This window comes from Monodon monoceros, unplaced genomic scaffold (assembly GCF_005190385.1).
Source record: "Monodon monoceros isolate NGI ecotype Baffin Bay Population unplaced genomic scaffold, NGI_Narwhal_1 Super_Scaffold_7, whole genome shotgun sequence".
Taxonomy (NCBI): domain Eukaryota; kingdom Metazoa; phylum Chordata; class Mammalia; order Artiodactyla; family Monodontidae; genus Monodon; species Monodon monoceros.
In genome coordinates this window covers 54,325,782-54,397,870 of record NW_021703784.1, presented here as the reverse complement: position 1 = coordinate 54,397,870, position 72,089 = coordinate 54,325,782, and the positions used below count along the sequence as shown (strand labels likewise).

The 72,089-nt window shown below is 44.5% G+C and overlaps 2 protein-coding genes across 3 annotated transcripts; one reads left to right on the top strand and one right to left on the bottom strand.

Moving 5' to 3' along the window:
* Window positions 1-36,777: 36,777 nt before the first annotated feature.
* On the bottom strand, window positions 36,778-69,029 carry THAP12 (THAP domain containing 12). Of its 2 annotated transcripts, none has more exons than XM_029208506.1 (5): window positions 62,421-62,628; window positions 49,045-49,165; window positions 45,532-45,639; window positions 41,178-41,214; window positions 36,778-39,669 (listed from the first exon to the last, which is right to left on the bottom strand). In XM_029208506.1, the coding sequence occupies exons 1-5, from the start codon at window positions 62,507-62,509 to the stop codon at window positions 37,736-37,738; spliced, it is 2,289 nt and encodes a 762-aa protein (XP_029064339.1). In that variant the 5' UTR covers window positions 62,510-62,628; the 3' UTR covers window positions 36,778-37,735. The 2 variants fall into 2 exon arrangements, with proteins under 2 accessions (XP_029064339.1, XP_029064338.1); XM_029208505.1 differs by lacking the exon at window positions 62,421-62,628 and adding an exon at window positions 64,267-69,029 and having other exon boundaries at window positions 36,804-39,669.
* Window positions 63,249-64,286, top strand: GVQW3 (GVQW motif containing 3). The gene has a single exon (XM_029208507.1). It carries the CDS (start codon window positions 63,512-63,514, stop codon window positions 64,139-64,141), a length of 630 nt encoding a protein of 209 aa, XP_029064340.1. The 5' UTR covers window positions 63,249-63,511; the 3' UTR covers window positions 64,142-64,286.
* Window positions 69,030-72,089: the final 3,060 nt, after the last annotated feature.

The following is a 72,089-nucleotide window of genomic DNA, read 5'->3' as shown; positions in this document are numbered from 1 at the left end:
TGGTGGTGAATGGGGTTAACCTGGAAGCCTCGCAAATAGGGTGAGCCAGCTGTCAGCCCCAGGTCAGGGGCCACCTGCACTTACATCATCCAATGTGGTCCTCACCACCTGCCTGAATCGCCTTGCATCAGGGACTCACTGAGTGACTCTAGGAAACCTTGCCAGCCTCCCTCTATCCGGCCTTGGTTTCACCATCTGTATGATGAGGAGGTTGAACTGGACCCTCTGTAGAGGCCCCTCAGTGCTGACAATCTGTGAGTCCATAAGTCTTTTAAGCCTGCTCTTCCATCCCCCAAAGAGGGGTATTGTGAAGACAGCAACCAGCAGGGTGGGGTGATCATGAATGGGGAGACAGGAAGCATTTTGAGCTCCCAAGGAAAGCCTGCAACACAGCCCCCAGCTGCAGGCATCCTTCTGCACCCCCTAATTCTCTGGATTTCCCTCCTGAGGGCTGGCCTGAGCCAAAAGTCAGACACCTCATTCATTCATCCCACAAGGATTTATCACTTCCCTGGAATGCTCTGCGCTTCTACAAATCTTGAGATGTCTGAGAGCATCTAGCCAAAGTGGGTGGGTCTCCCTGCTGCACCTGAGTGAAAGGCAGGTTGCCAAATAACCACTGACTTCTTTGGCCATATCAGTAGAGATGGTGCCAAATCCAAGGAGGTGATTTTCTCAATCTACTCCGTACTGACAACATTCCTAGAGAGTGATGACCAGTGTGGGAGTAGAACTTTGTGACCAGAGGAGGTGATCAGGGAGGTGAGAGTTCTAGAACCTGGAGAAAAGAAAACTCAGGGGACAAAGGTACTAGTCCCACACCTCTACGAGGATGTGGGGGATAGATGGCCGTACGTGTTTGGTGGCATTACAGACCTGAGAACTAGACAACTTCAGAGATTTCTGGTTCAAGCTCTCTTCCCGTAGCCTCCCTGACTGATGATAAACTGATAAACCCTAATGCAGGGCACACACCTCCTGTGACACGGAGTTTAATCCCCACCTGGCAGCTGTTTCCATGGTAAGAAGACTCTGGAGGATAGAAAGCTCTGCTTACTGGTGGTGCCCCCTCTGGTTACCTCTGCGCTGACCTCTGCCAGACCCCGGGTGGCATGCTTTACCTACCTTCTTTTATTTAATTCCCACAGCCCCGAGAAGTTAGAATTATATCCCTTTCTCTACAAACTCCTAGGCTCAGACAAATCAAACAACCCTGTAAGTCTCACAGCTAGTAAGAGCAGAGCTGGGATCTGATCTTGGGTCCCTCTGGTTCCAGAGCTATTTACACCAGAAAGCAGTCACCTCTTTCCTGATTCAGCCGCACAGAACTTTGTGTCCCTGTCCAAACCCATGATGTTCTTTCATGAGTCACTGTCTTTGCCTTGTGCTCCTTCTGCCAGGAGTGCCCTCCCTCCACATGCATTTGAAAACTTCTGTTCTCAGGGTTATGTCTCTCTTCATCTCTGTTTAACACACACACACACACACATCATCGTCATCATCATCTAGTGTGTTTTAAGACATATAGTAGGCACTCCATGTTTATCTAATCAATACACAAATGCACAAATAAGTCCAGTCCTTGGGACTTCCCTGGTGGCGCAGTGGTTAAGAATCCACCCGCCAATGCAGGGCACACCCGTTCGAGCCCTGGTCTGGGAAGATCCCACATGCCACGGAGCAACTAAGCCGGTGAGCCACAACTATTGAACTTGCGCTCTAGAGCCCGCGAGCCACAACTACTGAAGCCTGTGCACCTAGAGCCCGTGCTCCGCAACAAGAGAAGCCACTGCAATGAGAAGCCTACACACCACAATGAAGAGTAGCCCCTGCTCACCACAACTAGAGAAAGCCCACGCGCAGCAACGAAGACCCAACGCAGCCAGAAATAAATAAATACATAAATTTATTTTTAAAAATAACAATAATATTGAAAAAATAATAATAATTCCAGTCCTCAACAAAACTCTTCATCCGCTGTAAAAAGTCTTCCTTGCCTCCTGCCTCCAGCTGAGCCAGCTAGTTCTGGGTTCCCTCAGCCCCATTCCCTGGCCCCCCGCCTCCCCTCGATACACTAACAGGCCCCTGGCATCTCTCTAGACCCCAGCATCGGCAGAGGAGGGAGTCAGAAAGGAATGTGCAATGCAATGGAACGCGAGATCCCTAATAATAATACAGATGACCTTTCTGATCTAACCTCCTATTGGTACAGAAAAGGAACCTGAGGCCCGGAGAAGGCAGAGTGGGGAAGGTGGGATTCCAGGCTCTGAGTCCCCGTCCATTGGCTGTCCTGACCAGAGAAACGTGGAGAGGAGGCCTGTAGAGGCAGAGGGCCGGAGCTGGCCCCAGGCATCCCCACACATCAGCCCAGCCCGCAGCTCAGCTAGCCAGGCCTGGGTGAGCCGAGGGTCAGGGGAGTTACTCAGGCTCTGGCCTCCCCACAGATGCCTTTCATTTTCCAGGCCAAGGGCCTGCTCCCGCTGGCTGGAGGAAAGACCCCCGCCATGGGTGCTGAGTGTGAAGCCGAGGTTCAGAGGCTGCCTGCGGCAGGCGCCGACCCTCAGCTTCCCCCGCAAATTCACAACCCCCAAAAGGCCCAGCGTTTTCGGACGGGAGTGGGGTGGGGAGGGCGAGTTTTTCCGTGGTTGGCCCCATGGCCCTACAGAGTCAATGACTTGTTGGAAAGCCTGAGGGAGATAAAGAGCTTTGTCCATGCTGGGCCTGGGGGGTGGGGTTGGCCCCAGGGACCCCATGTGGAGGAGTTGTAAAGCAGGCTTATCGCCTGAGCCCCCATCTGACCAAGCCATTTCCTGCCTGGCATGGACTCCCACATTTCTTAGGTGACATTCAAGCTCTTTTATCTGGATTCAAAAAACAGAGGGTTGGGCTGGAGGAGAGGGGAAGTTGACTCCTTACCCCCGGGCTCTTTGGTGGGCTCTCTGGGGCTCAGAGCCCTGCAGGCCTGGCCAAAGCTCCCAGTCCTGCAGATGGCAGCCAGGACCCCAAAGTGGAGTGTCCCTGGCAGTAGCGGTGCCAGGGACCAAACGCACTGAGCAATTTGAGAAACATCTGTGGAGAGAGCCCTGCCTCCGCAGGAGAAGACAGGAAGTAGGCCCAGGTCCTGGGAAATCCCTCATGCTGCCTGTGGGCTGGGACTCAGCCCCAAGGACCCACCTCTGCCACGCTCAGCTGCAAAGCATCCGCACTGGCCTCTACTTGGTGCAGTAAGACCTACACCAGAAACTGCTGCAATCCCCGATCACCAGATACAGGACACTGAGTCCCACTTTTTGCAGAATGGGAAACCAAAAGGGGCAGGAAGTAACTTGTCTCAGGCCAGTGGCTAAGCTGAGTCATGAATGAGGCACTTGGTTCTTCACCCCATGTGGCCCGTGCAGCTCAGTGATCTCCTTGTGCCTGGACTAGAACCATGACAAGAGTCATAGTGTTAGCGCTGCAGGAGAGAGTCAAGACTATCTAACCTTCCTCGATGCTACCTCTGTGCCAGGCCTTTCCTGGCCCTGGGGCCACGGGGGTGATCAGATCTGCCCCTGCCTTCCATTTCCCGGAGAGACAGATCACCACATCCAGGGTGTTGGGAAAGGATCAGGTGCTGTCTAGGGAAAGTGGGGGGAAAAGACATCCTGGACCAGGAAACCACAAGTACAAAGGCCCAGGGGGTGTTGGGAAAGCTCACCAGCCAGAGGACCACAGGTGGATTCAGGGCATCTACAGTGTCTGGTGGGGTGGAAGGATGAGGGTCAGGGGCTGGATCTGGAGGGCTCTGTGAGCCTGTTAAGGAGGTGGGCTTCATCCTGAGCCCAAAGGGGTTCAAATATGCTTGACCTTCACACAGCAAGTTGCCTACAGAGCCCAGACTGAGGCCCAGGTGCCCAACCCTCTCTTGCACCCACCCACTTACCACAGAGAGCCACATGTCCCCTTGCCTGGTGTAGTGAGGACAGAGGCCTGGCCATGGGTGAGGATCTCTCCAAGTGACCCCTTCAAGGTTTCCCCCTTAGACCTTGGGAATCGGGCCTTAGCCAGACCTGCCAGTCCTTACCTTCTCTAACCAGGAATTCGCTTCCTGAAGTCTTTGTTTAATGAGGGTCATTTTCTCCCGACCTGCACATAAGACTGAAAACAAAAACAAAACCACAATCCTGGCCTCTCCCTCTGCAGCTCCAGCACTGCTTTCCCACCAAGGAAGGAGCAGCCCTCACACCCATCTGCCCGCTGCCTTCCAGATCTACCAGCGTGGGCTGGGCCCAGGGGAGGAGGTGCGGTGCCTCAGGCCTGCCCCTCCACCGAGGGAGGGGCCCAGAGCATAGAGTCCATATAAATTAATTTAATTGGGCCCTATTATCACTTTGTTCCAAGCCTGCAAGTATAATCTAGCATTGAAGTAATTCATCGAGTGTGAATGTTCTGGAGCCAAGACTTCCCTCTGTTCTCGGAACAAAACTCTCCATGCTTGGCCCAGGCTCCGGGCCACTGCAGCCTGGCTCAGCAGAGGGGCTGTGTGGGGAGCAGGGCGAGCAGGGGAGGCCTTAAAATAGCTCTTTGCTTTGGCTGCGTCCCCTGACTTTCCCAGGACGAGGCCCCGGTCCACACCTCCAACACACACACAGTCAGCCACACAGGCACACATTGGGGTGACACTCGGGCCTTGCAGATCCCAAAGATGGCTGAAGAGGTCCCAGGAGACCTGGGTGAACCCCCAATGACTACAAGAGCTTGGACAAGTCTTTCTCTCCCTTCTGTGCCTTAGTTTCCCATCCTACCAAATTTCCTGACTTCTCACTTTAGCAGCTGTGTGACCTCAGGCAAGTTATTAAACCCCTCTGAGACTCAACTTCCTCATCTGTGAAATCCAGTAATGCTTATCTCATTGGGTTATTAGGGGGATTAAATGAGTTAACATATGTAAAATGATTAGAACTCTGCCTGACAAACTGTGCACGCTCCATCAATGTTCTCCCATTCGAGTTGTGAGATTCCGATGGGATAGGGGCAGGGAGCCCTTTGTGCTACTGTAATTGCTGAGGCCAAGGTACGCATCATAGTTATAATTTCAGAAAAGTAGGAGGGAGCTGGGTGGTGCAGTTCCCACGAAAGTTTTATCCCAGGAGCAGGGCACCCCGAGAGCTGAGAGAATGCGAGTTGCCCAGTTCAGTGTTGTTATGATTAGATTTACATAATTTATGGTGCAATTATTCATACCCTGATGCCAAGCTCATTAAGCAATCAGGCACCATGAACAGAGTGAGCCCCAATCTAAAGGAGAGACATGGCCTTGGGGGCCCCTGGGGACCCTGGTCTGAGGGCAGAAGCAGCATACTCATGCATGAATGCAAGTGCGCATACCATACACTCACAGGGGGCCCAAGCCCTGCAAAGGAACCTCTCAGGAAGAGGCAAGGGACACAGGCCCTAAAGGGGGTGGGGTAGCTGAGGATTTACGGATGTGCCTGCTCCTTCCCTTAACCACCCTGAAATACCAACCAACCTTTGTAGGGCCCCCCTGTGCTCCGGGCCCTGGGCCTGCGCTAACCCCTGAGCCATACAGCATCCAGAAAGCAGAGTTTATTAGTGCTACTCCTAGTATTAATACTGATTTAACAGATGGGGAAAATAATGGTTGGCAGGTCCAACCAAAATCTCTCCCCAGCAAAAACAAAGTCAAACCAAAGGTTCCTGCCCACTGATATTTGCTCCCTAATTCAGGGATTATACGAGATGGGAGTTGTGTTTTGGAGCAGTAACTAGTAGAAGAGAGAATCTTGGGCTGGGAGTTAGGTCATCCGAGTAAATCCCTTCACGTCTCTGTACGTCAATCTCTCCATCAGAGCAATGGCGGTGATAATCTCTCTCCCACTGGGCCCTTGTGTGGATTGGATGAGACCACCGATTACAAACCTCCACGCAGGGCTCAGCACACGTTAAGTACATGCAAGATAAAGCAGCATGTGAGCACAGCCCCAGAGCTGCCAAGTTAGGACAACACTCAGGTCGTCCTGACAAGTTCCAGCCTCTGGTAAGAAGAGGTTTCTTGATAATAAATCCCTGCCTCCTACATCTAGCCCTAGAAGGAGAATCTCCACCCAGGGCTGGGACGTGGGAAATCAGGCCCCCAGCCTCCTTACCCAGGATGGAACTTTCCTTGTTCTGTAGCTAATGGCCCTGCTGGTGGGGGGGAGGGGGTCTACTCCCCCTTAGTCTCTTCCCCCAACACCCAGGGCTCAGCAGAAGCAGAAGAAAGTTCAGACAAGATTCATCTAGGGCTCTGTGGCTGAGGCAGCTTTAACCTGTCCCACCTCAACACACCTCCAGGCATGGACTCAAGATGGCCTGGCCAGGCCTGGCCTTGTGGGGCTTCTTCTCCACCCTCCCAGAGGGCTGCCAGGGCTCCAGGAAAGTGGCAGTGGCTCAAGTCAGGGACTCCCTCCTGGCTCCCACTCCTACTCTCCATTCTGAATTCTCTTCCTCCCGTCCGGGTTCCTACTGCCCACCATTTATTCACTGGATACCGCTGTGCAAGTCACTGCAGCTCTCCAAGCCTCAGTTTCTTCATCTTTAAAATGGGCTAATAAATCGTACCTCCTCACAGAGTTGTGAGAACTACCTGCAGTGTATACAGGGCTCAGGTAAAGCACTTGACAAATACTTCTAGATGGCTGGTGAGTTGGGTGTTTTGTTTGTTTTGCTTTGTTGTTTATCCTGTCTAACCCATGATCCTGGGAATGGCAGGGCCCAGCTCTGGCTCACCTGTCTTTCCGCTAAAACATATACTTATCTCACCTGCTGGCTCTCAGCCGGTACCCAGGTACAGACAAGTTGCTGAGGCCCAGAGAGAGGAAGAGCCAGGCCTGGCTCCCGGTCTAGAGTTTTTTTTCCACAAGCAGCTTCTCCATTTCTACAGGCAACTTCAGGAATACTGGGCAACAGTTATCTTCCTGAAACAGATAAAGAAATGGGCCCCAGAAGAAATCACTCACTTGCCCAAATTCACACCTTCAGGCAGATCTGGGTATTGAAGTAAACCAGTTTGGAGTTTAAGACTTGATTTCAGATTCCCAGCTGGGCCACTGGTCACTCAGTGCTAAGGGCCAGTCTGGCCCCTCCCTCTGCAGGTCCCACCTTCCTCACAGAGAGGCTGGCCCCCAGGTTGCAGGGAGGGGCACAGGCCTGGTGACCTGCAGAGCATTGCAGACACCATCCGATCCTGGGAGTGGATTTCAGGACCTGTCCCCAGCAAGCCCTGGCTGCTGTCAATGGGTCCGCTGACCAAGCAGGCTTGTTCAGGGTGGAGCATTTCTGAGATGAGGCGAGGTGAAGCAGCATGGGGCTAAAGCAACTTGATGGGTCCTTCCCGCACCCTGCCTCGTGGAGCTCAGGGCTGAGGGGACGAGGAGGGGGCAGGGAGTAGGGGGCAGCTTCATGCTGAGCATGCACCTGTGCACGCAGCCCTGCCCTCACTCCCAGTTCCTGAGGGGTGGCTGGAGGGTCCCATCACCCCAGTGGACAGATGGGAGATTTGAAACCGGAGTGGAACAGGGCTCTGCCCCACATCACCCGGCAGCTGGTGGTAGAACTGAGGCCCAAGGCTTGCCAACTGGGGAGACTTTCGCTGCCTGTTTCTTTTATCCATTCATTCTTTCGTTCATTCATTCATTTATTCACTCATTCAACAACCTTCCTTCCTGGCTGTGTCACGGGAGCTGCAGACTCAGAGAGGAATCAGTCAAGGCCTGCCCTCAGGGAACTCCCAGTCTGATGGGCAAACAACCACATAACTAGTCAATGACAACATGGAACTTTTGTGACAACAATTCACAAGGCTGGGGAGCAGAGAGCAAAGCCCAGTCCAGGCTTGGGAACAAAGAGGCTTCCTGGAGTAGGTCGAGACTATGGGAGAGGAGGGGCCCCCAGGGGTATATTCCCAGCTGAGTGAGGGCACCGAGGTAGGAGAGCCACACGAGAGGGCAAGATACGGGAGCCCACAGAGGGGAAACCCCACTGTTAATTCAGTCCCCACTCAAATCCTGGTTCTCGGACTTGCTTTGCTTACCCCTCAATGCTGGAGGGCGAGAGAGAGGAAATGACACCCCAGCCAGATGTGAGGGACAAAGGTGGTTCTGCTCTCAGGGTCCCAAGGGGCAGCCCCCTCCCTGAGTGGGGACTGAACACCATTAAGGGCAGGTCCTCTCATCCAGCCCCCCATCCCTGAGAGCTAGTTCATTCACTCACTCCTTCCTTCAACAAATATTTCTTGAGCCCCTACTAGGTGCTAGCTGAAATATATATTTATTCTCACTAGTTCCAATCATTTTAAGAAACAGCAATAATGGTCTTTCCCTGTACACGAATGGAGACAGCTTCTGATTCTGTAAGGATTTGGAGAGACTTAATTCAAGTCCTGGTTCCCCACTTAGTGGCTTGGAAATTTGGGGTCTCAGCTGGTCATTGGGAGTGGTGACACCCATACCACATAGAGTGGCTGCAAGGACTACCAGAGAAGGCCTTCACACCAAGCACGAGCAGGAGCTCGGTAACTGCTTGTCCCCTCTCCGCTGACCATCAGGGCAAGCACCTTCAGTGCGCCCTTCCCCAGGAAGGGAGAGGATGTTTCAGGGATGAGGCAGGGCCTGAGGAAGAGCCAGGAGGCCAGAAGCAGAGGCTCTGGGGTGTGTTGAGACTCACCTGATTTCCTCACTTGAGGGGGGATGATGCTTTTCCCCTCAAGTCCCCCAAGGGGAGCTGGTGGCATCATCCCAGTGGCTGATCAGACATTCCCCCCCAGGAAACCAGCAAGGATTCTCTCTGCAGCCCACAGCTGGGGAGCAGTGACCAGAAACCCTGTCATCTAGAACTGGATGGCTGGAAGAGGTGCCCCACCCTGAGATTGATGACCCAGGGGAAGAGTTGCCTTCTAGAAGTGGCAGGGCCCCTTGCTGAGCCTGGGAGAAGACTTGAGTGGGACCCCATGGGAGGCCCCGGGAGCAAATTTCCCAGAGAGCGGATGACCTCACCAAGCTGAGTGATGCCATCGGGTGGGCATGTGTCAGCCTGAGCTAGGCAGACACCCCTCTCCTCACCAGCAACTGCTCAAACACATCCCCAAGCAGCCTGACTGCAGCTAGAAAGGGCAGGGGTAGCCTCAAGGAAGTTCTCCAGCACTGTCTGGAGTGGATTTAGGCCAGGAAGGCATTCTGAACACTATCTCCTAGAGAGTAAGGATTAAGTCCAGCCACAGGGGCTGTACCAAATGACCCCCAGAAGGTTCCCCCAAAGAATCTGAGCACAAGTCTTAGAAGAACAGGAGGGAATGTGCTTAGAGTCATCACCAAACCAGACTGGGAATCGGGAGACCTGGGTTCTGGGCCTGCCTTGTGGGACTGGGCAGGCACAGTCCCTCTCTACACCTCAGTTTCTCCTTCAGACAACACAGGGCCCAGGATTAGACACCGAGGGCCCTTCTATCTCCGACTTCTGCATGGCTTCAAGACTGGGCACCAGACACAGGGGTCCCCGGGCGGACTCCAGGCTAGAATTTTCCTCACTGGTACCTAGACCAAGCCAAGGTCGCACAGCAAGCTGAGGACACTCCCATCATTGATACTGTGACCCAGAAGCCTGAGACACTCTGTGGGCCCCTCCTTTTGCCCATCCCCAGCCCTGGGATTCTCTGCAGCAAATATTTGCAGCTCGTTACCACGTCCTGCCCATCCTGCCCGCCTGTCTTCTGTGGGCAGCCTTACCTCCGGCTTCCTGGCATCTGGCCTTCTCACCACAGGGCTCCTTGGAAAATCTTGGTATTTTGGCCTGGCCTGATCTCAGACCATGAGCTGCCTGCCCCTCCCTGGATCACCAGGTCAGCCTCTTCCCCGGCCTTGGCCACTGATCTCTGCCTCATAGCCGCCACGTGAACACGTCTGGTACTCAGGCCTTAGGTCCTTGCCTGACTCAGAACGGCAGGGGGCTCCCCAAGCGCCAAGACAGGAAGGGAGCTCACTTTTGAGTACCGTCCACCCCAGGCACCCTGAGTGGCCGCCTGATAGCCCCACACTAGCCTTACTCAGACCACTGGGTACTTGTGGCTCCCGCTACCCTTCAGCTGTGGCCCGAGGCCTTGCCCTGCCCGCAGCCTGCTGAGCCCTGTTCCACTTACTCACTGCCTGACCTTCTGCACTTCTGTTTCCTGTTCTGCAAAACCGGGATAATAACTGCAGCCTCTGACCCATCCGGCTTGTGGTGTGGACACAAAGGCTGTGAGCGTGCAAAAGCGCCTAGCATGGCGCCTGGCTCGCAGCGCGCGCTGACCTGGTAACGCTCCTCCCAGAGCGTTCCTATTGGTCGTTCGGTCACCCGGAGAGGCTGCACTGAACTCCAGCTGGGGGTCCCCGCCCGGAGGCCCTCTGGGTCACCCGGCAGAGGAGCCGGGCACAGGGGCGCCAAGTCACACGGTGCAGTCACAGCCACGGGAGCCCAGGAGGGGTACCTAAACCTCCACGTCTCAGAAGCCCCACGAGACAGGGTGGGTGAAGGTTGATCTGTGTATGAGAAGAATCCTTGGATGGGTGCGGGCTGCGTGGGGTGGGGAGGGGCACAGGCAGGCACGGAAGAGACCACCGTGCAGGGACCTGTGAGGAGACTGGGACAGTGATCCAGGCCAGGCAGATGGTCGAGGACTGAGTGGAAAAGAGGCAGTGGGGATGGCAAGGCGGAGGCGAACTGGTGAGAGATGCAGGAAGAGGAAGGGACAGGAATACTTCCCGCGGCTGGCACACAGGAACAACCCCGGAGCTACTAACCCACTCAGGGGCTCCAGCAAGCCCCTCCCTCTCTGGACCTTAGTTACCCTACCTGTGAAATGGACCAGAGGGCCCTGGAGGCCCTCCCTGCTCACAGGTCCTGTGGTTCTGTAAAGCAAAGCAAGTGGCCCTCTTTACTCTTGGAGGAGGGGGAGTAAAGCCCAGCCCCACCCCACCCTTTCACGGGGCCTCATCAGCAGAAATAGGGCCCAAGCAGGGCTAGGGGGTCTCACCGCCTAGGTGAGGAGCAGGTAGCACCGCCCATGAGGCTGGATGCACAGGGATGCAGCGCCACCTACCGTCCATGTGGGAAGAGGCCACCAGTCCCAGGAGCCTGGCTCTGACCTAAACAAGTCCCAGGGGACTGAAGCATAGGCAGGGGTTCCTAATGGGCCCTCTGCCCCAGTTCCCCTTCCCCCAGGCCTCTCCAGGTGTCTTACCAAACACAGAATGTTCCCTTCTCTAATGGATTCTGACCACATCGTTCTCTTGCTCAGAAACATTTCATGGCTCCCCATTGCCCTGGGGTTCCGTGCACACTCAGCCTAACATTCAAGGCCCTTCCCATTCCCGCCCCTCCTGACTACTACAGCCTCATTTCCTAAACAGCAAAACACTCACCAGCTCCCTAAACACTTCATATTTTCCCCTCCCCCATGGCTTTGCATACGTTCTTGCCTTTGCTTAAAATATACTTCTCTGACTTCTTGGCTTAGAAAACTCGTGCATAGCCATCAAAGACCACTGCAGATGTCACTGCCTCGGTGAAGCCTTCCTTAACATGCCTTTTATCCCAAGTTCACCACTGAGCCCCAAGCCTGCCCCACAGCAGAGATTCAAGCCTGTCTTCTTCTGGGTACCCCCTGCCAGTCCCTGGGCTTCCCTTTATCTCTGCATAAGCCAGGAATGTTTCTGTGTACATCTTTTGGTCTTCCCAGGCTCTGAGCTCCTTGATGAAACAGAGAGTGGGTGTGACCCATTGCTTCCCAGCATAGGGTCTGGTGTTCAATTAAGTAGCATTTATTAAGCATCTACTCAGTGCCATTGGACTAGATGCTTTCCCATGCCTTATCCCATTACAGTGACTCAGTTCACCTGTGCTGAACACAGAAGGCTTTACCACTTTGTTCCTGCCAGTAGCCTGCTGCATGACCACGGTGGCTCACTTAATTTTCATTTGGGCAAAGAGAAGGGTGTGATAACACCACTGCTATGGCTCCTTCAGCTGGGACCTACCCAAATCCCATGGCTTTGCTCACATATGTCTCATCCTGCTGTTCCCAAGATGCCTACCTCCCATGCCCTGATACCTGCTGCAGCTGCTCCAAGCCAGGCCCTTGCTAGTTTGTCCTCTTGGAACTGCAGCTCTGGGCTTGTGTTCCAGGTGCCTTGGTCTCCCAAGGAAACCCAGGCCCAATCCCACTAGACCCCAAACCCTGCTGGAGGACCAGCCCCAGCTCTGGTCTCTAGAGGTCTGTAGGAGGGGGATGCTTTTGCTTCCCCATTAGGATGGCTGTAGAGGGAAGCCAGACCCACAGGCTGGGGGGAGGTCATGGCAGCCTGGGAATGAGCACCGCTAAGCCCTCAGTGCTCAGGGCTTTCTGGGAGCTATGGAACTCCACTGGAAACTGGATGACCGAGGGGCAGCAGCGGGGACTCCAGGTGCCATCTTATCCACTCCCTGTTGTCCAAGGTGGGTAAGGGGGCCCTGACTTGCCTGAAGTCACATGGGAAGTCCAAGCAGGGCCTCGTGCCTTCCAATCCCAGCCTTAAAATCTTTCTATTACCCCACTCTGTCACTTCTATCCAAAAGCTCCAGAAAAGAAGTTTCAGGAGATACTCTAGAGACCTTTGTTTGGTTTTCCAGGCTGACCAACTTTAGTGGAAAGAAAAGCTCGCTCACTGAGCACACACCATATGCCTGGCACATAGAATCCTTCAAGGGAGGGATGTATGGATGAAGTGGGCAGGGACTGCCCACTGTATGGATGAAGAAAGCAAGGCTCAGAGAGAATAAATGACTTTCCCAGGTTACAGAGCAGGACTGCTAGGATTCTAATGTGATCTTAACCACTATGCTGAGCTCCCTTGAAGGCTGATGCACGCAAATTAGTTCTAGAACAATGCAAGACAGCATTTAACCAAACACAAGTTTTGACGTTCTGAAATCCATAAAGGAGCAGGGAATGCTTCCTGGAGGTGGAGGGGTCAGGCACTGAATGAGGCCTTGGATCCAAGCTGGATGGATAGAGAAGGAGGGACACACTGTGGGAGGAGGAACCCTGCTCCCCCCTGCTTCCTACTTGGGAAAGGCTGGGCCATCCACCCATCATCTCATCCAGTCCATCACTGAGTCCTACCCATAACACTCAGAATTCTCCATCCCCTTTTTTCCATTCCCACTGTAGCTACTTTGGCCAGGCACCATGACCTCTGTCTACAGATTCCTCACTCATGTCCTGCAACCCCTCTATTCCACCTCCCACACCAAGCCAGAGTGGTCTTTCTTTCCTTTTTTTTTTTTTTTCCTCAGTACGCGGGCCTCTCACTGCTGTGGCCTCTCCCGTTGCGGAGCACAGGCTCCGGACGCGCAGGCTCAGCAGCCATGGCTCACGGGCCTAACCGCTCCGTGGCATGTGGGATCTTCCCGGACCGGGGCACGAACCCGTGTCCCCTGCATCGGCAGGCGGACTCTCAACCACTGCACCACCAGGGAAGCCCCAGAGTGGTCTTTCTTAAAAGCAAATAAGCTGGCCGAAGCACAGGTCCTGCTTAGAATCCTACAGTGCTTGCCCAGCACTGCTTACAAGGCCCTGCTTGGATTGGTCCCTGCCACTCTCTCCAGCCCTGCCTTGTGACATTTCACCTTAACTCAATACTTCATGAACACAATATACCTGTAATTTCCCCAACTGCCGCCCTCTTGGCCTTTGCATATTCTATTCCCTCTGTCCATCGCATGCGTTCATCTTTCAGAGCTTATCTTAAATATCCCCAGGAAGCCTGTCGAGTGCAGAGCCCTCCTGCAGATTCCCATGGTGCGTCTGTTTGCCTCCGCTGCCCAGGTCCCGCACTTGGGCAGCACCGGCGAGCTGGGGCGCGGGAGCTAATCCGCTGCCCAGTCCCAGGTCGCACATGCGCCCCTCAGGCTTCGCGGGCCGGAGAGGCGAAGACTCGAGTCCAGGCTTCTCCTCCCATGGTTCACGCGGGGGAAGGTGGGCCAGGGCCAGAAGGGGAGTTGGAAAGTCCGTTTCCGCCCCCTCCGGACCCACGGAATATTTATGGGCTGCTGCAGGGGTGGACGGAGGGAGGCGGCCTCGGCTGCCCGGGCCGGCGGGGAGCGCCGTGCCCTCGGGTCCCGGCGGGGGGCCGGCGCATGCAGAATGGGGACCCCGAGACCCCAACCTCAGGGCGCGTCAGTAGTCGATTAGAGGCGACCGCAGCCTGGAAGCAAAGAGCCCCCAGCTGTTTCCTTCCACTTGGGGCGGGGTGAAGCGGATGAAGGCGGGAAGGAGCCTGGGGAGGGAGGGAGGTGTGGAGTGTGCCTGTGCTACTGGGGCGGGCAGCCCGCGGCACGTCGGCCCTCGGAGTCTCGCGTGACTCGCCCACTTAGAAGGCGGGAAACAGAGGTGGTCCCTAGACAGAGACAAGAAGGGCAGTGCTGATTCCAGGGTCCCCGCTCTGCCCACTGCGCTGTTCAGCATCACTGTGGGCCCAGGGCGGTTCACTCTTAGGTGAGCACAAGAATCACAGGGACAGTTGTTAAAATGCGGGTTCCAGGGCCCCATCTTCTACTGATTAGGTATGTCTAGGGTGGGACCCAATAACCGGCTTTTAAAAACAGTCAGGCGGGTCATACACACACATTGTGAAACAATGGTGAAGAGATATTTCGGAATAGGAAGGCTCCCCTCAACTGATGGCCAGGATGAAGCAAGAGTGAACAGGGTGGGAGAAGCAGGGAACCTAGAATTGGAAGGGATGGATTTGAATCCTGAAACCAACATTTTCTGCTGGGTTACCAGGAGCTGGTGATTAACCTCTCTGTGCCTTCATTTTCCTCTTGCCGAAAATGGAAATAACATTCAGCCCACAGAGTTCTGTAATATCAAAGAGATCTGTGTAAAAATGCTTTGCACGCTAAACCACCACCATCATTATTATTCGCTGTCGCTGCCAATCCTCTAGGCAAGGAGAGAAGCCAGCCTGAGGTGGTGGTGGTGATGAGCTCAGATGCCACCTCCTATGTAAAGCCCACCCTGATTCAGTCACTTGGGATGAAGCCCTCCTTCCTCTGGACTGCACACCACTCAACTTCTTTATCCCTATTCAGTACTCCTTTTCTGTGCCTGGGGCTGACTTTGCAGTACATGTGCCAATTTTTTTTTCACCAGAATGTGAGCCCCTCCTTTGAGGAGCCCCTGAGTTAGGGATAATGTCAGAGGGCCTGGGTAGTGGAGACAGGAGTTCAGTCCTGTCACTCATTAGTCATGGGATCTTGATCTATGGATCCACCTCTCTGAGCCTCTATAGCTATAAAGTATAAAGGTTTAAGTGGAAAAATGGCTGTAAGGTTCTGTAATGTCTATCACTCAGTAAGTCCAACTTGGGTAAAACAGGATACAAGCTTGGGAGACTGAGAAAGGCATCACAAAGAGTGGCTTTTGACCTGGGCTTTTAAAGCCAGGAAAGATCTTTTTTTTTTTTTTTAAGCCGGGAAAGATCTTAACAGGTAAAGAACTGGTGGGGAAGGCCCCTGCAGGCCCTCTTCCATATTCTGGTTACACTCTATTTACTGCTGTAAATTGGAAGCAGAGAATTCCTGCTTTGAAATATGTTGCTGTTCATTTAAAAATTGAAATGGGATAAAGATAACAAGTTGAACACACACTGTGGTCTTTCCTGAAACCAACTAAAACAACAGTAAAGGGATTTATCAAAATATTGGAAGCCAGACACAGCCAACAAAGAATGGTAACTGACTGAATCCTAAACAGGCAATAAAGAAAGTTGAGGAACAGCCCAGTTTACACTGTGAAGCCCCCATATAGTTTAGGAATTGGCTGTCCCAGGTATTTCTGGAAATTGGGTGGGTAGGGAGGCTTAAAAACAGGAAAATTGTTTGAAAATATATTTAAGAAGCAATCAGACTCCAGATACCCTCCCCACCTGGTCGAATACTGAAGGTCTATTCTCAGAAGGGTTAACAGAGGATCTCTATTCTGGGGGCACTCTGACAACAGGAATAAAGTGAACACTTTGTACTCAATATTGAGGCCTCTAGCCTTCTTTCTCCATTAGGCTACCCAAACTCTGGCTGCCAGGAGAGTACCCTCCAGGCAGGAGATTGGAAGAGATTTTCTCTTGACCAGCTCAACAAAAAAAGACATGGAATGGCCCAACAGATCCCTGTACACAGCCCCAGTCATGATCATCATGTATCAAGTCTTTTAGTGTCTCATTCTTAAATATAAGAAGACAGCAAAGGATGAATAAACATTTGAGGGAAGCCTCTAATAAGAAAGAGGTTAAGGGACTTCCCACGTGGTGCAGCGGTTAAGAATCCGCCTGCCAATGTAGGGGACACAGGTTCGAGCCCTGGTCCGGGAGGATCCCACATGCCACGGAGCAACTAAACCCATGTGCCACAACTACTGAGCCTGTGCTCTAGAGCCCGCAAGCCACAACTGCTGAAGCCCTCATGCCTAGAGCCTGTGCTCTGCAACAGGAGAAGCCACCGCAGTGAGAGGCCCATGCACCGCAGCAAAGAGTGGCCCCCGCTGACCGCAACTAGAGAAAGCCCGCGCAAGCAACAATGACCCAACGCAGCCAAAAATAAATAAATAAATTTATAAGAAAACGAATGAGGTTAAAACAAACATCGGGGGGAAAAAAAGGAACGTGAAAGATAGGGACTACGCAAAAAGCAGAAGACTTAAAAGAGAAAACTGTCATTAACGTCCTAAGAGATAAGATACTGCATCCATGAACAAGAATGGGATGCTACAGGGAAAAAAAAAAGAAGAACTCTTGGAAAACTTCAACAGCAGAAAATGAAAAACTAAAAAAATACAAAGTGGTTGGAATATAAATTTGAGAAAATAGAGCAAAAAGGCTAAGAGATGGAAAACAGAAAAGACATGATAGTTTGAGGGCTAGTCAAGGGAACTCAATATCTGAATAACAGGAATTTTAGAAAGATGGATTAGAGAAAATGTCCTAGAATTGAAATACATCAGTTTCAGATTGAAATGCCCCGTTGAGGATTTAGCACAATTGATGAAAGTAGACTGACACCAAGACATCAAAATTACAGAACCCTGAGAACAAAAACATCACAAAAGCTTCCAGATAGAAGAAAAAATAAGCAGGCTTCAAACAAAGCTTTAAGAATCACACTGACATTGGATTTCTCAATAGTAAGGTGGGAACTAGGAGACAATATGCCTTCAAAATTCTGAGGGAAATTATTTCCATCCCAGCCAAATAATCATCAAGGGTGCAGATAAAGACATATTTAGTCATGTAAGGTCTCTTTGCACATTTTGTCAGGAAGCTACTGGAGAATGTGCTTCAACAGAAATGAGTGAGTAAACCAAGAAACAGGAGGACATGGCATCGAAGGAAGAGAAGATGCCACAAAGCAGGAGGCAGAGGAATCCCCAGGCCAATGGTAGTGAGGTAGAAAGTAACTAATCCTGACTGGAGCAGGTTGAAAGACTCCAGAAGATGAAATTGGTAGACTATCCAAAGAATTTAAGCATATCGAGAGGAGATTACATAACTGTAATTGTTATGCAGGAAAGGAAAAGTAATCAGCGTGTATTACATGGCTCACTTGTCAACAGCATTCATATTGCCTAATAATGCGAACAGTGAATACCGTTCCAACCACACTTGTGATGTAATTATACTGGGAGGATGACAGGGAACACAAAATGGACATGTGGGTGTGGAGGGAGCAAGGAGAAAGGTGGTGGGTGGGTGGGAGAAAGGTACTTAAAACTAAAAAGAAATCAAGAAGTAGCATTATGAGGAAATAATTCAGAACTGAAAGCAATTGCCTCTGCAGAGTGAGAAGTGGTCTGTCTGTGTGTGTGTATGTGTTCAATGGGGGACTACTATTTTCCATTACAAGCCTTATAGACTTTCTAAACTCTGTGCATGTACAACTAAAGTTTTTAAACATTGAGTGAGTTACAAAAAGCCCCTAAGCCAAGGTCACTAGTGGCAGGAGGGCAGTCATTTTCAGCAGAAGGCTTAGGCTAACACTGACCAACTCTGAAATGCGAGCAGGAGAGGAACATTCTGGGGGACTCAGGGGAGCTAAGCTGAGTAGGTGGAATACAATTCATCTGTCGAGGGCAAATTCAAATACCACGCCTTCCTGAAGCCTCCTGTGGCCCCTGCAACCTCATGGATTCTTCCTTCTCCCTCAGTCCCTTAACCCATTGTCATTACTGTGATCACTGCCTGTCTTCAGCTGTAGATATTTTGTCTGTCCCACCAGGCTGTGAACTCCCTAAGGACAGTGACTTCAGCCAAGTGACACAGAGAAGCTGCTCAATACATACTTGCTGTGTGCATGAATGGTCAGCACCTAGTGGGGCCTGGGGACATACTTATTGAACAGAATAATAATTAATTGAACAGAAAGGATCTTCTTCCTTAGAATCACTTTCACCTGTGTTTTTAGTACAAAGCAAGTCCTTGATAAATGTGCTCAGTGGAGCGAATATGGCCTCCTGGACTCCCAGCCTGCTGTATGATTTTAACAAATTTCTTAACCTTTCAGAAAGATGCCAGGATTTCCCCATAGATCAATAAGGAGAAAAAAAGAGGTAGAGAATGATTTTCTGGGTCTGGGGAGAGAGGATGTGGCAATGATGGTGCACAAAAGAGCCCCTGGGGATTCTTAGGTGTCCAGGAGGGCGGGTGGGTGGAAGGGAAGAGTTATAGCTAATGAAAAGCAGCTAGAGAGAGGCCTGGATGGGAGGAATGATTCATCCCCAGCATCTCCTGCCCAAAGCCACTCCTCCTCACCGTCCCCTGGCCCTGGCTTCCAGCAGCCAGCGGTGCTGAGTCCCGCATCTGGAGGGACATTTGTCCAGATCCTCCCTATCCCCTAGGACTGGGCGGTGGAACCCCTGGCCAGGCCTGCTTCCCTCTGGTTGGAGCATCTCCAAAGATGCCAGTTCTAGGGACTCAAGTAGAACCACAGAGTGCTCACACTGCACGGGACATGAGATCATCTAGCCAAATTTTAAGTCTTACAGATGAGTAAATTTTAAATAAAGAGGGGGGAGACCAGGGTAAAGTTGCCAACATTTTATTTTGCTCGGTAAAGAAAATTAAAAAAAAGAATTACCACAACCTTCTGTTTCTTAATCTGGGTGGTGGTTACAGAGTTTGTTCACTTAGTGGAAATGCATCAGTCTGGACACTTGTGAGTGTGACTACTCTATATGTTAGAATTTGTAAAAAGTTTACTCAAAGGACTATCATGGGGACTTCCCTGGTGGTCCAGTGTTTAACAATCCACCTTCCAATGCAGGGGACGCGGATTCGATCTATGGTTGGGGAAGTAAGATCCCACATGCCGCCGGGCAACTAAGCCCACGTGCCAAAACTACAGAGCCTGCGTGCCACGACTAGAGAGAAGCCTGTGCACCGCAATGAAGACCTGATGCAGCCATAAATAAATATTAACCAAAACAATAAATAAAAATAAAAATATCATGTACTATCACACCATTGTTCATCTTAAAAGACATTTTAATGCTATAAAGTGAGAAAGGCATAATCTCAATAAAGGTCAGTCCTTCTAAAAAGGGGCAGTGGTAAATTTACAATAGCATAGTTTGCATGTATGACAGTAAAACAAATTCCAGGGGAGAAACAAAACTTTATATTACTGTATTACTCATTCATCGGTTTTGTCAATTTAGGAGTCTATATCTAGCTTGTTCTTAAGCTTTATCACGGTTCTTGAGAAAAACCCTGTTTCATTTTGGTTATCTTGTGGGAAAGGGAAGCCACACCCAACGTAGTTCCACTGAATTTGGAATGTTCCACCAGAGCTGAGAGAGGCTGAGGACCAAGAGAGCAACCACCAGCCCCTCCTCCCCCTACTGCTTGAGGGGGCAGGTGGCCAGGTGGTGGGACTCAGAGCCAGCGGGCACCCTGATCACCCAGCACAGCGTAGCAAGATGTTTACCTGAAAGGGATGCTGCAGACCAAGGAGACTTTTGTTAGAGACCCTGGCCCATCAGTGCATCTGCAGGCTTTTGGAAACCACCCTTCTATCAGACTCCTTTATGTGAACACTGAGGCCCAGAGAGAGGAGGTGGTTTACCCAAAGTCACACAGAAAATCAGTGAAGAGCTGGGGCTAGAACCTGGGTCTCTGGCCTGTCAGCTCCATATTCTCGCCACCCCTCTGGGCTCTGGGGCTCCTGGTAGTCTCCTTTCCTGACCCTGAAAGAGGCTCACAGGTCCTGCCATGTTGCCATAAACTCTTCAGGGTTCCAGCTCTGGAGGCCAGAGATAGGCTGCTGCTGGGCTGCAGAGGATCAAGTTACCTGCTTGGAGTGGGTCCCTCCCAGGAGCCAGCCGCTCTCCAGCTTGGCAGGAGGACAGTTAGGTGAGGCTGGGCTCATGGAAGATGCCAGAGCTTCTACAATGGAGGGCTTCAGCGATCCAACACCTCCTTTGGGGCTACTGTCACCAAATCCAAGCTGACACTCTGGCTCTGGGCAGAGGATGGCGGGGGTGGGTAGGGGGGTGGGGGCCTGGCTGTTCAGAAGGCTCTGCCAGGTATGGGAGGGAAGGGGGTGGGAGGGCTTGGCCTCTGCAAGACGGCTTCTTTCCCTCCAACTCGAGGGCTTTGCTTAGGCTATGCCTTTTTCCTGCTTCTGTTTCCTCTTAGACACGCCTGCCTCCACAAAGCCTCTTTGACTGGGGACCTGAGGTCTGGTCTACATTTTGGGCCTCCGTCACCTAATCTGTGAAATGGACAGTTGTGAGCATGGGAATATCTCTAAGGGTCCTGTCAGCACAGACATTGAGCCTCTCAGGTCAGTTCTGTGGTGGGTGCGCTCCCAGATGAGGACGTGGACCCTTGGCAGCCCAGATGGCTGATTCCTACCCTGAGCGGAGGAGTAGCTACCCTTAATTTTTCTACCTTAGGTCAGTGCCTCAAATCAGGAAGAAAATCCTGTTAACCATATGTTCCAGGCACCTGGAAGGTCTCAATAAATATTTGTCGAATGGATGAAAGAATATTAAGGTTTAGCATAAGGTTATTTTTAAGAAAGGTGCCACTTTAAAAAAGAGAATCAGGGCTTCCCTGGTGGCGCAGTGGTTGAGAGTCCACCTGCCGATGCAGGGAGCACGGGTTTGTGCCCCGGTCTGGGAGGATCCCACATGCCGCGGAGCAGCTAGGCCCGTGAGCCATGGCCACTGAGCCTGCGCACCCGGAGCCTGTGCTCCGCAACGGGAGAGGCCACAACAGTGAGAGGCCCGCGTACAGCAAAAAAAAAAAAAGAGAAAGAATCAAAGACCTAGTCCAGCTGTGCTCATCTGACAAAAAGGAAATAGTCCTGATGAAGGTCCTTTCTTGTTAAAGGTCACGCAGGGAATACATGGGGCCAGGCAGGTGCCCTGAGCCCAGCTCTTTGAGTGCTGCTCTTCTGATGGGTAAGAGCCCATCGAGGGTCAGGGCTGAATGAACAACCCCACTACTCCACCCTCAAATCTGTAGCTTCCAGGGACACTCTCAGTCTTCAGTGGGCACCCTGAGCTTCTTGAAAATTCCCTGTCATTCCTTGGGCTAGCTTGCTCCACTCTACACCCCCTTCTTTTGAATTTCCCCCAAGTTCCCCATCTTCTGCTGTAAGCTGTGTGACCTTGAGGAAGTTGCTCAGCTTCTCTGAGCTTGCATCATTAAATTGAGAGAAATATTACTGATCCTGAAGGGTTGCTGTGAGGTTCACAAGCTCTAGCAGAGAGAGTGCATGATAAAGTCAACATTTATGGGACACCCCCCCTTACTCTTTGCCAGACACATGTGAGACACAGGATCATTTCTTGCACAAAGCAGGGTAGGGGTTAAGCGGAAATTAGATTCACAGGCAGGCAGGGCCGACCTGAGTTAGAATTCTGGCCCTACCACTGACTCACTATGTGACCCTGGCAAGTCACGTAGCCTTTCTAGGACTCTCTTTTCTCATCTGTAAAATGGAGATATTAATAACTACCTTGCTGGGTAGTTGAGAGGATTAAATATGAACACTATAAACACCCAGTGTTTGGCATATGGTGCTCAGAGAAGGGCAGCCTTCATGCATTTCTTTCTCCATGAAGTGCCCACTGGGCCAGTGCTGTACTCCTACCCTTCCCCCACGCCCTGCACACCCCCGCCTCCCAGGTCCTCAGGTAAGCACTTGCTCCTTGTGTTTAGTAAGTCCTCAGTTCAAGGCTGTGGAATCCTACTTGGGTCTAATAAGGAGCACCAAAGTAAAGGGAAATGAGGAGGCCCCAAGATGCGGAGCTTGGAGTAAGGGTGCTGTGCTTGGCTGGCAGCCAGCAGGCCTGGCCCTGAGCCCCCGGCAATCACCTTTCTAAATCATATCCTTCCCTCCAAGCAAGCAAGCAAGCAAGCCGGCCCTGGTGGAGGCCCTGGCCAAGCACAGCAGAACCTTTGTGAGCTCTTGGCTCTCCCCACAGCTCCCCGCCTCATCCTGTCATCACCTGCAAGGAGCCCTGGGGCAGGGCTCCAGGCAGGGGAGCAGAGCAGTTCCCAGGCTCCCTGGGCCCCATCACCTCCAACAATCGCTAACTGCCTGAGCCTGGCATTCAAGGCTCGAGGGTCTGGTCTCAGCCCGCCCTCCAGTCACATCTCCCTTCAGGGCCCCTCCTCCCCTCCCAGGCTGCCACCTGGTCTTTGATTCTCTGGAGAGGTGTTCACAGGGCCAGGGCTGTGGAGAGGCAGGAAGAGGCCGTCACTCCAGGAGAGGTCAGCACTGTGTCCCCATCCTCTGCTGCTCTTAGAACAACACACTTCATCGCCACCCTGGCCAGTCCTAACCACTCAGACCTCAGTTGAAGTCTCCACTGGCTGGATGGCTTCAGGCCCGAGAGTCTCTTTCTTCCCTTGTACAGAGAGAGGAAATCCCTGCCCAGAGCAGGGCCTAGTGGAGCAGCTTTCTGTCCACTCAGGGACTCGAGGAGACCCCTTAGACTCTATCCTTGCCCCCCCCACCCCAACCCAGGAATGGCTGTGCCAGGTGCCTCATCACCACCCAAGGACAGCTTGGGCTCCAGAAACCTGACTCTGAAACCTCCATCTCTCTGAGGTTTAGGCTTGTTATGAGTCACTGCTCAGAACTCTCCCCCTGCAGCTTGGACCCTGGGTAGTCCCTCCTCATTCATCAGGTCCAGCTGCGGAGGTGCCCCTGTGACATTCTCGCTGAACACTGCCCTACTGCCCATCACTGCCACCATGGCAGAACCTCTGCCTATCTCCTTCACCACTGGATTCCCAGGGCCTAGAAGAAGGTAGGGGCTCAAAAACAAGAACAGCCTGCCTGGCCCAGGACCTCCACTCCCTTTGTTGTCAGCATCCAAACCCACCTTCACGTCACTGATGAGTAAGCATTTCAACATGAAAAAAAATCATAAAGTCAGACAAATGACAAATGGAGAAAACATACACAAGCCAGAATGCTAATTCCCTTAACATTTTATAAAGTGATAGGAAAAATACCTTTGTTCATATTTTTTTATCCAATTGGAAAGAAGTAAAACCTACAAAAAAGAGAAAAGTAAACATTTATACCTGTGAAAAGATGCTTAACCTCACTCAAAACAAAAGAAAAATCAACTAAAAATAACAGTGAAATGTGCTTTTTGAGCTATGGCCCTCAGATTGGCTTAGATGAAATAGGATGCTATTTATGAGATCTACTTGCATGTGTTTGCAATAATGGATAAGGATATTCGTTGCAGTATTTTTTAGAACAATAATGGACTAGATAGTAACCATTTTAGGTTTGAGGACCATACGGGCTCATTGCTACAAGAATAGGCAGTGGGCCAGATTTAGTCAGCAGGCCACAGTTTGCCAACCCCTGGTTCAGATTAATAAAAGATTAGAAATGATCTCCATGTCCATCAGTAGAAGAATGGCTAAACACACATGACATATCCCTAGGATGGAACATGCCTGCAGAAGAAATGTGCTCATCAGTTGTCTCCAGCTACATTTTGAAAGGAACACATCCTGTGTAACCTAGAATTCCCTAGGAAAATACAGAAGAGCCACAGATAGCTTCCTCTGGAAGGAGGAAACTGGGAGTCCAAGGGAGAAAGTGTGGGAGGAAAGCTTTGCAAAGCATACCCCATTGCTCAGTTTGAAAATGTATGCATACTGTAAGCACACATTAACTTAAAAACAGAATTAGTCCCCTAGTCCCCCAAACAAAAATGTTCCCTGAAATAAACGGACCTGTGGTGAAATAAGTTCGGTCCATACAGGGTTAAGCAAAGTTAAAGTGTCTTTGCGCAGGACTTGGGGCAGGGGTGTGGGGGGGTGTGTGGCCTTTAATATGCTGCTGTGCCTTGTGACTCCCAAGGAAGACACTATATGTGGCACTTCCTACGCTTATTGTGGTACCATGTCTCCACAGAGCATCTCTGGGGTCTACTATTCTGTGACTAGACCTCTAAGAGCAAGCACAAATGCCTTCACCCTCACTATATTCTCTCTCCCTCCCTCCTCCCTCCCCCTCTCTCCCTCTCTCCCTCTCTCTCTCTCTCTCTCTCTCACACACACACACACACACACACACACTCACACACACATAAGGTACCAAAGAACTTCCTTAAGGGCATTCCTCAGGTGACTGATCTCATGAGATGCTCTGTGGTCACATATTCTTGGGAAACGCTGTTCTGCCAATGTGGATGATAAATTATTGCTTACACTTCTCACAGATTTTACAGCTTCTCTGCCTTTGCTCACACCATCCCCTCCATCTGGACTGCTCTTTGTTTTAACCCACTTCTTCCTGCCAAAGTTCCAGCTCATCTTTCGAGGCTTGGGTCTCATGCTTTCTGCACCATGACGAAGACTTCTTGGATCCTGGCAAAATCCTAGAGATGCCTGACAAGTGTCCCAGACCCTTGCTGAAAGAAAGAAAGAAATTACTGAGTGCAATAGAGGAATGCCTGAAGGAGGGAGGAGAAAGGGACAGAGGGCTGGATGGGTGGAGGGTTAGATTGCTGTGGGTGACTGTGATTGGGTTAATGAGTGGGGATGCAGTAGCTTGTTATACCTGTGTCCACAAATCTGTTCATCATGGATGGCGCCGGCAGAACTTCAGCTCTGTAGATCTGACTGATTGCCCCAAAGCAGCTTGTTGGCCTGTTCTTGGGCAGTCCCAGGAAGAGGGGAGAGGTCCCTCTCTCCCAAGCCTCTCCTCTGGGCCCTCATCCCTATCCAAAGCCCCACCAAGAAAAATGCCCACCTTTGGATGTGGATCTGGGGATGTCTTGCCACATTATGTGTTCCTGCCCTTGTCTGCATGGGCACTCCCTAGGAGGTGGGCATCCCCTGAGTTGTTTTGAACAGAGAACCTGTGGGGGTCTGTAGAAACTGAGCTTTCCTCACTCCCCACCCGACTCTGCAGCCTGCTAGACACCCCAACACTGTGCCTCTAGGGGGCCCTATGAGAGTAGACCGGCACAGGGATCCAAAATGGAGAGGCCAATTCACCTGCTGATCTTTAAGCAAGCTTCCTCATAAGCAATTTCCTCTGGAACCTTCAGCAAACTGCTTAACCTCTTTGAACCCTATTTTCCCCTCACTCCACAATGAGCATGTCTACCTCGTTGACTACTTATGAATATTAAGTTAAACAAAGTAGATGAAAGTATCTGGCACATAGTAGGGTTTTTGCAGCAGTTTCTCTCTCCCTTTTTCCCCAGTGTGGATTCTGAGCTGCTAGAGACTGCTTCTTCGTTTTCCATTGTGTGGTGTCAGGACACTGAATGAAGGATAAATTGGGACGGATGGGAGAAGGCAGCTGTGGCCCAGTCTGTGCCAAGTACAGGTAGGCAAATTTCAAAAGCAGCCTCAGCCCCAGGGAAGGCTTCCCTGAGCCTTTCCCTTCAAGGGCTGCTTTGATCATTCGGCTTGTGACCAGCTGGTTTTCTCGTCAGTCTCCCCTCTCACCCCCATCCACCTTCCGCAGATGTAGATTCCCCTCAGATCAGGTGCTGGGGATGACTCACCTCTAGGTCCCCAAGCCCCCCTCAGTGCTTGGCACAGAGCAGGCTCACCAGACGGAGTAGTGGAAAAGGCTAATCTCTTCAGTTGTCACTGAAGGTCCCTTAAAGAACAGTTTTACTTGCTGCCGAGAGGGTGCCAAGCTCTCGGCAAGAGAGAGCAGGCACTGGTAGCCCAGGCAAGGAGAAGGGATGAGGTTGTGAGAGGGAGGGATGGACAGAGCTGGATGAGGGACAAGCTACTTTGTGATTTGCCCTTGGGCATTCATTCATTCAACACAATGAACAAATATTAAGTGCCTAGTGTTCGCCAGGCTCTCTGCACATTCTGCCTTGTGATACTGCAGGGTATTGGTCAAGAGTGATGTGGATCTGGCTCTATGCGTTCTCAGGCAAGTTGCTTAACGTCTCTGAGGCTCAGTGATAGCATCAGCAATAAGGTCAATGTTTCACAAGGTTGTTCTGAGAATTATATCAGTTTATTTATGTAAATTGCTTGACACAGTTCCTGCTAGATTACTGTTTACAGATATAATTGTTAAAGATAATAATAATCCTGACTCAATCCTGTGTGGGTAGAGCCAGGGCTCCAACAAGCCTTGGAGTCCAGGCCAGCAATCCAGTCCCTTCATCTGAGAGCTGAAAAAACTGGGACCAGAGAAGACAGAGGAGGAACAGAAACAGATCCCTGGCCAGGGGCTTTCAGGGCACTCTTTCCATCTGAGCTGTTGTTTTTCCCTAAGTTTAGAGCCTGCAGAGCAGGCATGTATGCCGATTCGCCAAGTACTCCTCTGGGGAAAGTGGTATGTAAAGCTGGGGCGCAGCTTGCACATAACAGTGCAATAAAGGCAACTTCCGGGATTCACAGCTGAGGATGTACTTAAGATGCAATCCACTGCTGGGCCTGCAATAATCTGCTCTGAGCACCTCCTCTCTCTGGCTGTCCCTTCTGCTGAGTTACAGCCTGGCCCAGGAGAGTTTATTACTTCAGCCCCAGAACATTCTCTTACTGGAGTCTGAGGCAATAATAATGATACAAGTGTATTTGTAAGATTTTCCAGATTCCATCGTGCTGTCATATCCTTAATTTCATATGACCTCCACAACATTTTTTAACAGATGGAGAAACTGAGGCACAAGGAGTTAAGTAACTTATCTGAGGTCCTGGTACCAGGCAAGGTATTTTCACAAACTCTAGCGTTTATTCAATTACTTAAAATAAAAGCGGATACTCGCTAGGTGCCTCATGGAAGCCAGTCTCCATTCGAAATGCTCTACCAACATTAAGTCCCGGTAACCCTCACAAGCACCCTCTGTGGCAGAAACTTACTATTCTTTCCCAGATGACAGAGGACAAGTAACTGGCCCAAGGATACACAGCTCTAGCAGGTGGCAGAGCTAGGGTTCAAATCCAGATAGGCAGGCTCCATAATCCCCATTCTTAATCTCTATGTCAGGGTTTCTCAGCCTTGTGCTATGGACATTTGGGGCCAGAAAATCCTTTGTTCTGGGGGCCTATTCTGTGCGATGTAGGATGTTTAGCAGCATCTCTAGGCTCTACACACTACACGCCAGTAGCTTCCCCACCATCACTACCACCATAGTGATGACAACCAAAAATGCCTCCCAACATTGCCAAATGTCACTTGGGGGGTAAAATCGCCTCTGGTTGAAAACTACTGCTCTGTTATGCTATTCTAAAATGATAATATGTATAGTTTTTTTTTTTTTAATATAGCAACCTCTGATTTCAGACAAAATATGTTCTGTAGACCTCTTTCCAAAATGAATCAACATTCAGATTCAAACAACCTTAACTGCTCACCTCCTATGCCCAGGCAATTTATAGACCATTTAAAACATGAATTGATGCTTAGGAAAATCAAGCAACTTGCCCAGAATAACAAAGCCGGTATGTCGCAGAAGAAGAACACGAACATCAGTCTCAAGGTCCACATGACAAACTTTTCTGGTAGTATTCATTCTAAAGTGACATCTTCTGTATCTTCTCAATTCTAAGATACATTTTCTCCCCACAATTTAATAGTTTGGAAATTGAGATGAAACTAAAACCAATATTTGTTTACATAGAAAATTTTTTATTCTCCCCAAAGCTGCTATTTAATTAAAATTGTGTCTCATAACTAATAGCCTCTTAGAATTGAGAAATTGAGGGCAGGAGCTGTGAATGTGGGAGATGCTGATGGAGTCAGACGGGAAGGAAAGACAGAGCAGTAGCCCTTCCTGTACTGGGATGTTGCCTGGTCCTCTACGCCAGCCGTTCCACCAAAACCCTGCCTCCTTCCCTGCTGACCCTTATCCAGCCTTTGTAACCTAGCTCATACCACACTCCTCTGAGAAGTCTTTCCAGGTCCTTTGGCATGAAGCTCACCCTTTCTAATTTCATCTACAGACTTTTTTTCTTTCAGAGCATTTCAGGGACATGATAGAACATATAGCTGATTAAACACTTTCTCCTTAATCATGGGTGATACTAGCATCCTTGCTTTACAGATGAGAAGACTGAGGCCCAGAGAGGGGCAGCAACTTGCCTAGCCTCTCTCTCAAGGGCAGGGAAGAGAAGTGAGTCTCCAGGTCCTTCATATCAGTACTCAAACTTGTTCTGGGATAGTTAACCATAACCAGCTGGTTAGCAGTCAGGTTAGCAGAGACTTTCCCTTGGAGAAAGTATTATTCCATGCTGTGGTGAGGTTTGACCATGACTGTACAATAAACGCCGTGGTATCTGTGCTCAGAGTGGTGAAGTGGTTTGCCTAAGGCCCCACAACTCCCAAGTAGCAGCCTTCAGACTGGGTCTCCTCACACCAAACCTCTGCTCTTTCCCCTGTTCCTTACTGCTGGCTTGTCCAACCTTCTCTCACTCCGATGCTTCCAGCTCCTGGGCAGGCCTGCATCCACTCTCAGAAGCAGGAAAAGGACAGCAGCTCTTCCAGGCCACCCTCAGAGAACGAGCACCCACATCCCTGCTCTCATGATGTCACGGGGGTTGTGGTCTGGCCCCTCCAGCATTGCCCACCAATGATCTAACTCTTCTAGACCTGGATTCGAATCCTGCATCCAGCACAGTGACGAGCACAGGACCCTGCCCAAGCCCCAGACTCCAAACCAGAGAGCAATAGGGCTGCAGGAGGTCCCCGTGATGGTGCATTTTCACAAGTCAGTTGGGGACGACCCTGCCAACCCTACAGGTTGTTATGAAGACTGAAATGACAATGCCTGTGAAGACCCTTTATGCACTTTCAAGTGCTGTGGCAGGGTTGGGTCTGGCTGTGCAGTGTATGCAAGGACACAGGCTCTGGCTTTAGACAGACGTGGACTGTGTGACTGCGGGCAAATAATTTCTTTGAAATTCAGTTCTCTCATGGGGATAATATATCAACCTCATCAAAATATGAGTCTTAAATGAGAATATATGCATAAAGCATCTCACACAGTGCCTGGCATACAGGAGGCACTCAATAAATATTAAATTCCTCCCTAAGTATAAGCAGCATTACATGAAGCACAGCAGAAGTCAATACTTTAATTCTATTATTTAAGCACACTGACAAATCTCATGCTATGGGTAGCGACGCTAACCTCAAATGAGCACTGAGATTACCAATGACTTTAAAGCACCAGCAACCACCTTTGTGTTTAGTCATCTATCTTCCAGGGGGACTGCAAAGCTGGAAAAGGAACTGCAGTCCAGAGGAAAACGCCACTATGAAATGGAGGTAAATTAACAATGTACATCTCCCTCTCCACACTGTTTCAGGTCTGCTCCGCTTCCCTATAAAAAGGCTGGAGCTGAGACACAAGAAGGTTCTAAAGAGGGCAATGAAAATTATATGGGCTGTGGTTTGAGAAGGGAAGGAAGAGAAGAAAAAAACAAGGCAGAAATTACTTGACATGGAAAGGAAGGGGTAAGGCAGGTGATAAATAGAAGGGTATTATATGGCAGGGGAGGGTGGTGAGTCACATGCCAAGGTTGTTATTGTGGCAGGGCCTGGGGGGACCAAAGGGAACACGTCTCAAGACCTGGAACACTTTGGAAGAAAGATTATACAAATCACAGACATTACTAATTATGATTAACAGTGACCAATGTGGGGTTTGCTTTTTTAGTTCAACCATGTTCTCTCATTTTCTAAACATGCCCAGAAACTGCAGGCCAGACTTCAGCACACACCTCACCTTTGAAAGGCTCTATTCCTATGGCCAGTTCACACAGACAAGGGGTTGAGGTTCAGCATTTCTTGGAAGATTCCCCTGACCAGAGGGTGATGGCCAACTCCTGAGTGGGAATTTCAAGGGTTTTCATGGATTGGCCCCTAACTGCCTTTACATCTTTATCTCCAGTTGCCTTCCCCTTCCCTCAATCTTCCAGCCACTCTGAATTTCCCATTCGTCCTGGAACACATCATTTGTCCATTCATTCAACAAATATGGAGCACCAGCTACCTGCCAGGCACTATTAAAGGCAATGGGATACAACCACAGCAAACATTACAAGGTCCCGGCCCTTGTAGAACTTATATACTAGTGCAGGAAGTCAACTTATTTTTAGAAAAGATAAGCTAGTTTCAAAAGCATCATCAGACAAAGCTGCTCTTTGGAGATAATGTTTAAGCAAAGATCTGAATGATGTGAAAAATGAGCTAGGAACTAATTGGGCTAACAGCTGTCATGGCACAGCAAGTGTAAAGGTCATGAACAAGCTTCTCTGAATGTGCCTGGTGAGTGGGAGAAACAAAAAAGACCGTAGTAGCTGGGCAGAGTGAACAAGAATCAGACTAGGAGATGTGGCCAGGGGTAGGCACGGACTAGATTGCGTAGGGCCTTAGGGTCATGGTCGGAGTTTGGATTCTGGCCTAAGACCACTGGAAGGGTCTGAGAAAAGGAGGTTCATGATAACTCTGCCCGTTCCATGGAAAACAGACTTGGAGAAAAAGACGAAGTGAGAGGTGATAGTGGTTTGAACTGAGGTGTTAACAGCAAAGGTGGTGAGAAGCAAGTGGGCACAGGTGATGGGGATGCACTGGCGACAGACACTTGAGCTGGGCCTTGAAGAATCAGCAGCCTAACAACTTGCCGTCAGGGCCAATGACTTATCTTTGTAGCCCAAACACTTGGAATAATGCTTGGCATGATGTGTGTTAAATGGAACTGGAAAAGTAGCAACAAATCTTTTGGAAGAAAAATATTTTCATGTAACTAATCTTGAGTTTTCCATTTCGGAATGCTATACAATCCTTCTGAAAATGAGAAAAATAAATACATTGTAGAAAATAAGGAAAAATTTTAATCCCCCATACTCCCACCACCTACCTAGAGACAAACATTAGTATTTTGGTGTACCTCCTCCCACCCCAGTCTTTTCACACAGATTTTTCTTTAAAGGTGAGGATTTCCACTCTGAGGAGCAGCCTGCTCTACCAGCAATAGTTGGCCGGGTTGACTGTCACTCCACAGCTGCAGGGCCTTTTACAAGTCACTTTCAGATCCATAAAATGAGGATAGTAACACCTACTGCCTCAGGTTACTGTGAGCCTAAATAAAATGATTCATACAAAGTACCTAATATGATGCTTGGAGCATAGTAAGTGCTCAGTACATAGTAGCTGCTATTAATAAAAGGAAGTCCAAATCCCACAAGGCACAATTATAAGGAAAGCTTTCAACATCTCATTTTTTAGGAAAAAGGCTTTGAAAACCCACACTCTAACCACATGTATCCTTCCAAAGAAAAATAATCATACCAAGAATAGGAATTTGCCAAATAAGATGTAGCAATATCAAATATTTTTAAAACCAAAATTTTACGGTATGCAAAACAGCAGTGTGCCAAGAACTAACCCCAGACCCTGGCCTGTTTAATAAACCTCTCTCCTATAAAGCTGACATACTTATGGGATTACTGTTTACATTAGTAAGTTTGAAGGGTGGACACTGCTCACCTGCCAAGAAATGATTCTTTCAGGCTTTCCATCCTCAGTTTCATCCGTGTGGTAGGACAGAGCACAGCACTGTTGGGACACTTTGGTTCTCCCCGGCCTCTGCCACCACCGAGTGGTGCGATCCTGAGCAAGCTGTCCTGTCTAGTTCTCTGTAAAATGAAGCGTCATCTGTGTAACTCTACTGCTCTAAACTCTACCATGCAGATTTTAATTTAATATGTACAATACTGGTTTAAGGAAGAAGTATCACAACTTAATCAGGTATCTTGAAAGCCTTAACTAGCAGGTGATGACTGGAGACAAGAGCATGTCTCACACTTTTCTAGGTCTAGCTAGGGCATCACCTCCTCTAGTCACCCAGGGCCCTCCCTTCACACTGTGGGTTTTCCGCCAGCTAGGGTGACCATACGTCCTGGTTTGTTCCAGACAGTCCTGCTTTATCTGTTGTTCTGGCGTAACTAATAATCGTACCCTTACACTATCAAAAGTGTCCCGGTTGGGATGATCAGTGATAGGATTACCCTACCCTTAGCCCTGATCCTGGCAGCTCCTGGCTTGCATGTCTGGCTCCCCCATGTGACTGAGCTCACCGAGGGTACGGGCTCAGTCTTACCTTTGCATCCATGGCATGGGATTCATCTCATTCATCTTTGTATCCATGACCCTAGCCTCATGCCTGAGGCAAAATTTAGATTAAGCACCACAGGCATTCAATACAATATTTGAAGTAAGAATGAAAAGCAAATGAGACAAGGAATTAGATTTGCAAATCTCTACATCATGTTAGAATCACGGTTCCACCTTTCACTAGCTGTGTGGCCTTCTAATCGTTAGGTTTTCACCTGAAAAAAATATGGATAATATGACCTTTTTCATAGGGTGGAAAAGTTTAAATGAGATAATTCAGGTAAAGTGCTTGAGCACAGCCCTGGAATACAGCGAGCACTCTTCCCTAACAGCAGCTGCTACCAGACAATGATGAACACTCCTCCTGCTGCCGCAACTCTGCTCTAAGAAACGCAAACCGACACCTAACAAGCATCCAGTAGGCACTCAATAAGTGCGCACTAAACGAATACTTGGTCTTATGCTAGACCAAGCTGGCAGCAGACCAGATTCTTGGATTACAAAATGCATTAATCAAAATTATAATTTAGTGGGACTTCCCTGGCGGTCCAGTGGTTAAGACTCCGTGCTTTCACTGCAGGGGGCACGGGTTTATTCCCTGGTAGGGGAACTAAGATCCCACATGCTGCGGCCAGAAAAAAAGAAAAAAATTACAATTTATATGTCAAAAGGTTTGACTCTTCTAAGTCCAGTTTAAATAATAACAAAAGAAAACCGCACCTCGTATCCACAAGAACAGAACATACAACACAGCAGCACTATCTGGCCATATCCTAGACATGTTAATTAACAGCATTTAAACTTCATCCTTGTTATAACTATGACCTCTTTTAAAAGTTATTTTTCTACAAGCATGCCAACTTGGATATTTTGGTCCATCTCTTCTCTTTTTGAACTGTCAGCCTCTCAAGTTTTATGTGATTAATGTATATAGAGAAAATTAGAAAAGGCTTCAGATTGAGTCAACAGTAGTTTTCTTTATCCCTCAATTACAATATCCTCTTTGCAGTATATCCTTGTTGAACATTTGGAATGAATTAAGACTTTAAACTTCCAGATGTTTAAACTACTACTGTAAATTCAAACTCATTAAAAAGGGCAGATTTACTACCTCTACTTAATTTTGAAGTCTGTTGTTCACCCTGTCCGAATAATTTATGAAACCAAATACAGTGGCAGGTAGTGTATTCTATTTATATAGTATTCACGGTGAGAAATAAGGGGCATTTTAAAAGGTCTGGAAATTAACTGCCATTTTAGCCAACCTATAGATCACACTTGTTTCTTAGCTAGTAATTGTTTCCTGAAACTGATCTAGTAGAGATTTTTATGCTAATCTGTACTAAAAATTACTTTGCTTTTTCTGGCCACAAAAAGCTGGCTACAGAGGAGCATTTGATTACAGCAAGAAGACAGCTGCAGCCACTCTAGCGAAGTAAATGGACCTGGATCTACAGCCCTTTGTGGTAGTGTCTTGGCAGCCAAACAAAGGTGGCAGCATTTCTACACCTAGTTTGCGAAGTCTCAGAAGTTTCAGGCTTGTTTTTTTGTTTTGCAAGGAACCCACGTTGACTATAATGAGCACATTTTAGAGATGCTGTGCTGAAAGTTGGCAATGCATAAAGCAAGAACATAAAAGCAGCCTATTCCTAAAGCAAATATTTCTCTTACAGACCTTAAGAATGAAGTGGCTTTCATAATCAGTTTTAAGATTGAAGGATTGGATTGAAGTACCTGGCTCTGGCACTCAATAGCTCTAATTCGGGGCAATTCATTTACCTCTGTGAGCTTGAACTTCTCAACTGAAAAATGGGGATAATTCTTGCCTGAATTTTTCTTAGAACTTGAATGATACAATCAAGGTGCTTTGTAAGCTCTAGAGTATCGTATAAATATTAATAAACACTGCAAGTACAATTTTCCTGTTTTATGAATTACTCACTTTAAATAGCACTTAAAAAGTGGCTGTCCCTAATATGAAACAAAAACCAGATCCAACGAAGTTACTTCAGAGGAAATGGCCACAAGAGGAGTGGGCAGTGGGGGGTCTCTTTCAACTCAATCAACTACTATTTACTTCAAGGGGCCATTGTTAAGAATTAAATAAAAATTACATAAAATTATTAATAACGCATTTGTTCTCATCAATTTACAGGTAACAAATCCTATGTCAGGCTTCAGCTTTTTTTCCCCAAAAATGAGAGTGGATATGTCAAAAGCAAAAATTCCTCCAATTACATATATTAAATCTTGAATGTATTTCCTAGTATCTTTTGAAAACTGTTTAGATATGATACAGAAAATTTTTAATATTTATTTATTTATTTGGCTGTGCCGGGTCTTAGTTGCTGCACGCCGGGTCTTCATTGCCATGTGTGAGATCTTTAGTTGCGGCACGTGGAATCTAATTCCCCGACCAGGGATCAAACCCGGGCCCCCTGCATTGGGAGGGCAGACTCTTAACCACTGGACCACCAGGGAAGTCCCCAGAATTTTTTTTTAAATCGCACAAGGCTTTTATTGATACCCTAATGTGTTATTTTCTTTTAATTTCAATAATCTGATCCACTTAACTGTAAGGTATGTGTGTTTGTGTGTGTGTGGTTATAAATAAGTACAACTGTAGTCCTATGGGCCAACCCTAGGCTGTAAGCTCTGTAAGAAAGTGCATGTTATTGCCAGCACTTAACCCAGAAAGAAGCCTGGCACACAGTAAGCATTCAACTAATATTTGAGGAATAAACAGTCACTACATCAACCTCTTTCTAACTATCTAATCTTGCAAAAACGATAATCTCTGTTTCATCTATGGGGAGACTACCATTGACTCAATCTATCTTCAAAGACCAGGGTTTGTGAAGATGCTTCTTAACCAATTAGGGTTTTCAAGCTTTCAATAAATTCTGAAATTAACTTTGAGAACATACAGAGATTATAAAAACAAGTGGTGGGCACCTTTAAAGCTTAACCAATGCTTGCAGCATGAATGTTTTGGATAAATTAGTATAGTAGACTGAAAACAGGGCCCTATTTTATAGCTCCGCCCATCAAGACAAGGAGTCTATTATCCTTACCCCTTCTGGGCCAGCCTCCTGACTTGCTTTGACCAAAAGATGTGGTGAAAGTGACGTTCTGTGAGTTCTTGAGCCCAGGCTTTGAAGCTATTGCCTTTGCCTTCTTGGTACTCTGAGACCACCGTGCCATAAGCCCAAGATGAAAGACCACATGACAGGCCCAGCTGTCCCATCTAGGCCCCCAGCCAATCTACCAGCTGAATGCAGAGTCCAGATGAGACCAGCAAAAGAACCACTCAACTAAACCACAAAACTGTAAACTTTTTTTCTAAGCCACTAGGTTTTGAGGCACCAATTAAGTAGTAATAGATAATTGATAATAAATTACCTAACCCTCATAGCACAAGCTTAAGTGTGGTTTTATAGTTGAGGAAATATACCCAGATTATATAACCTGCCAAGGTCACACCACTATTAAGTGTCCTAAGAACTGTATGTAGCTATTAAAAGGCCAGCTCTGTGTCTCTTTTTCTGTCATCCTGCCATCATGAACCCCTCAGTTCTTTCTGTCAAGGACAGAGGCACCTCTCAGAGCTCTGGATATAAGATAAACTCTGTTATCTTTTTTACAGCCTGCATGGGAAATGTGTCCTGATTTGACACATCTGCCAGGTTTGTCCACAACAGGGAAATGCACTGCTATCAGTAAGACCCAGCACTCCGCAAATATACCCCCATCCTGTTTTCTGAAACTCAACTTATCCCAACATAAAATAATGCAATGACATCTTTGCAATATTCATTCATTTACATTTTAGCCAGCAACAATTATGCAAACACTAACAATTTAAATCAGGGGTCATACAGCATATAATACTTAAAACGTTAGATAAATCTTACATTTAATAATTTCACAATTAAAATGGCTTTTTTTATTCCCCCAAGTAGTAAACCATACACCAAAAAGAAAAAAAAAAAAGGCCTGATCTTCAATTGTGAAGGTGAGAAATATTTTTGAAAAGAGAATTTACCACAAGAATCTGTTTTGTCCCCATCAAAAACAATGTACTTGAACTTTAAACAAAATTCACATTTTATTTAGGTTGAAATAAACTATACAAAATTGATTTTCTTCAACAAAAATAACAGCAATATTTTCTATATTATTCCTAGATAAACCACAAAACACTTATTTTTGTAGGTTTTCTAGGTTTTGTTTGTAAATCAAGATGAGGCAGTAGATATAGTCATGGAAAAAGACAGAAGAAAACAGACAAATCAGTTGTCAGTATCCATGGTCTCTGATCCTGTCTTGACCATGAAACAGAAGTGTTCAACATATACCTGTCAAAAAGCTTATGAAGATGTAGGCTCAATAAAGGAATGTAAACAGCAACAATCAGATGTGGAACAACAATGGCAGGCTCTTCCATTCAAACTTTTAACTATAACTTGTTCCTTCAACTTCATTTGATAAAGGCAAAATCTGCACTGAAATCCCTGTTTGGTGAGCTCACACATTTCTCTTACAGTCTGATCATTTTAACGGTCCCTTACAGATTTTTAACAGCATACTTAAAATTCCTACTATTCAAAGGTCAGTCATGAGCTTCACTGTAATGTTTTATAAAATGTATTCCTTCCTCCCATACCTCCTCAAAATTTATTTCTTCAAAGAAATGATAACTAGGTACCTGACAATTGGATCCACAGTGACAAATGTTATATCTAAAATGACTTAACTAATACAATTTCAAAGTGCCATTAGCAGAGATCACACAGAGTGTAACATGGTACTTTCAATGCTATCTTCTGGAAGAACAGTTAGGTCTCCAAAGCATGGGCCTTCAAACGGGCCATTTAAACAGGCAGATTATCAACGACTAATGTACTCAATGGGAGGCCTACAGGTCAAGATATTCAGTGATTAAGTGGCCTACGTACACCTTATAACTTTTCTGTAAGATATTTTCAAATTTCTTACAGATTTTTTCAAATATCAAATATAAGAGAAAGCCTATGTTAAAAGTCTCTTAGGTATTTTCAATGGTTTCTGAATTATCTGTAGGAAGCTCTGACTTACTTGTATAGAGTTTGATATATGTATCCACCATTAAATCCAAATCGTGTTTTATATCAAAATTTATGTTAAGCAAAGCCAAGTTACTTGACCTTTGGTCTGTCAAAGTGTTCCTCAGGTATGCTTTGAGACGCTTTCGTCCATTTTCATAGCGTTCATTCTCAACCTTCATCACAGGAAGAATACATAGGACCTTCAGCAATGCATAAACATTAGGAAAAAACTTGATGTCTGGCAGATGAAGGGCTTCATAAATAGTGGATGGAAGCTCTATATCTTTCCCTCTGTGTTTCCACTTGATTCTCCAACAATGCAGCTCAGCAGAGAGTGTGTCAGGATTAGGTAAATCACTTCTGTACATGTCAGCATGATGCTCCTCTGATGTATTGAATTTAAGCTGTCCCATGACTGAGGGTACGAGAGATAAGCATTTAAGAGCTTTGAGGTGTTGTTCTGAGAATATATCTTTCAGTTCCTGAATAATGTGTTCCACTGTTGGAACACTTAGAGTTTCTTTATAGTAACTCTCAGAGGTTAGCTGAGATTCCAGGTTACTGTGCTGAGCTCTGCGAAATTTCCCTGGGAGTTTCATCTGAATATCAAGTTTGGTTGCCAAATTTGTGGCTTCCTCAAACCAAAATTCATGATAAACTTCGATATTTTCCATCACTTCATTTAGTGAATGCAGCACTGCAGTCAAACTACTGGCTGCAAAGAAGACATCAGAAGTTTGCCCCTGAAGATTTTTCCCAAAGGCTCTTGTAAAAGATAGAACATTTTTAAGAACAACAATGGTAACGATGAAATCAAAATCTGTTACTGCACTACAGAGTACAAATGCTCGGCCAGCTATACAGTTATTCCATCTAACATTTGTGTCACTATTTATACCATCTAAACATAAAACAAGTGCTTGTAGGAGGTCCACTAAGATTTCAAAAGCATCATGCCTGCCTGTCCACTGAGAATGGCAAATTTCCTTCAGTTCTTTGCCCCTTTCTTCATTGTTCTGAAATAGGACAGAAATTACATTGTCAAGTTCTAAAAGCAGTTGTGGTGATCGATGGAAAAAAGAACAAACTTCCTCAATTGTTCCTAACGCGACAGATACTCCCATAACAGGCACTGATTTTGCCAACCACATATTTAAGGCACAGGAAGAGCAGAGTGTGTAGATAGCTTGGGGATATTTCTCTAAAAGTCTAGAAGCAACAACTTTCATTTTGGAAGAAAATCCACTGGACACAATGTAAGCCTGGCCACGACAGTACTCCATGTTTAATCCCCACTTCTCAGTTATCGTAGTGTGAAATTTCACAGCCAAAATTTCTGCATCAGCTTCATAAGGCAGGAAGCCCACAAATTCCTCTCTCAGGTTGTGAGCTTCGTCAACAAACCTCACCAACACAGGCAGGTGCTCTTCCCCTGCTATGTCCACCACATCGTCAGTGACGATGGAAAAGAAGTGAGAGTCTCTCACTTCCCTGAGGGTTTCTTCCCGAATGCAGCTCTCACAGATCTCTAGCATCTGTTTCTGCTGTGTTTTTGAACAGAACAATGTGTTAACTGCTGTTGTCTCAAAGCGCTTTCTCAGAACCTCTTCACCAGAATTGATTCGGCACTCCAGCAGTGCTTGAAAGTTATCAGGAGTAAAGAGACCTTCTGGGATTTCATCAGCTTCATGTCCATCCAGAGGTATGTTCTGTTTTCCCATAAGAATCAAAATTTCAAATAAAGATTTTAAGTATTCTTTGTTTTCCTTCTCTTCAAGGGTTAAAGGTAAAATGTCTTCATCCTGCTCTTCACCCCCTTCTTCTGCACTGGGGTTCTGAGCATTGCTGTTGTTTATTTCCTTATGTTTTGGTTCCTGTTCAGAAGTTTCATCAACTGGAAAACAAAGAATTAATTTTATAAACAGGCTCATAAGGAATCATACAAACAAAAAAATTACATTTTTGATTGGTTAAATATTTAAAACCCACAAATCCATTCATTCAACACTCACTGGGTACCTACTGGACCACAGACTAGGATACACAGGTTAAGATACACTCTAGTGGAGGAGACAAACACTGTGAATGGATATATTTTAACCCTGTATGTCAATGCTATCATGAGAGGAACAATTTCTTATAAACTTAATAAGGCACATCATATATACAGAGTAATAAAAGATAGTCCACGTCCTCACAAAAAGGAAGGGGAAGAGAACTAATATGTACTGAGGCACTGCATTGGCATTTTATACGTAGCACACTGCTCCCTGTACAGGCACGTGGTATCAACCCCATTTGACAAATGAGGACAATAAATAATTGTCCAAGGTCACAGATGGAGGTGAAATTCAAATCCAAGCTTCTCTAGCTCCAAGGTACATGCTGACATTGTTTCTATCAAACCATTAATCTACGCTTTTATATGGGAGATGAGATAATACAATATAAAGCATATTCATGCAATTTTTAGGACTATATTAGAATATTAGAAATCTTAGCCTAATCTCTTCATATTTGGAAGGGAAAACTGCGGCCCTGAAGTTAATAAGGGTCCTGACCATAGTCATACACACAACCTTGAAAGTCCTGGCCCCTGTGGTCCCTTTAGGTTTATTTTTTAACCATCATGGGTTATTAGACGCTCCAACAACAAAATGTGTGTAGTTTCCCAAATCTGGCATCCTGTTTCAAGGCACTGCACAGACTATCTTTCCCTCCTTTCTTTGCCTGGGTCCATGTCTCATCATCTATAAAGGGGGAAAATAACAGTACTTTCCTCAGGGCTACTATGAGAATTACATGAATTAATATAAGTAAAGCACTTATAATAATGACTTGGCACACAGTAAGCACTCAATAAAAAAAGTTATGTTAATAATAATAGTAGGAGGAGGAGGAGATAGGAAAGGAAGAGTAATAGTAATAACTGACAAGAACAGAAAAACCTTCTAGTCCTCATTCTTTAGTGACACAGCTCAGGCATCAGTACCTGGAGAACAGCTATTGTGACTCCTACTCTCTGTAAGCCCAAGTGTCTCATCAGCATTTATTCCTTAAATATTTACCAAGAACTTAGTATGCACCACACATTGGGTGGACAGAGATTCTGCTCCTTTCTTTCCCTACACTAGGACACTCTGCCTGTGTGCCTGCCATCCTTACCACACTGGGAGCACCTAGTGGAGAGAGAGAAGGCCAAGTGCATGCCATAGTGGCACTCAATAAAGACAAACTAAGACTTTATCTCACAGACAATTCAGACCACAGGACAATGCCTATCACACTCTTACATCATTCTCACAGTAGGTTTTTGGACATAAAACATATTTATTTGTCCTTACCAGGTCAAGGCCTTTTAAAAAGGCATTCAGAAGTTGAGTCATTAACACTATCACTTACTTTTTTTCTGTTTCAGTGTCCTGATTTCATCTTCACTCTAAATGACAAGAAAAAAATATCTTTGAGAAAACTGAACTCTAGTATTATCATCACAGACTCACAAGTAAAAAGCATATTATGAGTCAAATTTAATTCTTTTTTTTTTTTTGGCATGCGGGATCTTAGTTCCCTAACCAGGGATCAAACCCGTGCCCCCTGCAGTGGAAGCGTGGGGTCTTAACCACTGGACCAACAGGGAAGTCCCAAATTTAGCTCTTTTAAGAGCATGAATTCTTCATAAAGAATACATTCTTCAAACAGACAGATGACAGGAAAACTGGAACAATAATTTGTTAATGACTCTAAGTTTATAATAAAATACTAGAGGATAAAGAATACATCATTTAACTTACTTTTATACCTATATCATCATAATTTGGGGTTATAAGTGTGTATTGGCTAATATTGATAAAAGGCATGAAAGTATACGATGGCATTTGAGGTCAAGTCCAAGGGGCCATAAACCATGCCCCCCGCCCAATCTAACCCCAGGGATTGCCATGTAAAAGGGATTAGGTTCTGGATCCCAGAACCTAATACAAAAGCTATGAGAAACCTCTGGGAAGCAGAAAGTGACAGTGCCAATATGCAAGAGAAATGGATACATATAGCATAGAGAGCCAAGTGGCATATACAGGGTTAGACTGAGGAAGAACTTTTCAATTATGTCCTTTTCTCTCCCTCTAACCCACTAGAATTCTTAGATCATAACCCATCCCATTACTATTGTGGGGCATGAAAGCAGCAGTACCAGTGACAGCTGGAGACACCAAGGTGCCTGCTGGGTAGCACGGGACATGATATTGATAACAAGAATGTCAGCAGGTTAGCCAATCTGGAACATTCCCCCCTTATCCTATGGGCTGTGGAGTTACAAGGATGGCATATCTGGAAGAGTGTGCCTGCTGTAAGATATCTGAGGTTCCTTGAGGGGCAGAGCAGGGAAATGGCAGCTACAGGATGGGAAGTGGTTGAGCTCTTCACCCCTGGTTCATATGACTAAGAAAAAAGCTGAGGTGGAAGACTGTTGTGTAGTGTCAGCATTCAACTATAAGAAATCCCAGAAAAAAACAAATAAATAGAGGAGAAGAAATGCATGAAGAAATAAAAACTGAAGATTTCTCAGAACTTTAAGATGTACATCTGGATAAGAAAAAAACCTCCCATCTAGATACAGTTTAGTGAAATTTGAAATATCAAATATAAAGAAAAATGCTGAAGGCTGTGAAGGAGAAAAATGCAATCACCTAAAAAGGAACAAGAATCAGGCTGGCATCAGACTTCAATACCAATAATGGATGCAAAAAAACTAGAAAGAATATCACATAGACTATACATACCCTCTATGCATCAGTTAACAACATTTGGGGGAAAAAAGTTTTAAAAAATAAACGCATGTCTAGAAACTAAGAACAAAAATAATCTTATACTAAAGAAATAGGGGAAATTACAAAACACAGATGAACAATAAAAGCACTACATGTCTAAAATTGTAGGATATAGCTAAAATATATTTAGACATTTATAGCTTTGAATACACATAAATGAGTTAAACATTCAAGAAGTTAAAAAAGAGCCAAAAAGTAAATCCTTCAAATCAAGAAGAAACCAATAAAACAGCTCATAAGTAAGGCAATCAGTGATAAAACTCACTACTGTTTCTTCGAAAAGACTACTAAAGTAATTTTAGGAGCAGAGAAAGGCAAGCGTCCTAAAATCCTAGATGAAGTTTATAAACTTTTGGAAACATATAGAACACAAGAAGAAAGAGAAACTACTAATAAACAAACAGAAATGGTAATCAAAATATACCCTCATCCACCCAAAGCTCTCTGATGGTTCTACCAAGTTCAACCTAACTTTCAAGAGCAGACGATAGCTACCTTATACAAGTTTTTCTGGAAAAATTAGGAGAGGAAAAAAAGAAAAGCTATCTAAATTACTTTATGAGGCTAACAGAACCTTGATATCATAACTGGATAAAAGGAATACATGAAAAGAAATTACAGGCCAACACTTATAAATGCAAAACCGTAGATAAAATACTGACCAACCGAATCAAACAGTGTATGAAAATGAAGGGAGATATACTGCAATCAATTAGCGTTCATCATAGGAATGCAAAGATGGTTCAACAACAGAAAATCCATCAATGTTATTCACAGCATTAAAGAACAAAAAAAAATGAGAACTCAACAGATGCAATGAAAGTATTGATAAGTTCAACAAGTTATGATAAAAACTGTGAATGTGAGGACTAGAAGGAAATGAAGGGAATTTCTTTAACTTGATAAAAACTATCTAACAATACCAACAAAACTATCATACTTAATGGAATAAGGCAAGTGTACCAGCAGTGACATTACTGGGACTACTCAATACAGTACTAGAGATGATCCTGACTAAACAATAAGACAGGCTACAGAAAAAATTAAAATTGGAAGAACTGAAAGAAGAGGCAAATTTGTCCTTATTTGTAGATGATACAATCAACTACATAGAAAACTCAGTAGACTATTAGAATTAATAAAAAGGGATTTTCAAAATTGGTGGAAACAATCTTTCAACCAGAAATACATTATCTATATCAACAAAAACCATAAGGTATTTAGGAAGTAATTAATCTAAGGTAATTGGGAGATTGGGATTGACATATATACACTACTATGTATAAAACAGATAACTAATAAGAACCTGCTGTATAAAAATTAAATTAAATTAAAAAATTAATCTAAGGAAGGATGTACACATTCTCTTCTAAAGAACTGCGACAGGGCTTCCCTGGTGGCACAGTGGTTGAGGGTCCACCTGCCGATGCAGGGGACATGGGTTCATGCCCCGGTCTGGGAGGATCCCACATGCTGCGGAGCGGCTAGGCCCGTGAGCCATGGCTGCTGAGCCTGCACTCCTTAACGGGAGAGGCCACAACAGTGAGAGGCCCAAGTACCGCAAAAAAAAAAAAAAAAAAGAACTGCAACAAAAACCCTGCATTTTTTTCAAATTTTTTACTTTTTGCACTCCTGAAAGTGTTTTAAGTCTTTTCAAAGAACCAGTAGTTTTGTCAATGATTGCTACTACTTGATAGCTATTCTACTGGGGTTTTTTTTTTCAGTTTATGGATAAGACTAATTAACATTGGAAAAATATTAATTCAAAGTACTTATAATGAAAATCTCAACAGAATTTCTAGAACATGACAAAAGGATTCTCAAATTCACATGGACAAATAAAGGTCTACAAATAGCTAAGACAATTTTGAAAAAGAAGAATTAAGAAATCATCCTTTTTGAAAATAAGATATAATATAAAGCGATGGTAATTTTAAAAAGTGTGGTATAGCTGTAAACAAACAAATCTTCCAATGGAACATAACAGAGTTCCCAGAAACAGCCTTGCATATATGTAAATTTGGTATACGACAGAGGTGGCACCTTACACCAGACGGATTAACAGACCATGTTGGGAAAACTTGATTTCTATTAAGAGAAAAATAAAATTAGGTCTGTACTGGACACCACACATACAAATTAAAATGGATCACAGATCTAAATATGAAAGGTAAACAGAGAAGAAAATGAGGAAAACTGGACAGTTATCTTAAAAAAGCACATAGTCGGTGGACTGAAATGACATATTAAGTGCACTAGCATCGATACAAAAGGGAGGGGAGGAAAGGAAATGGTAATAATGGAAGAAGGAAAGAAAATAAACAAGGGGCTTCCTGGTGGCAATGATGACAAAAAGCAATGGTCTGAGGAGTCTGAGTAATTTAATTCTGTTCATTTGAGGTCAACAAAAAACAGACAGGTTTCAAGCATATCAAAGGTTTGTAAAAACATGCACAAAGATGCCACACACAGAGATTTAAAAGCTTTTTGTAAACCCTGTCAGTACTTAATAGTGATAGAATCCTTATTTCTAGTAAGACTACCCATGTCCTAACTTTCACTTATCCCTTTGTGCTTAATTCTGGAAATATACCTCAGCCCCATTTTCTTTACTACAAAAGAAAAGGTGGGGTTTTTTTTTCTTCTTCCCTGGAAGGGAATGAGTTAGGAGCCTGTAATTAACAGCATACTTTGGCTCAAGTCAACGAGTATCAATTGGCTAAATTTGAAGAAGATTTTCCAACGTAAATACTAAAACAAACTAATCATCTTATGTCCACACTACTTCAACAATAACCATAGCATTAATTTCCCATAATGCTACCTCTGGAGTAGATAGTAACTTGGTTCCATTTTTACATGAATGCATCTATATTTGATTTCATAATATTATAGAGGATAGGAAATCTGGAAGCACACTGACATACCAATTCTTTTATTCGTTTTCTGTGTCTACTGTGTGGATTATTCAAATGGCTGGTAAGATCAAATATTGTTGGTATTGCATTATCTCGAAGAACTGTCCTATAAGGGCTCTGAAAAAGAAAAATGTGTTAATTCAGAGACGGTCCTTAAGAATGTATCACACATAAATAAAATTCTAGTGTTAATGATTTCCCCAGTACTCCTTCAACTCTAATTCTAAAGTGTAGAGACTTGTAGAATGGATGATGTCAGTCCAGATCCACTTATTATTTCTAACTCTTTTTGCATTTGCCCTTCTGGCAATCTTACTACTGTAAATGAAGGAACTGAATTGATGGTAGGCATAAAAAATAAAATGTATTTGCACTTTACATATATTTTTCTGATTCAATCTCCCAGCTACTTTTCTGTTCTTCTATGAGCCCACAAAACACAGCAGGCACAAAAGTTTCTCAAATAATCTATCCGCCTGTATGTTTTATAATAATTCTTCCCTCCTTTACCTGCTGTTCACTCCACCTTTGCTACTATTACTGAGAAGCATCAAGGTACCATGAAATAATATTGGACTAGGACACAGGAGACTTAGGGGCTAGTCCAAATTCTACCAGTGACTCACTCTCAGACCCTGACTAAATCCTTTCCCTTTCTGGACTCAGTTTCCTCTTCTGAATAAAACTCAGGTACTGAATTAGATCAGTATTTCCCAAAATGAAGTTATTCACATACTAATGATCATAATGTTTGCCATTTCAGTTACACAACCATCTATACTTTTTCATAATCCACTCACTTTTTTAGTTAACATTATCTTAAGCAATAAAAACTATACAATAATGATTTGATGAGCTAGTTATACTTTTAACACATATTACAAAACTTCTAAAACAAAAATTAGTTCATGTGCCACCTGAAATCACTCATATACCACAAGTGATATACATAATCACACTTCTGCAAACACTGAACTAGGTATTTCTAAATTCCCTTCTAATTCTAATGTTCTTATCATTGAAGGATGACCATTCTCTATCTTAATTCCTCTTAACCTAATCCAACCTGGCTAGAAGCTGGATGCACACTTAGATGGTGACAGTCTTCCACAGCCAGACCAGAGGAGGTCAGGTAGGGACAAGAAGTTTATTAAGAGGTAGAGTAACAGATGAATAACTGCTACTACATTTCCCTAGCTAGTCCAAAGAAACAGTGCCTTTAATTTCTTCCCAAATTTGCACTGAAATTTATTCCCAAGTTTGCACTGATAAAAACAAAATACACTTCAGTTTAAAAAGCTTTTATAGGAGCAGCGATTGTCTCAAAGATGACTAATAAAGTGTATTCAAAGTATATGCCAAACAAAAATAACAATTCCTATGTTTTTGCGCCCAAGGAAAGGTTAGGAAAATATGATGGAAAAATATATAATTAAAGGGAACACACTATCTTAGGTTTCATCTGAAGAGTTGTTAAACACATTTGGGAAGAATTTCTATTTACAGTCAATATTTTCTAGTTCAATCCCAAGCCTCATAGAAAACACAAAGAAGAAAATCTATTCCTTAAGGATGTTCAGCTTCTAGTGTTGGGCCAAATATCCTGAGTCTACTACAGAGTTTGAATCAAGGATTGATTTTGGACACAATCAGTGAAGGGAACAAAAACTATACCATACCCCAAGTGTCTCATCTTTCCTACTTAGCAAACATCTCAAAAAGCAAAGATATCCACATACACAGTAAATTCTTGATATTTTACCAATTAAATAAAGAGAGGAGGGATAAAACATTGTAAAGACTTTAAAAATTCAAATAAAATTAATTTGTTACCAAGGAAAGATATTATAAACCAGAAAACAATATATGAATAAAAAACATGCAATTTTTTACATCTATTTATAAGTACACATGCCAATAAGGGTTATATTCAATTCGTGTGCATGATAATTTTTATTCAGTATCAAGATTTAATCTTTAACTGCTAATTTAAGGTTTGAGCACAAAGTAATGATCTTACTCTAGCATCAAAGATAATATCTGGCTCTCGTTGAACTAGCCACAAATGTTTACTGAGGAGATCTTAAATGCCAAACTAATGAAGTCAAAACTCTTAAAACATCTGGGTATAAGTATCAGATAATCCAGATTTAACAGCAATATCTTCTACATGTGTAGAAAGAAAATGTCTCACATTTGCATTAATTGATCCAAGATTAAAGAATTATGTGGAAATTTAAAAAGCAAAAATAGTTCTGTTCTATCCTCTAACTATAAACAAGAATATGAGTGAACTATATTTTATATTTCTCACACTAGTCTTATTGGAATTAACTAATTAAGAGACCATATTTATTAATAAAATAAAAATGTAAAAATGCATACGGCTTGTGTATTTAAAATAATTTGGGATATTTTTACTTAATGTCAAGAACATAAAGTTTGCCTTTTAAACATATGAAATCTCTTATTTTGATCATTATTACCCTCTTAACAAAGCAAGGCAAAAATATCCCTCAAATATTTGTGATTAAACTGTTGAACCGGAATTGGCTCACCTCCCAATGACTTCACAAGTATCTGCTTCAATTAATTTTGAGAAATAAAATAACCCAATCATTCTTTAGTTTTCTGATGCCTCTGCAAAATGTATCTGAAAAAAATATCAAAATAAATTGCTGCATAACAATATATAGTGTACCTTCAAATCAAGTTTATGTCTATCCCAATAACTGAGATGATACATGTTTTAATACCTAAACAAGAATATATTATTTGTTTAACAAAACTGTCTTCCTAACTAGTTAAGTGTTTCAAGTCTGCTTCATTTCAATCAAATCTGTCCTATTTGTGCCTTTTATGAATCATAGCAATAACAGAATCACAGAGGGTTAAAAGTCTTAGACCTCAAGAATTATCTGATCTAATTTCTTCATTAGAAATTGGGGCTCAGAGAGGGGAAGTGACTTGGTCAAAATCACAGTTAACGGTAGCAAGGCTGAGAGAGTCAGGTTTTGATATGAAATTGCAAATTACTGACGGAAACGTTTTTTCACATTAATTGCATGATTTGCTTCCTGTTGTGTCCAGCAAATAAAAATTAAGGGCTGGTTCTAACAGTACATACAAAACTTTGAAAACAAAGAGCTCTATTCCTTGATGAAGATTTCACTCATAAAAAAGCTCTAGAGAAGCTGATCCAAATAAAAATGCCAACTTTACTTTAAATATACACATTTATACTCATCTAAAATTTTCTGAAGGCTACAAAAGAAGTTTAAAAGTGGCTACCTCTGGTGAGTAGGAATGGAGCATCAGAAACAGAAGGGTTTAGAAAATAAAAACAGGTTTTTAAGAACAAAACAGATACTATTAAGCTCCAAATTTGTCTTCATCTTAAAAAAAAAAAAGTGGCAGGCTGTAAGGATACTCTCCAACATTAATATATAAAGATTTACATTCCAACCAAATAGTAAGTGAGAGAATATGAAACAAAAAAAAACAAGCCCTCTAGTTACTTACAGTTCTACAGATCATAGAAGTCTCAAAGTGTTTGGCACACAATCGATAATGTTTATTTAGTTGATCAGGTGTTTTATCTTCTAAGTCTGCTCTCCTACAGTTCTCCACCCACTTCTGGCATCTATAAAAGTAAAACCAAAATACAATAATGGAATATGAGCTCAACACGTAAATTTCAGCATTCAGTTTTAAGGTAAATATCTATTATGGACAATGGATTCCTGCTCCCCTATAACCAAAGAACATAACATAATTTGGAGAAGCTGATTAATAACAAAATGAGAGCTGGAAGAAATCTTAGAAATCATTTAGTACGTTCAATTAAAGACAAGGTTAAGAAGTAACTCACTCAGAGTCATGTACAAAATCAGCAGCAAAACTAGAACTTAAACCTGAATCTTTCAACTCCCAGGACATCCTAGCATCAGAGAGGACTCAATCATCAACAATACCAGCAAAAAACTGCACAACCATGAGGCCAATGGCTTAACATTCCCCTCAGGATTTCAACTTAAACAAGCATATGAAAAGACATGGTCATTGTAGAAAATTAGTAAGTAGATGTTCTATAAATAACTAGCTGATTATGGAAGCATGATGGCTGTATTCATCTGCTTTATTATAAACATGGTTATCTACAATGAGGTACAAACCAGATTGCAAGCTCCATGAATGCATGGATTGTGTCTACACAATCTAGTACACAGACAGTGTTAAAGAGAGTGAATGAGACAAAGTCCACGTCCTCTTGGTGCTTAAATATCTGCAAAAACCATCATCATCATCTCCTCCTCCTCCTTCATCATCATCATCATCACCACAATGCTTACGAAGCACTTAGTAAGAGCCAGACACTACTCTAATAAATTATTTCCAAAGGGGATAGAAACGTTCTATGTACCTAAAAAGGCAAAAATAAGCCCTACTGGTAGAAATTTCAGGAAAACAAAATTGAATATAAGTTGATTAAAAAAAAGAAACAAAAACAAAGGGAGTACTATTAGTATTATCCCCCTTGTGCAGATGGAGAAATGAAGGCACAGAAATGTTAATTTGTTAAAGGTTACAACTAGATCTTTCCTTCATTCTTCAAGCTTCTAAGAATAAAAGTCCACCATGAATATATAGTGTCACAAACTTGAAAACATATTTATTTTATAATTACATCATAGTATATTTTCTTATGTCTTAACATTACAAATTTACCCCTAAACACACACAACACTCTGACACTTAATTTGCTCCACTCTCAATATGTAAAACCATGGTGAAATGTCGATTACCTAACCTAAAATAAAACCACACCTAAATTGTTCAGCATCTCATTTGACGAAGAAGCAATACTATACACAGTAATGATGACTAAGATGTCCATATTTTAATCATAGTTTTACACAGCTGTACAATATGATTATAAATATTTCATGTTTCAACATCTAAATTATTTGGTATAAAAACTCTCACCATAAAATAATTTGCCATATTGCTAGAGTTAAGTTTGTTTTTTAATACTTAAATCTCTGAAGACCTTCCACACAGAACACTACTGTCTGTATTATTTCTGAACTAAGTTGAAGTAGCTTTCTGGTAAAAAGAACACTCACATTCAATCAAGAAAGGTTGAGCATCACTTTGTTATAAAGCAGAAACTAACACACCATTGTAAAGCAATTATACTCCAATAAAGATATTTTAAAAAAAGAGAGAAAGGTTGAGCAGAGAGGCCAATTAACTACACCTACATGTTCCATATCAAATACCTAGAAATAAACCTAGTGAAAGATGTGTAAGACCTCTAACAGAAAAAAAATTTTTAAATAGCTTAAATAAATGTAGGGATATACAAGTTCATGGATTGGTACACTGAATCCTAAAGATACTGGACTTCCCGGGTGGCGCAGTGGTTAAGAATCCACCTGCCAATGAAGGGGACATGGGTTCGATCCCTGGTCCAGGAAGATCCCACATGCCGCGGAGCAACTAAGCCCGTGCACCACAACTACTGAGCCTGCACTCTAGAGCCCACGTGCTGCAACTACTGAGCCCTCGTGCTGCAACTACTGAAGCCCGCAGGCCTAGAGCCCATGCTTCACAAGAGAAGCCACCAATGAGAAGCCCGCGCACCACAACAAAGAGTAGCCCCCACTTGACGCAACTACAGAAAGCCCGCGTGCAGCAATGAAGACCCAAAGCAGCCAAGAAAAAAAAAAGATATCAATTCTCCTCCAAATGATTTACTGATTTAATACAATCACAACAAGTTCTTTTGTGCATGTCTCTGTGTGTGTGTGTGCGTGTGTGTGAGAGTCAGAGAGAGAGAGAGAGAGATACAGAGAGAAATGACAAAGATCATTCTAAAACTTTACACAGAAATTCAAAGGACCAAGCATAGTCAAGACAATCTTGCAGAAAAAAAGTTGAAAGACTTATACTACCAGACAGTAAGACTTATTATAAAGGTTATTAGGACAGTGTGGTTGGTATTGGCACAAGGATAAAACAATGGAACAAAATCGAGAGCTGTGGATGCTTAAGACAAAGGTAACACTGCACAGCAGTGAAGTCAAATTTTTTCAATAGTGCTGAATGGGATATCCATATGAAAAAAAATGAATCTTGACCTGTATTGTTACACCATATACAAAAAAATAAATTCCAAGTGAATTGTAGATCTAAATATAAAAGGTAAAACAAAGTTTCTAAAAGATAACACAGTAGACCATCTTCATCACCTTGGCACAAAGATCTCTTAAAAAGGCAACAGAAAACATAAACTCTAGAGGAAAAGATGAATACATTAGGCTACTTTAGAGTTAATAACTTTTCTTCATTAAAAGAAGTCACTTAAGAGTGAAACGGCAACCCACAAAATGGAAGAAGGTATCTGCAATACACAGATCCAACAACGAATTCATATCCAAAATATATATGAAGAACTCCTACAAATAAATCAGACAATCCAATATAAAAATGGGCAAGAGACTTGAACAGGCAATTAACAATAAAAAGCTGGTCAATACACATGAAAAAAATGCTCAGTAAAAAAAAATAATAATAATAGGACTTCCCTGGTGGAGCGGTGGTTAAGAATCCGCCTGCCAATGCAGGAGACACGGGTTCAAGCCCTGGTCAGGGAAGATCCCACATGCTGCGAAGCAACTAAGCCCATGCGCCACAACTACTGAGCCTGCGCTCTAGAGCGTGCGAGCCACAACTACTGAACCCACGTGCCGCAACTACTGAAGCCCACGTGCCTAGAGCCCATGCTCCGCAACAAGAGAAGCCACCGCAATGAGAAGCCCCTGCTCACCGCAACTAAAGAAAGTCCTCATGCAGCAACGAAGACCCAACACAGCCAAAAATAAACTATAAATACATAAATTTTAAAAAAATAATAAACAATTTTTTCAAAAGCTCAATCTCATTAGTCATGAGGAAAATACTAATTAACACTGTAAATATTACTACATACTCATATGAATGACTATGATATAAAAGAAATAATACCAAATGTTGATGAGAAGGTGAAACAACTTGGCCCATCAAGGGTGGAAAGGATAAACTGTGGTATACTATTATATATAGACTACTATGGCAATGGGAATGCATGAACTAGCTAGATCTCACAAACATAATGTTGAGCACAATAAGCCAGGAGTACATACTATGTGATTCCTTTCATATTAAGTTCAAGAGTAGGCAAAACTCATCTATGGTGATTGTGCAGAAAAAGAGTTAACACAGCAGGCCTGAGACTGCTATCCTCAGAAAGGCTTGTTTTTAAGGCTGGTCTTTTGGCTGATGTCTGGGAACTTGGCTAGTAAACAGTTTCCTACACTGACATAAAACTTCTTCTAACTGATAAGGTGACTTATGGCGCCTAGACTGTGCAAACAGTATGACCTTTAATAAGCACCTGCCTTCCTTCTGGGAGTCTGGAATTTTAGCATATGCTAAGCAGAGTGTGTCTAAATGACCAGACCTCAATAAAAACTTTGGGCACTGGGTCTCTAACGGGCTTCTCTGGGCAGAAACATGGCACACATGTTGCATTTTCATTGGTGGGGAAAGTGGGATCTGAGTGACCTCTCATGGGCGGGAGAGAGCATAAGGAAGCCTACACATGGATCCTTCCATACTCTACCTGTGTCTTTTTCCTCTCATGATCCAGATGTGTGTTCTTATTACATTGCTGTAATAAATCTTAGCTGTGAGTACAATTAAACAGAGTTCCATGAGTCTTTGTAAATCTCTGGATATGGGGGTGGCTTGGAGACCCCCAAAACGGTAGTGATAGTGAGAACAGTGGATACATTTGGGGAGAGGTAATGACTAGGAGTGGGCACAAAGGAGGCTTCTGAGGTGCTCGTAATGTTCTATATCTCGAATGTGACCTGGGTATATTCATTTTGTAAAAATTCATCAAGTTCTAGACTACCATTTTTGCACTTTTTCCTATGTATGTCATATACCAATAAAACAGCTCCCCATCACTCTTCCCCTTCTCCTCAATAACCAACTAATCTAATGTGTGTGAAGTCAAACAGTGTCTACTATGGGGGAGAGTAGGATAATGACTGAAAGGGCCACAGGGGAGAGGAAGTTTCGGATGTTAGTAACATTCCATTTTTTAAAAATCTGGGTAAAAGTTTCATGGACGTGTTACTCTGAAAATCTAACAAGCCATACACTTATGATTTGTGATCTTCTGTATATATATGTTTTACATCAATAAGTTATAAAAATTACATATAACCACAAGCCTTTTTTACATGCATACATGTATTTGTTTTGGGTTTTTTTAGGAGTAGTTATGAGACTTGTGGCTAGATCTTGGGGTTTTTTTTCATACATGTATTTGTGTATGTGTTAAGATGTATATACGCACTTACAGTTATCTCTCAATTATTTTTTTTAACCAATGTCTTCCCTGTCCTAGCTCTCCCTGTCGCTGTTCTGTGCCCTGTACTCCAGATTCTGTAGACTTTTTTTTTCCCTTGGCAGAGTGTAATGACTCCCCAAATCCATCTACTTCCAAACTAGTCTTCCCTTTCTCTCACCCCTTCTCCAAGTGTAAAATGCTTTTAAAAAGCCAATTTGAGAATATCTTTCCCTGCTTAAGATCCTTTAGTGACTTCCCGTTACCCTTAGGATAAAGAACCTCACGTCTCATAAGATTCTGTACAATCTAGATCTTGTCGACCTTTCCCTCTTCATATCGCACCCACCCTTGCACTCTGCCCCCTCACATGCCTTACTTCAGTTTCATGAATGCACTGTGATCCCTTTTATCCTACAGCTGTTCCCCATGCTGTTTATTCAACCTAGAATCCTCTTCATTGCTTTTCACTTCCTTTCCAAAGCCTTTGCAAACATCAGCCGTCAGATCTTAGCTCAAACGTCACTTATTGAGGAAAACTTTTCAGATTTGAAGAGTATGTACCCCCCCACACACACACCCAGATAGGTAAAACTCCTCTACCTCTCTGTACAGTAGTCTCCCCCTTATCCGTGGGGATATATTCCAAGACCCTCAGGGGACGCCTGAAACCACGTATAGTACCGAACCCTATATATACTATGTTTTTCCAATACTAACGGGTGGGTAGTGTATACAGTGTGGATGTGCTGGACGAAGGGATGATTCACATTCTGGGCAGGACAGAGTGGGATGGTGCAAGATTTCGTCACGGCTACCCAGGACAGCTAAAATTATGAATTTCATCCTGCCAAATACAATGGTCACTTTCTATCCTCAACTTTCACTCTTTCAGTACTATTCAACCATCACTGACCACTCCTTTTTAAGTTTTAAGTTTTGTTTGTAATATTTTCCTTCAATGGTCTTCAACTTATGCAGAATCTCCAAATCATATTCCAAGGAACACTAGTCAAAGAACTGTTCCAATAAAAAAAAAAAAAGAAGGTTTCACGGTCAAATAAGTTTGGATAATATTACATATTTTATCCTACATTTGGGGTTTTAGATATTCCTGTAGGACCTTGAATAAGTTAGCTAACCTCTCTGTGTCTGCTTTGCTCATCTGAAAGTGTTCCCAGTGAATCTAAGGTTCCTGCCTCCTCCCAAAAGAATGTGAAGATGATGTGATAGGTAAGAAGTAGATTTACTGGACTTCCATGGTGGTGCAGTGGTTAAGAACCCGCCTGCCAATGCAGGGGACACGGGTTCGAGCCCTGGTCCAGGAAGATCCCACAAGCTGCGGAGCAACTAAGCCCGTGCGCCACAACTACTGAGCCTGTGCTTTACAGCCCTGCAAGCCACAACTACTGAAGCCCATGTGCCTAGAGCCTGTGCTCCACAACAAGAGAAGCCACTGCAATGAGAAGCCCACGCATTGCAACAAAGAGTAGCCCCTGCTCGCCGCAACTAGAGAAAAGCCCATGTGCAACAACAAAAGACCCAATGCAGCCAAAAATAAATAACTAAATAAATTTTTAAAAAGAAGTGGATTTATTTAGAGAGAAACACACTCTACAGTGTGGGCCATCTCAGAAGGCGAGAGACCTTGGGAAACACACTCCACAGACAGAGTGTGGGCCATCTCAGAAGGCAACAGAACCTCAAAATATGGCATCGTTAGTTTTTATGGGCTGGGTAATTTCATAGGCTAATAAGTGGGAGGATTATTCCAACTATTTGGGGGGGGCGGGGAGGGGGCTGGGATTTCCAGAAATTAGGCCGCCTCCCACTTTTGGGCTTTTTATGGTTGGCCTCAGAACTGTCATGGCGCTGGCGGGTGTGTCATTTATTACAATTACAATATATTGTAATATATTACAATGAGCATATAATGAGGCTCAAGGTCTACTGGAAGTTGAATCTTCCGCCATCTTGGATCTAGTTGGTTCTAACCAGTTTTTGTCATGTCCTATGGCTAGCTGGTTCTAACAAGTTTTTGTCATGTCCTATGGCTATGTCATTCTTTTAAAGGTTGTGCCCTGCCCCCTCACCTCCTGTTTCAAACTATCTCAAAATTTATTGCAAGGGTTAATTGAAATAGTGTACATAAAACACATAGAATAGTACCTGGCACACAGAATAAAGTATTCTCTAAGTATTATTGTTATTATTACAACTCACAGCATTGTTTGGAGGATTAAATGAGAGCATATGAAAGTACTTTAAGACTGTACCTTACAGAAGTGATTCTCAAACTTCGTAATCTCAGGACCCCTTTACCTCTTAAATTATTAACTATCTAAAGAACTTTTGTTTATGTGCATTTGACCTAACAATGTTCATAATTATAGAAACTAAAACTTAGAATTTTAAAAAATATTTATTAATTCATTAAAAATAGCAATCCCATTACATGTTAACATAGATAACATTTTAATAAAATAACTATTTTTCCAAAACAAAAAACATTTAGTGAAAAGAATGGCACTGTTCACCATCTTTGCAAATCTCTTTAATGTCTAACTTAACAGAAGATACCTAGATTCTCACATCTGCTTATGTATTTAATCTGCTGCCAAATGTTATTCTGGTTGACTTCAACCAAAGACAATGACCCCTCAATGACATGTAGTTTAAAAGGTTATTACAATATTCCTCTGTTTCCCATATAGTTGTGGATGTTCTTTGATAGGACACTGGAAGTCCACAAGTGGTGGTTTCTTAAAGATTAGCTGCAATGTGGAATCTGAAACCAGACCAATGAGCCTTTTCACACTGTTTCATTAAAATCCATTAGTCTAACTTGCACTTTGAATAGAACTTTTATCCATGCATGTCTTTGTAAAATCATGAATTTATCAGTTTGAGTTAGGCAGACCATCGGAATGGTAACACATTTCACTATACAATATATTAAAAGTCACATTTATCAATATCACCACTGATCGCATCAGAAAAGTCTAAATATTAGAGAGCTGTCAAGCTCAAAGTGATGAATATAAATTTTCCAAAATTCTAATTTTTCCTTGAATGCTTGGCTGTCAGTTGCTTTCCTTGAAGTGGCAGGCTTATTTTTGTTCATTTCCAAGAAAATATCTACCAAACACCTGCATCTGAATAATCACAGTTAGAAAATTTTATAGAACACAAAATATAATTTATCTGAGCAGTGACTTCACAATGTTACATAGCCCCTAAAAAACTCCACTGTACACTCCTGAGAGGATGAGCATGAAAAAAGCAAATAATATGTGTTATTATGAAGTAGTTTTTACCTTGTAGACTCCTTGAAAGGGTCTTGGAGACCCTCACAAGTGCCTGGGAAACCACCGTTTTACATTTTACATCTTAGAGCACATCAACTCTCAATTAACTTTGATTAAATTACCAAAGAAACCTGGAAGACCTCACTAGCTCAGGGATGAGTCAGTCCTAACTGCCTGAGGAGGAAGGAAAGCCCTTCAACTGCCCAACTCTCTCTAATAATAAGAGCAATTCATTAGCTCTACCTTTACCTGGTCTGGGGATGAGTTCCACTGTAACCTGCCCCCAGGTTCCTGCCAAGCTTGGGCATTAGTCAAGCCATCCTGGGGCAATCATGATTTAGGCATTTTTTTTTTTTAAACTTTAACTTTAGGTAATTTATCTCCCTGCCACTGCCCTAAGGTGAGTTGATTCTGTTATTTTATATTTTTTAAAAAGTACATTAATGCCACTTTTTCTAAACCAATATGAGATATTAGAGTATGAAATTCCACATAGTGCCGTTTATTGATTACACTCTTGAATTTTTTTTTTTTGCAGTACGCGGGCCTCTCACTGTTGTGACCTCTCCCGTTGTGGAGCACAGGCTCCGGATGCGCAGGCTCGGCGGCCATGGCTCACGGGCCCAGCCGCTCTGCGGCATGTGGGATCCTCTCGGACCGGGGCACGAACCCGTGTCCCCTGCATCGGCAGGCGGACTCCCAACCACTGCGCCACCAGGGAAGCCCTACACTCTTGAATTTTAAGTTACCTCTAAATAGCTGTTTCTAAAAGTGTGCAAGGCATTTATAAATATGAATGGGAAATGTACTATTTAATAGCATTAAATATACTTATCTTTATTGTTAGTTAACAATGTCAGTTAACTTTTGAATAATAGGTAGGGTGGCAATGTCACCTTTTATCAACCCTCCCTACAACCCATTTACAGAAAAAAAAAAACTAGCTATAATCACTAACCCTAAGAATACTGTTATTAATTCAATAAACAACTCTGGAAACTACTGTACTCCTTTATTATAATTAACTCTGAGCACAGTGGAAAAAAACTGTCAAATTCAGTAGAATTTGAAATCCTATAGTATTGACCTTTGGTTCAGAAAAAAGTTAAGACCTTTAATACATTGTTAAGTAAAATAAGCCAGACACAAAAGGACTATTATTGTATGATTCCACTCATAGTATGAGTTGAAAGTACCTAAAACAGACAAATTCATGGAGACTGAAAAGTTGACTGGGATATGAGGAGTTATTGCTTAATGGTTAGAGTTTTTGCTCAGGGTAATGAAAAAGCTGTGGAAATAGAGAGTGGTGATGATTGCAGAACACAGTGAATGTAACTAATGCCACTGAATTATACACTCAAAAATAGTTATTAAAAAATGGCAAATTTTTATAACTAATTCACTTTGTTATAAAGCAGAAACTAACGCACCATTGTAAAGAAATTATACCCCAATAAAGATGTTTAAAAAAAAAAAATGGCAAATTTTATGTTATACTACTGCCATTTTTTTTTTTTTTTTTTTGCGGTACGCGGGCCTCTCACTGTTGTGGCCTCTCCCGCCGCAGGGCACAGGCTCCGGACGTGCAGGCTCAGCGGCCATGGCCCACGGGCCCAGCCGCTCTGCGGCATGTGGGATCCTCTCGGACCGGGGCACGAACCCGTGTCCCCTGCATCGGCAGGCGGACTCTCAACCACTGTGCCACCAGGGAAGCCCACTACTGCCATTTTATATAAGGGACTTGAGCATCCATGGATTTTGGTATCCGCGGTGGTGGTGGTGGGGGGTCCTGGAATTAGTCCCCTGCAGATACCAAGGGACAACAGTATATTTTTATCAAAAAATTTAAAAATTAATAATGTAACATACCAAAAGCCACTGAATTGCACACTTTAAATGGGTGAATTGTACGGTATGTGAATATCTCAATAAAGATTTTTTTAAAATAAATTTACTTATTTTATTTATTTATTTTAGGCTGCATTGGGTCTTCATTGCTGGGTGCGGGCTTTCTCTAGTTGCAGAGAGTGGGGGCTACTCTTCGTTGCGGTGCACGGGCTTCTCATTGTGCTGTCTTCTCTTGTTGCGGAGCACAGGCTCTAGGCGTGGCCTTCAGTAGTTGTGGCTCACGGGATCTACAGCACAGGCTCAGTAGTTGTGGCGCACGGGATTAGTTGCTCCACGGCATGTGGGATCTTCCCTGACCAGGGCTCAAACCCGTGTCCCCTGCATTGGCAGGCCTATTCTTAACCACTGTGCCACCAGGGAAGCCCAATAAAGATGTTTTCTTAAAAAAATTAAGAAAAGTTCATAATTTGGTCTTGAAATACTCAAGGGGCTCTTACATAAAAAGGGCACCGGGGACCTCCTTGGCGGTCCAGTGGTTAAAACTCCACACTTCCACTCTAGGGGGCACGGGTTTGATCCCTAGTTGGGGAACTAAGATCCCGCATGCCGCACGGCAAGGCCAAAAATAAATTAAATAAAATAATAAAATTTAAAAATAAAATAAAACAGGGAACAGCTTTGTTCATTGTCACCTTAAGAACAAAACTAGGACCTCCCAAGCATAAATTATAGGGAGGCACATTTCCACTCAATAAAAGGAAGAAACAATAGCCAATGCTGTCCAGAATCCTCAAGTATCCCCTCACAAAGCAGAGAAACTGGCACTGGGGGTGTTTTAGCAAAGGCTCACCTGTCAGAAATGCACAGGATCCCTAAAGGGTCCATAAAAAATTTGATATGAAATTGTGTCGATGTCTTCTCTCAACGGTCCTTACATTAGATTCCCAAAGGGGACAGAGACCCAAAAAAGGTTTAAAAGCCACTATTCTTGAGGGAATTCTGACACTTCAAAGGATACTGCACTAGATCTAAAAACTCCTTCCAAATCTGAGACTGTAAGCCCCTAAAGGACATACTCCCTGACTAAGAAGTATAATGAAAAGAGTATCCACTACCTATGAACATGAACAACCTGTGGTCCAGAATTGACTAGTGGTGTCCTCATTACACAAGTGAAATATACTCCCAATTTGTCTCAAAGGAAGATAATGCTGAATGGAGTGAGGCTCAGTCAGATTAAGATGCTCCTCTTCTCTGCTCCCACAGAACCCAACAGCTTTTCCTCACTCTCTTGAGCTAGTTCCTTCTCATCTCCCGGAATTTTAAACACTAGGAACACCCCAGGGCTCAATCCTCATACCTACTCTGCTTTATTTACCTGGTTCCACGGTTTTAAATACCCTCTATAAATTGAGAACACCCATATTTACAATCTCCAGTCTGGAAGTCTCTAAATTCCTGACTTGTATATCTTTTTATGGTTTTAGCTCTTAAATATTTAGATCATTGATCTAAATATGGACCATTTTGAGTTCATTGATGTATATAGTATGAAGACATCTATTCTTGAATGTCTATCAGGCCTCTCAAACTTCACATGTCCTAAACCAAACTTTTAATATTCCTCCACCAAACCCGCTCCTCCCTGTCTTCCATAGCTCAATAAAGGCTCAGATTAAAAATCTTAGAGTCATTCTTGACTTCAGTTTTTCTCTTACAACCTACATCTACACCATTAACAAATCCTGTTGGTTTCACCCTCCAAAATATATCTCAAATGCAACTACTTACCACCTCCTCCTCTATTAACCTGGATTATCGCAATTGCCTTTAACTGGCCTTTCTGTTCCCACCTCTGCCTCCCTACAATGTATTTAACAAGTACCCAGTGATCCTGTTTAAAGTATATGTCTCTCCCCTCTAAACCCTTCCACGACTTCCTATTTCACTCAGTATAAATGCCATAGTGCTTTCCACCGCCTACAATGGCCTACACAATTTGCCCCTACCACATACACACACACATTTTTCTGGTCTCATCTTTTCCTCTCCCTTCTTCCTTATACCAGCTTTAGCAGTCCAACCAGACTTCTGGTTGACCTCTAACAAGCATGCCCTGCCTATGCATTTACTGTTTCCAGAGACTGAAATGCTCTTCCCCTAGATACCTCCATGGCTGACCCCCTAACCTACTTCTGGTCTTTGCTCAAATACACCCTCTTAGTGAAGCCTTCTCTGATAATCCTATTTAAAATAGCAATCGTGCCTCCCCTGCTACTCCTATTCCCCTACCCTATCCCCCATCAAACACTTGTTTTTTCTCCATAGTATTTATCACCGTCTGACACAAGGTATATTTACTTATTTCACCCCACTAGAACGTAAACTCCATGACAGCAGGGACTTCGATTTATTTATCTGTACCCTCCCAGTGCTCAGAATAATGCCTAGTACCTAGTAGGCCTTCGATAGATATTTGTAGAACTAATAAACAGCATGCTATATTATAATCGCTTGCTTACATATCTGCCTCCTTAATGGACTGTAAGCTTTCTGCAGGCAGCACCGCTACCTCGTTCACTGTGAATTTCCAGTACCTCTAATGTTAGTGCCCTAGCACACAGTAGGTGTTGATCTGAAATGAATCAACAAGGGATGCCAAGGAAAAAATCCTCAGCCTTTCAAACACAGTCCCTACTCTACCACTCTCTAAATACAAGTCAGAGCGTGTGGGTTACCTCAGAGAAGAGGTTTCAATACCAACTCCCACGCCCTCTCGCGTACCCCGCCCCCGCCCCACCCCCCGTTATCCCCACATTAACCAAGTGAGATAATGAGTAACGGTCAGAGCCAGAATATGAACCATGAACAAGTCCGAAGGAGGCAGTAGTTGTGACCTGACTTGAGATCAAAGGTGGCCGGACTCCAAAAAGAAACACTGTCCCGGGGGTAGAAGGGCCCCGGTGACCACAACCATAGAATCCAAGTCCCTCTTTTGACAGCTGGGGAAACTAAAGCCCAGAGAGAACAGAGACTTGTCCGAGGTCACACGAGCTCATCAGGGCGAGAACCCACCTTACCCCGCCCTCGCCGCCCCAGTTGCCTCTAATTTCGGGTGGAGCCCTACGCGCCGAGCCCCCGCGGGCGCACGTGCTCCAAGGCCCTAGAGCGCCACCCCGCCCACGGCTAGAGGCCCGCTCCCCACCTCGGAGCCGGACTGGGGTCGACAACTGTGCCCCACCAGCCCCTCTTAGCCCCGGAGCCTGCCCAGGGTCGGCGGTTGGCAGCGCGCATCGCGGAGGAGGGCCCGGGCTGCCAGCTCCGCGCCCACCGCTCACCTGGCTGGATCCCGCGGGAACCTGAAAAAGGCCAGGTCCGACTGCGTGCTCTTCCGCGTGCAGTTGGGGGCCGCGCAGAAGTTCGGCATCGTTGTCTGCCCGCCGGCCGGCCCAGCCCTCCCCTCCCCGCCTCCTCAGGGCAGCCCGCCCGCCCGTCGGGGCCGGGGAGGGGAGCCAGGCCGGCCGGCCGGCTCGTTAGGGCCGGCGCGCCGGGGGGAGGGGCGGGCGGGAGAGAAGCCGCGAGGGGCAGGAGGGGCGCCGCGGTCCGAGGCCGGGCTGGGGATGCGGCTCGACAGTGCTGTGAGCGGCCGGGAGGATTTACCGCCGCCGCCGCCGCTGGTGCACCTCCCGCCCGCCCGGGACGCTGCCGCCTCCTTCCCACAATGCACCCTGGCGCCCGTGGGTGCCCTCTCTTCCCTCAGCCTTCCTCCCCCGCCCCCTCCTTTCCGCCGACTTCTCCGCAGGCGGGCACGCGCAAGAAAGCGCGCCTGCTCGGGTGTGACGAGGCGGGGGCGGAGGCGGAGGCGGGGCCTGGCCCAGGCTGCCGCAGTGCGCCTGCGCACGGCCTACCCCGAGAGTGGAGGGAATGGCGCGTGCGGGCGTGTCTCCCGGCCTCTAGAGCCTCGGATTCCGGGGCAGCTCCGGTAGGTTTCGCGTGCGCGGGTTTATGCAGGACTGGGGCGAGCTTGCACGTTACATCACCGGTGCATCGCTTCTTGCTTGCTTAAATTAACACCACATAGGCTTTTATTGCGGAAATCGCCATAGACTCTTAAGGGCCGCGGAACGGGACGGCCTCAGTAACTGGTTTTCACACCCCCAGCAGATCTCCGTGCCGCGGAGTTGGACGCAGACGTGGGTTCTAGGAGCTTTCATTTTCCCCAGCTTTGCAGCTACTCTTTGGCCCCGTTAGCTTCTAGATTGGAAGCCGAGGGGCTGAAACTCAGAAAAGCAATTACTCTTCCCTGATGAGGCTTCAGAGGAGCAAGAATAGCGACATGATTCCACCTGCAGCCCTATAGAGATTGGTCCCTCTGTCTTCCCCTCACACTCGTGGCATTTTAACGTTCCTGTGTTATTTGAGTGCCAAAATGAGTGACCGATATCTAGAACAAAGGATTAGTATCAAATTCTGCGTGAAATTGAACAAGTCTGCAAGTGAAACCCACCATCTTTTAAAAGAAGCTTATGGGGATGAAGTCATGTCAAGGGCCAGAGTTTTCGACTGGCATAAAAGGTTTAAAGAAGGGCGGGAAGACATTCGAGATGATGCCCGAAGTGGTCGTCCAGTCACCCACCGGACGGATGAAAATATCCAGAAGGTCAAGGACTTGGTTTGTTCGAATAGGCAGTTAACTGTGAGGATGATGGCTGAAGAGTTAAATTTAGATAAAGAAACCGTTAGGCTCATTCTGAAAGAAAACTTGAATATGAGGAAGGTATCTGCAAAAGTTATATCGGGTATTTTGAAGGATGAGCCTAAACCTCGAAAACTTGACTTTCGGTCTGATCATTCAAAGGAAACTAGGAAAAATAGCTCATGTGTGAGGGAAAAAGTAACAAATTCTGAACCATGGAGTCATCTCCAGTGCGAAGCTGGTGGGGAAATGCCTCTGCCTGTATCCCATCCCCAAATCCCTCCTGCCAGCCAGCTGCTGCAGACTTCATCTTCAACAAGCCTTCCCAGCAGGGCGGCTCAGGATTGGTTCACACCGTGGTGAAAGGAATCTGGGGTAGCTGAACCCAAACTAGAAAGCTGCCTCAAGGTTAGGCACCTTCATTTGCCGCTCATCTATTTTCAGCTTCTTTACGACTCCTCTCTACATGTCATGGCCCTGCAACTTACTCTTTGCTGGACTCTTGGGCCATCTTCCTTGCTGTTCTCCACAACTTTGAAGAACTTCTGGCTGTTGGCTTCTGGTACTTGCTTGTGCTTGATTTTTCTTTTTTCTTTTTTTTTTCCTTACCAAGTTTTTTCTTCACTGTCCAGACCTTAGCTTGTTGTGACTGTCCTCTTCCTTTGTTCTCAGTATTCTGCCTCAGGGGATCATACGAATGAAAAGTGGGAGCAGGACCTCTTGGAATCTCTCTCTCTGTGCCCAGGGAGGCATACTCTGCTGGGAGGATCCCAAAAGAAGGCCTACAGTTCCAGCCTGCTTCACAGTCAGGGCCTGAGGTATGGTACAGGAGACAGTGGCATACTGACATAGTGAGCAATGCTAAGGGCCGATCCCTCCCAAATGACTCAGTGGGAGCCCCTCAGAACTCAGGGGTTGGCCACCCATCCTGACCTTCTCACAGACCTACCCCTCACAGAAGTGCTGGGTTTGTTTCATTCTAGTCTTGTGCTTTGGAACCCCGCCCCCCCCTCATTTGGGTGTATCCCCTCTGATGGAGGAGGAGGATCTGGTCCTGGAAAATAGAAACCAGGGCACTAAGGTCCAGGCTGTGATATGTGAGGAGGAAGACGAGGTGACACTCTAGACCTTGAATTAAGGGAGTCTGCTGCCTACGTGCTGATTCCCACACAGCAGCCTGTTTCTAGTAACTAATATCAACCTTGTCAGGTGTTTTTTTTGAGCACCTGCAGTGTTTAGAACACTGCTGAGCATTGACAGTGTGATATTATGAAATAAGGTCACCAAGGGCTGGGTGGACTCCATGGATGAGGTAGTTCCTGGACTGGATCCGTAAGGAAGGATGGGACAAGGAGGCTAGGAAATGAGGGCATGCTTCCCAGGCGGGTAGAATAGCATGAGGCTCTGAACCTCCGTCAGTAGGACAATGAGGGCACTATTGGCTGAAATAGCAAAGGCCAAAGAGGAAGATAATGGTGTTATACAGAAGATAAATAATCTGGGATGACTTGCTTCCTCTCTCCGCCCCCAACTCTATGCTAGTAGTTTATAAATTGCTTCCCCTGAGTCTGTGGATAGGTTTATATAACAGCCTACTTATTTGATTATCTAAGTTTCTCATCAAACCTTCAAAAAAGCAGTCTTTCCTAGTTGAGACTCCTTTATCTCTTTCTGGCTCTCTGCCAGGATTTATGGAATGGAACTTTTCCCAGTTGGGTTCCAAGTAATACCACATAGACTGGAAACATCTCAGAATGCCTGGTGGAGGAGTGTGTCTGTGTGTGTGTGTGTGTGTGTGTGTGTGTGTGTGTTGGGTGGGGGGAATGGTTAGTAACAGCATTTCACAGGATTGGCCAACGTCTATGTTTTAACCCAAGGATTCTTACATTCCTATTATTTAACTGGTAAGTTAGTAAACAGTATTGGTTGATAGTAGAGGCCCAACATTTATTCAACACAGCTGTTTTTAGTTCTTTTCACTATCACCTTCAAAAAATTACAAGTTTCCCACTAATACCTGTCAGCTTTGAGGCACTCTGAAACTTAGACCTTATCTCACAAATAAAAGATATTGTTCAGGAAAGCTCTCAAACCAAGCAACAGCTCACAGACGTCTGCCTACTTAGCAATTTCTAGACATTCCATCTCAGGACCATTACATCTTCCTACATCGGATAAGGCCCTGGGCTCCCCATAAGGCCTTTGCAACAGGGACACTGCACTTCTGGAAGAAAGCCGCCACAGCTGGCCACTTGGTGACTGAACCAATATTAATCCTTGCTCAGCCCAGGGGGTAATTGTTGCAGAATTGTATGCCCCTATGCCCAGGCCAGGTTCCCACAACAGTACCTACAGGCATTATTTCCAATCTGTGATAACACAGAGGTCCTGAGAGAACTTATTTCTGGATTTATCCCTGTCCTGTAAACAGGGCTGGAGTGACCCTGCCAAAGGTGCTGGACCAAGACCATGTTGGAGAGTAGGATACTGGAAGCCATGTTGTCCCAGACAGGGTTTGGACGCAAAGCAACCAGAAGCAGGTAATCAGGAGGGTGAATTCAAATTGTTACAAGTAGCTGTAATGAAAAGGACTTACCTTATTACCTTAGATCATGTCCTGGGCGGTAGTCAGGTTGAACTGCACTACCTGAACCCATTGCCCATTTGCAAGGCTTCTCAGAAAATATTCAATAAGATGATAATAAACCCTAGGAAGCCTCAAGTTTGGAGGGAAGTAAAAATATTCACGCAGAGCAAACCATTCACACATGGCTGCTCAGAATCTCTACACACCAGTTTAGAGCATAATCTCAAAAGACTGTCCTCAGACAAGAGAGTTCTCATGTAACAGTACCCCTTATCTGTCTACCTGCCAAATCTGTTTTATTTCTGACATGAATTTTGCCCGGCCTGCACCTTGCTGCCTAGGCCTCTTGAGCTTTTTGATCCTATAATCTCAGGGTTCCACCCATCATGCCCTAGGCCCTTGTCCTTGACTTTTCTCAGATATCACTCAGTTTATTCTCCAGTTTGCTCTTGCTCTTCTGTTTCCCTGGGCTTTGTTTTCTGGTTCTGGACCACACCCTCCAATAGCTGATTTTGGCCACTTTGGTATGCTTACCTTGAATTCCCCTTTTGGTCATGGTTTCCCACTCAACTGCAACTTTTCTCTCTTCTGATTTTTAGATCCCTCTTGCAGCTCCCCACTTCAGCCCTATAGTCTTTTGTTTTGTTTGTTTTGTGGGGGGTTTTTTTGGCAGTGCCACGCAGCTTGTGGGATCTTAGTTCCCCAACTAGGAACTGAACCCAGGCCTTCAGCAGTGAGAGCACAGAGCCCTAACCACTGGACCGCCAGGGAATTCCCAGCCCTATAGTCGTGAGTAAAGAAATTGCTCCATCCCTGGCCCCAGATTGCCTTCATATATAAGGGGCACACTGGGAAGGAACAAAAAAGCTCCCTCTCACCCTTAGCCACCAGGGGTTCCACTCCCCAGAGGCAGCCAGTATTACCAGCTTCTTGAGGCAATTTGGTTACCTCTAGTACTCAGGAGTTATGAAAGTTTTTCAGAGATATAATATGCAAATCTCACTCTCCCAGCAACTGTATTTTCCCTGGCAGGAGAAGTTCCATCTAACCATAAGAGATGAAGCCTGGCTCTCTGTAGGGTGTCAGGAAGAGAGCTGGCCATCTGCAAACCTTGACCATAATTCTCAAGCTAAACACGCAGTCAAGGAATCTCTCTGGGTTTCAGGCTGACCTTCCCCTTCCCCATTCTGGTTCAAAATCCACATGGAATGTTATACACTACAGCTGGAAGTCTGGGAGGAATAAACACTTTCCAGGGCAGATCATTTCATCATTGAGTTTATCCAGTCCATTCTCCACCCATCATCCCACCTTCCACCTGTCCCACTGGTAATGATCAAAAACAGAAAGAGTAAAGTATTCACCAATCTTTGATTTTGAAAAACGTGGGTAGTTCTGCAGTCTTCTGAATTCTGCCCCTGGCTCTGAGTTCTCACTGAAATGTTTTTGTTTGGGAAGAATGTGTACATGGGGCCTGCTTTCCAGAGTCTTCCTTTCAGATCCATTTCTTAGAGTTCAGACTTTGGAGGTGCCCGGATAAATCTGGATGCTAAATGACTTGAGGATATATCTAGTACAGGAGTGGGGTACTATTGGGAACTATCGCTGTTTCACATCTACTGATCAGCCAGCCTGCCGTTTACAGACCTCATTGCCAGCAAGTCTCACTAGGCTCCTTGGGATTGGTCACCAGGGTCCTATGTGGCTCAATAAGAGTCTTCTTTGCTGCTGGGATTGTATATGTAACCCTGTGTCCTCTAACTCCTTAGTTGGATCAGACCCCTCAGATTCTGCCAGGCTTTGACATCCTATTTGAGGCAACACTCATATTTATCTTCTCTAGTCTCTGTCTTATCAGATCCTTGCAAATACTGTCCCAGTTGCATCACCCTTCTCCCGGTATTAATATCCAGAAACAAAAAATCTGTAGTGGGAAACTTCAGTACTTCTTAGGTCCCACTTGCATTTAGTGAAGAGGTCAGCAAACTTCTTCTGTAAAGGAAATGTCTTAGGCTGTGTGGGCCATACAGTGGCTATTGTAATTTCTCAACATTTTAATGCAAAACCAGACATAGCTAATATGGAAACAGATGAGCATGGCTGTGTCCTAATGAGACTTCATTTATGGATACGGGGATTTAAATTTCATATAGTTTTCACATGTCACAAAATATTTTTTTCAAACCACTGAGAATATTAAAAAAATTCTTAGCTTGCGGTAAGTTCATAGAAAACCAGATGGTGGGCCAGATTTGGTCCATGGACCATAGTTTGCTGACCCCTGGTCTAATGTATATAAAATGTGTATATAAAAATGACAGACGATTGATCCATCAGTAACATTGTTAATGCCAAACTGATCTGGCAGTGTCTGACAAATTACTACTCTAGAAATTGTGGAATACTGAAGGTAGTCTTTATGGTGCCAGGAGCGTGAACTAGAGCTGAATGATTGACTGTATTACCTTGACCATATTCTGATTCACAAAATAAGTTTTGTGCTGTTCTCGGCTAAAAATTATAGTACACAAACTACTACCTATATTTTGCCCTTGTAATATTTCCCAAAAAAATTGGCAATACTGAAAATGGTGCCAAGTTACAACCAGTGATAACAGAATGAACTGAAGGTAATTTCAAAATTGCCTTGACCATGAACAGCATTTGAATAAGTTTGTTATCACCTATGAAAGTGACTACTATGGAGGTGACAAAACTCATTGAATTATATTTTTTTGCATGCTTGTAAAAAAATTATATATATATATATAGGCAACTGGTACCAAGCTATGTTCTTTTAGATATGTTTACTTGTTTTTCTCCTAAAGAGTGCCATATTGTGTCACCTTCACTTAAACTGATTTTCCAAAGTTGAAATAGAATCTCAGGATTGAACAGACCTTTGCAAGGATGTTTAATCCAGCCAGTCATGTTTCCTTTGAATCCAGGAGTGGCTAAATCCTACAGCTGCTGAAAAACTGCATCTGAAAGGAGATTCTGTGTTAATTCAGCAAATTTTTATCGAGTGGCTCTATGTGCCAGGCACTGTCCTATGTGCTAGGGTACAGCAACAGACAAAGCAGACACAAGCCTTAGATTTGACAGTCTGAAATCTAATTATATTGCTGTTCACTCTTGCAAAACTTCTGTTCCATGTGCTCACACTAACTCATTGTTAATTGCATACCTGGAAAAAGGTATGACGTTTGCCACAGGCCTCTCTGCTGTGGTCATGATGCCTCTCCAGCTGCATTAATAATTTAGGGACTATATGTTCCACTTAAATTTTATTATTCTTTAGACCAATCTGTATTGGTAGAAAAACACGCTGGCAATGTTGGAAGTGTAAATTGGCAACAGCTTTCTGAAAAGCAATTTGGCAATATCTGTCAGGAGCTTTAAAAATGTTTATAACTTCTGATCCTCTAATTTTACTTCTGGGAATCTGTCCTAAAGAAATAGTCTGGGGCTTCCCTGGTGGCGCAGTGGTTGAGAGTCCGCCTGCGCGTCCGGAGCCTGGGCTCCGCAACGGGAGAGGCCACACAACAGTGAGAGGCGCGCGTACCGCAAAAAAAAAAAAAAAAGAAAGAAATAGTCTGAAATGTGGGCAGAGTTTATGCTTTAACAATCCAGAAGTCCAACAGTAGAAAATTGGTTAAGTAAATTACACTATGATGATACAGTAGACTATTATGCGGTCATTATAATTAATGTTTGTGAAGTGTTAAAACAGCATGGCAAAATACTTATAAGTGAAAAGAGTGACATACAAAATTATATACATAAATCCAAAAGTATTTTTCTAAAATATTAATACTTTTATTATCAGAATAAAACAATAGCACCAAAAGTTGGCAATGGAGAGAATGGGGCCAAACCATTAGTTTGGTCCAGGAACAATTAACTGGCTGGGTCCACATGGAGACTGTATGATACTATTGTATTGGTAGCAGGAGTGGGACAGAAGGGAAAGGGGCCTTCCCCGAAGGAGAAGGGGACCAGAATCCCTACAAAAATCCCAAGTGATATGAGAAGACACCACAAACGGCATGTTCCTGTTATGTGGTCCTAGGGAGGTAAAGGAGCACATATGGATCAAGTATATTCTGACAAATGGAAAGGATTTGAAGTATTCTCCTGGGTAAAATTAACCTCATTCTTGCATTGTCTCATACAAAATGAATATTCTTGAGATGGATTTTATTACAACTGATTCTCTGAAGAATCCTTGAGCTTCCCATATAATTTCTTTAGGATAGGAATGGCTTTCGATGTGCCGAGTCTACCTCTTCCCATGCTGGGACACTCAACACGGATGTACATGGGAGTATTTGATATTCCACACTGAGAATACCACATGAATATCAATAGTCATCTTAATGATGTAACTTAGGAAACTCGAAGGTTTGCAAATGTTTTTGTTGGTGTCCAGGATTACTGTGCTTTTATTTATATCTGAAGAGTAATTATTCACAGGATTTTCAGGTATGAAATGATGTAGATAATTCCTGTCTATCCATAGATGAAATTGTTCTGTTGGGAAAATGTGTCTTTCATTGTTATTTTAGCAAAATGTTTACCATTAAAATGCCAAATATATCTCCTCAGTGAAATTTCAGATTTTCAAATGAGTACCCAAAGTAAATACATGTTTTATAGGCATCTAGGTTACAGATTTGTCAAGCTGGAAAAGTTTTTCAAGGTCTAAGTCTCTTGGTCTATAGAAAGAACAAAGGAGTGAGACTGGGGTTTGTCCTGCTCCTTAACAAGCCATGGGACTTTGGGCAGTTCATTTGCACCACTGGAGCACTTCAGGTTACTCATCCATAAAAGGAGAATAATAAAACCTGTCTCATGGAGATGTTCACTTTGTTCATTCAACAAATATTTATTGATTGTTTATATGTATCTGACCCTGTTGTAGACACTGAGGATACAGCAGTGAACAAGACAAAAAAATGTTTCTTCTTATGAGCTTACATTTAAGTGGGGGAGACAGACAAGAAATAAGATAAATGAGTGAAAATATAGTATGTTAGATAGTGATTGTTAGATGTGAGGCTTACATTAAAATAATGTATATGGGGTGCCCAGCACAATATCTGGCATGTAGTAAGTACTCAACAGAGAGTAATTTCCTTTGCTTCTTCAGTCTTCCGAACAGTTCCTGAATTAGTCTACAGCATGGTAGTAATCAGCGGAAGGCCTGACCCATTGCCTTCTACCTCTTTCAAGTTAATACGGCCTAAACCTATTTTGCTTAAGAAGACAAAAGAATGCTTACAGATGTGCTTTGTACTTCCTGTATGGCAGATTAATCAAGGTGGTGCCTAAACACTGTTGATAAATGGCATTTTCTGAAGCCAGTTGGCAGGGGTCCTTGCTTGGAGCTAGACGGCATTTGTCCACAAAGACAAATGCATTGTTTCTTTGCTGTTTAAGCAAAATGAACTAGGAAACTGTACTAGCTGTTTCTCTTAAAAGATGTGTGACCTTTGTTCTGTTCCAAACATCGGAGAACTGGACAAAATTTACATTATTTATGGGAAACCAGGGCATTGACTAAAAGCCTGGAAAAAGAGGGTTTAATACTTGTGGTTTCTATATATTTTTGCCCATTGTAGAAAATTTGGGAAGTTGAGAAATGTTTAAAGAAGCAGCCAAAAGTTCACCCCTAGGATTCAGTTATTTCACCAGACCCATCTCTCTGCCTTAGCTTGCTCC

Bases quoted from the DNA above. Each gene is read 5' to 3' on its own strand.
- GVQW3 (XM_029208507.1), top strand. From the start codon at position 63,512: ATGAGTGACCGATATCTAGAACAAAGGATTAGTATCAAATTCTGCGTG.
- THAP12 (XM_029208505.1), bottom strand. From the start codon at position 64,628: ATGTCAGTATGCCACTGTCTCCTGTACCATACCTCAGGCCCTGACTGT. The intron at 45,640-49,044 runs GTAAGTAACTAG...TTTCTTTTTCAG, and splicing joins CTTCTATGATCTGTAGAACT to AGCCCTTATAGGACAGTTCT. The intron at 41,215-45,531 runs GTATGTCAGTGT...CTTGTCATTTAG, and splicing joins GAAAACGAATAAAAGAATTG to AGTGAAGATGAAATCAGGAC.